The sequence below is a fragment of the Chenopodium album genome, chromosome 14 (genome assembly GCF_948465745.1).
Source record: "Chenopodium album chromosome 14, dcCheAlbu1.1, whole genome shotgun sequence".
In the NCBI taxonomy this organism is placed as follows: domain Eukaryota; kingdom Viridiplantae; phylum Streptophyta; class Magnoliopsida; order Caryophyllales; family Amaranthaceae; genus Chenopodium; species Chenopodium album.
Genome location: NC_137847.1, coordinates 44,820,769 through 44,892,857, shown reverse-complemented (window position 1 = coordinate 44,892,857; position 72,089 = coordinate 44,820,769). Strand labels below are relative to the sequence as shown.

The window sequence follows — 72,089 nt, the reverse complement described above, 5'->3', positions numbered from 1 at the left end:
AAACCGAAAAAGAACCGAACCAGTTAAAAACTGAACCGAAAAAGAACCGAACCAGTTATAAACTGAACCAAAAAAGAACCGAACTGTTTCTAACCCGAAACCGTCTCCAACCCGAAACTGTTTGAACCGGGATAAAAACCGTTTACACCGCACCGTCAACAAACCGCAACCCGTCTGCACCGAACCGTTTACTACCCGGACTGTTTACAACCCGAACCGAATTAAAACCGCTTAAGAATAAACCGAAACCGAATCGAACCGATAACTATTTAAACCGAACCAAAACCGACCCGTGAGACAATTAAACCGATTCCAAACCGACCCGATTAAATACCGAACCGATTTCAAACCGAACCGAAACCGAACTGTCAAACCGTTTTGACAGTGCTAGTCGTGTCATGTCAAGCTTGTGATGAGCTCATGTCGATGGGGTCATATATCGTAGTGGAGAGCCCCTTGTACCTGACTACTTGTCTACCCCATTTTTATTATTGTTAGGGTTGTACACAGTTTGGTTTGGACCGTAACCAAACTAGACCAAACCGCATTTTGACGGTTTGGTTTGGTTTACGGTTTGTAAAATTACGGTTTGGTTTCGATTTTTTAGTAAATACGGTTTGCGGTTTGATTTGGTTTTTCAAAAATTATAAACCAAACCAAACCGTAAGCCGGTAAACCGTATTTTAATATTTATATTTTTAAATAAATTAAAATAATTATTATATATTTTTATAAAAATAAAAAATTTAAAAAACATGAAAAATCAAAAGAAAACTATACGGTCAGACGGTCAGTGGACTGTATACTCATTCTCAATACTTCAAATTCAATAGGTAATTGGTTATGTAACTGGTAATTGGTAATTTTGTCTTCTATATTTCTAATAATGTAATTGGTTATGTAACTAATTATATATAATTTGTGTAATTGGTAATTTTGAGTTCTGGATCTTGTCATGTTGCTGCCAATTTGTTGCCGTTGCCAATTATTAATGACTATAATGTAGTATGAATTTTTTTTTTTTTTTTTTTTTGGACAAATGTATTATGAATGTTATGTATTATATTTATTATGTGTTACTGTGTTAGCACTTGATTAATTGATTGTTATTTTTATTATAACATTGTAGTACAATTTAATCCCTTTGGGTTAAGTATTTAAACTTTATTATAAATTTATTTAGTATTATAAACTGCAAACCAAATCGTACCAAACCGTATTATTACGGTTTGGTTTGGTTTCAATACTAATGTGGTTTAGTTTGGTTTGAAAAATTGACCAATCTGTACGTATTTTGCGGTTTGATTTGGTTTGGACTAAAACCGCACCAAACCAGACCATGTTCACCCCTAATTATTGTTATTATTTAAAGGATAATAATAAATGCAAGCCATCTTATATAAGGCGAAAGAATTGAATATTACAATGGTATGCATTTGGAAATTTATGACAAAACATGAGTCAATCAGTGTATGTAATTAATGCTAAGTTATTGTTAAATTACTTTGTTAGCCTGTCGTTGTTTAGCTTCTTATATACGAAGTAGTACTATATTAGCTTTAAAAGTGCATAATAAAATCACACGTTAATTGATGTATATAATAATTAAATTAATCTTCTTTTTTTGTTTAAAGGCATACTTGGATTGGGGGTAATATATTAAGGGGGTAATAAAAATCAAACTTGAAAAAACATACTCGTAAGTAATTAGAGGTGCTATTGTAGGAGGTATTATGGTAATTACAAACGACATAAGGTAGTTGTACCATGAGGAAAAGAGAGACATGGAGGAATCATTACCCTCAAAATGAGAGTTTTAGTTACACACCCTCCTCTAGTGTAACTATTATCCCCAAAATGAGCTTCTTTTTTCACCTCATACCTTACCATCACTACATAATTATTCTTACAAGCACACCACTGTCTCCTCCTTCCTTATTTACTTTCATTTTGCTTAGTTTGACTTTTTATTACCCTATACATTTCCCTCAATCCAAGCATACTCTAATTGTTAGTTTGGGACCTACCTTGGACCCTAAATTTATCATAAAATATTTTTGGTACAAGTGTAAATTTAGACTTGATCCAAATCTGATCCATTGTTAATAAATCCAAATCCTAAGAATTGCGTATATCTTTTATTAGACTTGATCCAAATCTGATCTATTGCTTCCCTACAGACCACTTCGATAACCACCAATAGGCAATAGCCATTGGAAGTTAACTATAACAAGTGATAAGTTATTACAAGCTAGTGTTCTCTTGGCAAAGAATCACCACACGCTACTTAATTGATGATTATGCAATTTCACATTCAACATGTTATACACACAAACTAATTGATGTAACCATTAAAATCATTAAATTTCATAAATAAATAAATAAATCCATGAAGTTTGGAATTACAGCCACTGAAGTCTGATTCCAAAGACAATTGTAATGACTTAAATTCGTGCAAGTTAAGGTAACGTGATCTTCATCAATTGGTGTCGTTTTAACTAATGGAAAAAATCTGTTCAAAAAAAAAAAAAATAATAATAATTGAAAAAATATACTTCCTCTGTTTTTTTTAGTTGACACCTTTTTAGTATCACGCTTGTCAACGCATGTTTTTAATGATTAATATCTCTAATTATCAACATTGTAAAATTATAAAAAGTGGATATTAATAAAATATACATTAAAACGATTCAAACAAGATCCCCAATGAATATGTTTTATCGTATCTATAAACCACAAAAGCGAGTCAAATTATATTATATGAATAGTGTAAAAGTCAAATGATGTCAACTAAAAAAATTATAATTTAAATACTTCTATTTAAAATGTTTTCTTACATAAGTTTTCCCTCAAAAAAGTGTTTTCTTACGTAAAGTTGTTAATCTTGTCGTCAGAATATGCTACTTAGCCGCAAGTTCTCCTGATTGGCTAAATATGGAGAAAATGCATTGTAAGATTCCTTACTTTAGTGAATCTTAGACTTTGGTAGTGATTAGTAAGGTATCTTTTGAATAGACTCTTCAGTCATAGTGAATAGGTCCTACTCCCTCCATTCTACGATGATGTTCATGTTTGAAAACTTTGACTTTTAAAAGTAAGAGAGAATCTTCTAAAATTTCTCTTAATCTATAAGAACAAATATAGTCATGTGGGGTCTAGTTTAATTCGTCTTGATGAGTACATTATTAATATCTAACTTTTATAATTTTTGCTAATGTGATACTAAAATATTTGCGGTCAAAATAGGTAAAAATTTGCATCGATTTACGTAAGCAGGAACATAATTATGAAACGGAGGGAGTATTTCATTCTAAAACAAATCAAGAATTTATAAATTGGATATGCATGACAAATGTTATATAAACCAATCATAGGTCTCAACAATCAGCTTAAAATTTTGGTTGAATTGGTTTTTCAACATGCTATCAGAGCCACCGTGACATAATCACGTAAAGGTCACGGGTTCGAATACCACGTACCCTCTTTTTAAAATGGAATATTTCGCGCGGGGTATATGAAAGGCACATGCTACATCCACACTAGAGTATAAAACATATTATTAACCATCAGCTTAAGGTTTTGTTTGAGTTGGTCCTTTAACATGGTATTAAAAGCCAACATGACACAAAGGTCACAAGCTTGTCAACGTGACACAAAGGTCACAAGCTTAATTAATTTTAATTCTGTAAAATTAAATTCAGTTCAGTAAATATAATTTTAGCTCAATAAAAACGATTCTATTTCAATAAAAATCAATAACTTTAAAAAAGAAATAAAATAAAGAAACATAAAAAAATAATTTTAGTTCAGTTTAAATAATTTCAATTCAATAAAATAATTTAAGTTCAGCCAAAATAAGGTGAAGTGAGCAGGTTGTTCATTTTTTTAATACACAACGTAAAATATTTTAAAGATATGCAAAATTATTCTAGTTGAGTGTATATGGAAAAAACATGATTGTCAAACTGTAAAGAATATATTGTATGTTTTAGATTGTTTTCTTAAAAATTTTGCAAAGTTTTTTTTTTTGTATGAATTAAAAAAAAGGGTGGTCAAATAGGAAGGTTATATTTAAATAAATATATATAAAAGTATTACAAACTACAAGTGTTACTAGCTCTCCTAATACAAGGAGAATACATTAAACTAAAGTACTTCCCTATTTGATCTTGCTGGCTTGAATAATCTGCCATTTTCCTTTGAGCATACGACAAGGAACACCCCATTATAATTATGTATTCCACTTTCTTTTGAACTTGGAGAATGTACTGGAGGACGACGAACAAACAAATTCTGGCAAACATATAAACAAGCTGAAAAGGACACCAAGTGCCTATAACATTAAGTAAATGGGGCGAAAAAACAAAGCGATTAGGGTTTAACAACACGAACTGAATCACCGATTCAAGTGATTCGATACCTTTAACTGTGGGTACCATTGATCCCTTCTCAAGGAAGAAGACCATTGACATACTATAAACCTCCAAAATTGTCTTTCGAAGGCTCCCAAACATTTCATTTTGGGGAGGAGTGTTAAGATAGGTATTTTTTAAAGTAGTAGATTGAAAATCCACTACCAAGTTCAAACAAAGGACATCAAGGGATGACCTTCTAAAAAAATTTCGACTAAGAAAATCGAAAGAGGAAACAAACAACAAACTACAAACCCTGACCAACCCTATGAACCAAAACATACCATAACAATGGCAAATTCCCCGCAAAACCATAACTCGCAAATCTAAAATTCTACACAGGAGTAGGACATACCTCGTTAAATCCCCCAAATAACTTGACAAACCCCAATTAAAACAAAGAGAATTGCATCCAAGATCACCAAACTCATAGCACAGACCCATTAAAGTAGGGAAAACAAAAACCTAACCGACATAAACAAGAAAAGCCATAAAACAAGCAAGAAAACAACCAACTATCACCATCCTCCAATTGCAGCCTTCACCGTGAAGGTCATCGACTTACATCACCGGCGGCAAGACAACCAAGAGATGAACCCGTACATTGTTTCACGAAATGGTAAATAGAGGAAAGGCACGAGAATAAAGCCCAACACAAGAAAACAAACAAACCCTAGCTCTAACTTTACCTTTGCCAACTCGATCTTTCTGATCACACGTAGTCGGCGGCATTAGACTTAGCCGTTGAATCTTGTTTCGTCAACGAAACCTTAAACCCAAAATAAAAAAAAATGACCTTCTTACCCTCCAAAATCAATTCACAAAGCTGATTGTACTTTAATAAAAACTCAGAATAACAACTTGAAAAATTTTACGGCGAGAAGAGGTTAGAACTAAGCGGAGTTTGAAGCCCTTCGAGGAGCCTGGTTCCGCTTCAACTTCACCGCTAGAAAAAGAGATTAAGAAAACCTAAATTAAAGGAAGAGGAACCCACCGGAGAACCGGTCGCGGCGCCGGAACTCCGGTGAGTTCTAGGTTTCAGGGGGGAGGTGTTTCTTTTTAGAGGAGAGAGAACAGAGCACTTTCGTAGCAGAGCTTGGGGACTTCCTATTCACATTTTTCGATATGTTGTTTTAGTTATTTCATAAGTTTGAGGAATAGAAAAAAAAGGTGGTTTTGGAGGGAAATAGCAACACCAGAAAGAGACACGTGTTATTTCCAGTATTTGTTTTAGTATTATATTATTAATTATTGATTGAAGTATAGTTAATATGAGAAAAATAATTAAAAAAAAAAAAGTTGTGTAAGTAGGTTGTGATCGAGGGAAAGTAGGTCGTTGGGCTACTACCCTAATCAAATTAGAAATTTATATACCTAAACTTACACCAAACTAGTTAGGGGCAAGTACAGGGTCGAACCACGAAGACTAAGTGTATCAATTTATGCTAATTAAACTAGTAGGATGGTCGTGATGTAGAGAGAGGTACAACAAAACACTACTTAGAGCAAACAACGAAAACTAGGGAAAGTGGAATCCAATTACATCAATGCATTCAACAACAAAATTGCAATTAGATGAAAATGATCTCAATTAGGAACGATCAACACACTCAACTCACTCCCGTGCAATTAAGCATGTTAAATATCCTACTAAGCTAATTCACTCCTATGCAACTAACCTAGCATAGGCATGGAAGAATTTAGACTCTCAAACAACTCACTTCCGCACAATTGATTGAAAGCACTATTAAGAACATATAATCAATTAGCTAGAAAGATTCTAATCCATATAAGCATCATCCACACACATTAATCAAGAGCCAATTGCATACTAATCACAATCAATTATTCAATTCATCAACATAATCTTCATCCATTTCCCTAGAGCAAAATCTAAGCTAACATGATAAACAAAAACATAGAAAACAAGCTAAAATAAGAATTAAAGCAAGAATCAAACTAGAAAACTAATCAACTACTCAAATCAACAAATAATTAAGCAAAAACAAGAATTAATAAAAGCAATAAAGATGAGAGAAAGTTAGAAAGGCTCATTGAATATATGAAAAGAGAGTCCACAAATTGCTTCTTTAACCTCTCAAACTCCATGGAAATCCAACCTTTCTCTCTCTAAAACTACTCCTAATCTAGAGAGAGAAAATCCTAATCTAACCCTAATCCTCATTAGAGGAGAGAGAAAAAAGTAAAAATCTGAATATTTGGATGATCCTAGTCTCAAGGAGGTCGTACAATATATATACCTCCTGAAAAACGGAAGAAAATCGAAGCTAAAATGTGAGAAAAAACCTAGAATGACGCGCCCGCGGGCCTCACAGCCGCGCTGGCGGTGGCTAGGGAGCCGCGCCAGCAGGGTCCCTGGCCGCACCCGCGGGTGGCCATCTCTATTTGCTGGAGTTGTTGGGAACGTAGAGGGGGTCGCGCCCGCGGGTGGCTGCTGTTGCGGTGCGCTGCTCGTGGTTGCTCGATAATGCTTCTTGATGATGCTCGTTCTCGCGGTGATGCTCATTACTTGCTTCTTAGCTTTCTTTGCTTCAATGCTTTTTCTCATGAAATTCCCGGCCTTCTCTCGAGTCATAAATATCGAGGAACATGCAAAGTACCTAGACAAATTGACCAAGAAAGGAAATAGTGAAAGATCACTTCAAAAAGCACGCAAAACAAGCTAGAAATCGAGCAAAAAGCATATTATTGCAAACTAAGGCCTAAAAGCATAAACTGAAGCATTATTAACTAAAACGAGACTAAAAGGACAAGAAATACGAGAAGGACCAAAAGAAACCTAAAACAAAGGGAGAAAGACGCCCTAAATTGTGTCATAAATGACACTTATCAAATTCCCCCAAGATTAACTCTTGCTCGTCCTTGAGAAAGACAAAGACAAAAGAGAAAAGGAGAAACATTTATTCAAACAAGACTAACATACCTAAGAGGATGGGAATGTACACTAACTCACTTTCGTAGGAATCACGGTCAATTTTAACATCAAAAGAAAAGCCCTTTAAACTCCAAAGTCGCCTATGAGGACGAGTGTAATGCTCTCGTGAGGGTTTCCTAAGAGCTTAACCCACAACTCTAGACAAAAACCAAGGCAAGGCAATAAAACCAAAAGAACACTACTACAAAAATGACCAAAGGAACTGTAACACCCCCAAATTACTCTCCAATAATAATGATACTAATATAATTAAGAGAGTAGTTTAGGAGCAATACCGCCACGTGATAACGTAAGGCTTTTAAAAACAGAGACTTGCAACGGAAGAAATACATCTTAGCTTTCATTAATTAATTGAAAATAGAAATAGTTTTTGAAACATAAATCTTCATGATACTCATACTAATTCATAACAGTGAATCTAGACTAAGTGATTTTGCCCTTCGTCCCCGATGCAACATTTAGCTCACGTTGACTCGTCGCCATCACCTATCTACTCATCATAAATGATAAGTAGGGCCAAGCCAAAACAAAAGAGAAATACGCGTTAGCAAAATGCTAAGTACATATAAGTGCTAAATACGTAAATTAATTTAGTTGATTAACATTTTCCTTCGAAATATATAATTCTCATGAAAACATGGTTATTCAAACTTTCCATAGACAAGATTTCATATTTTGGAAAACATCCAAAATTTATAATTCTCTAAAGTATTTTCCAATAAAGGTTGGATAATCAACCATTTCATAAACAATTTTCCCAACCTAAGTGTGCACACCCCTCAAGCTAGTAACTCATTTACATAGTCTATACTCGAGGAAAGACTAGATCATACAAAGCTCATAGTCTTATCATTTATCTCCACATAGTGGGAGTCAAGAAAATCCAATAAACACCTTTGATAAATCAATCTTCCAATTCCCATGTATGGGATGATTAAAATAATAACATTTCCTTTTTAAACAATTTAGTAAGCCAAGTAAGTTTACAACCAAGCTTATAAAGCATTTAAATATCAAACAATCGTTTTTATTAAAACAAGCTTACACGATTTATTTTATAAACATTCATAAATCATTGGTAAACATTCAAACATAATTCATCATTAAAAACATAAAACACATTTATGAATAAAATCACATCGTTAAATATCTAGCCACGAATACGTACCTTGATCTTTTCACACAAGTACGAAACTCCTAATTACGAACTTGAAATCCCCCCTACAATAACCAATAACTCTTATTCAATAACTCTTCAACAATAAACCCAAAGACATAGAACACAAACTCTAATCTTGTTGTGCATGAACAACTTAAATATTAATTACGTCCTTTTTATAAAATTAATACTTTTATAAATAAATCTTTAGTAATAATCAATAATAATAATAATAATAATAGTAATAATAATAGTAGTAGTAGTATTAGTAGTAGTAGTAGTAGTATTAGTAGTAGTAGTAGTAGTAGTAGTAGTAGTAGTAGTAGTAGTAGTAGTAATAATAATAATAATAAGGAAAAATTGGCCGCAACAACACCAACTATGACAAAGGTGCGTGTAGCAGCACAACCTTTTAAGGGTGCGGTTTACAGCACAAACTATGTAATTGGGTGCACATATTAGCATAAATGACACTAATGAACTAAGGTTGCATGGAAAAAAGTGGAATCTTTATTATTTTATATAATTGTTTAAACATTATTTAAACATATATGATTTTCCATCATGCGTAACTAAATTAGCCTTACCTTTTTTTTTTTTTTTTCATTTAAGCATTTCTTGACCTCCACCATTATATTAAGCGGATTCCTTAAAAAAAAAATTGTGCTATTATTTTCCTTTGTTCGCTTCTCCAATTACTATTTCTAATATTGATCTCACATGATTGACTTAGTTTCCTATCCCTTTCCACCTAGTTAAATACTAAATTGATAAATAAAATAAAAAATAAAAAATAAAATCATTTAAATACCTTTATTCTACAAGATTTCAGGATACATAGGTAACTTTCTAAATACTAATATCAAAACCCACAAAGTGATTTCAAATACTTAATTCAAAAAATAATTTTAGAGTTGGATTTTAGGATATGTCAAATTGATTTTTTTGTTTTTGATGTACAACACTTAAATTGTGGAGGTTAAGAGAGAATTAATTTAAAGGGAAAAAATTAATTATAATGGAAGAGGAAACTAAGTCAATCATCACATGAGATGTAAAAAAAGTAATTGAAGAAACAAACGATAGAAAATAATGGCGAAAACTTTTTGAAATAATTCAATTTAATGGTTATTTAATTACATGTGATGGAAAATGGAAAATTAAGTAGAATGAAATTAATCAAAAATATTTTTAAACAAAAAGGCATTAAAAATATTTAAGATTTCACTTTTAGAAGAAATCTACATTTTGCCAATGTCATTTATGTTGTTATGTGCACCCAAGTGCATAGTTTGTGATGTTGAGTGCACCCTTGAAAGGTTGTGCTGCTACACGCACCTTTGTCATAGTTGGTGTTGTTGTGGCCAATTTTTCCTAATAATAATAAGTAAGAAGTAGTAGTAGTAGTGCATAGTAGCATATAAGTAATAATAATAAGTAAAGAAAATAATAATTGTTTTCAATCAATTACCCCAAAATAGAAGTGTTTAGGAGAAGGCCCACTTACTTTTAATTAGTTTTGGTGGGTTTTGTATCAAATAAATGAACTAATTAAAAGACCAAATTAATCATTATTTTTTTTTTTGGTTTTGGTATGTTTGTACAGGAACTACGAAGGAGGTGTTGTGAGTTGGTGGGGTGGCTGGCTGGGCAGCAGGGGCGGCGGTGGTGCGCCGGCGAGGTGGAGGTGGTGCGGCTGGTGGCTCGCGGCCAGGTGGTGGTGGTGTGGTCGGTGGTGGCGCGGAGGAGAGAGAAAGAGGAAAAAAAATGTGTTTTGGGTATTTTAATTTGCTGAAATTTTGGGAGTATACTTTGCTAATGAATTTGTTCAAGATCCCTGCTCTATTTATAGGGAAAATTAGGGATTAAAATAAGATTAAAGGTTGTAACTTTAATTTGCAATTGGTTGTTTTGGAGGTGAAACTTTGAATTGCAATTGGTTAATTTGGAGGTGAAATCTAATGGTTGGGAGCAAGTTTGATAATGGTGATGGAGTAGATGAGTTGTGGAGGGTGAGGGTGAATGTAGTCAGAAATTATAGTTGGGAGAGGTGTTAGTTGGAAAAAGCTAACTTGATGAAGCTTTCATGGAGGAATGGAGAAGATGAACGTAGTTGGTGGTGATTGGGGATGAAATTTTATTTTTTTTTCCTTTTTTTTTTGGCTAAAATTGTGAGTTGGGTTGTTAATATCAATTGGGCTTGTAAGTACTCATATGGGTTAGAATAAATGGCTTACTTACCCAAACTATGTTCATGAAATAAGGCTCATATTTAAAATGATAATTTTATAATTAGAGTTTAGGAAATTATGTACAACTTCTAATTAAAAATTCACTTGAAAGTTGTAATATGTTTATAGGAAAAATTAATAATTTAATAATCTGAACATCTTAAGAAAATATTTTATAAGCGTATAGGAAAATTATTCGTCCATTTTTATAAACGGGATTATAAGATCCGAAATAAGACATACTTATGCTTAATAATTATAATTAATAATAATTAAATTGGTTTAAAAATTAGGGGTATTACAGGAACCACTCTAAAGGCACCATATAAATTAAATTACCGATTTCTTAGATTAAGTAACCTAGTTAAGAGAAATCCGGTTTCTTATGTAAAACTAAGGAACCGCAAACCTTGAAATATGGTCTCTTAGTGTTTATTTGATATTTTAAATCTTAAAAGAATTACTTAATTGAAAACCTAATTTATCGCGTAAAACAATAAACCACCCACCTCCCCCTTTAAAGAGTAAAATCAGTTCTTCATTTAACTTCTCAACTACCTCTAAAATCCCTAGATCTCTATATTGCACGGTTTCACCTCTACCATTTATCAGTTTTTTACTCATCGGTTTCTCAGTTAAAAAATTGCTTGTTCTTCAATTTTATTTATATTTTCAAGCAATTGTTGTGATTTCTTCCATCCTCGTCTAATTCTCGCCGTGGCTTCATATTCGCCGTCGTCTGCTCGTCGTGCCGCCTGATTTGCCATCACCTACTCGCCGTGCTATCATACCACCCTTTTCTTTTCATCATCTTAAATGGGTAAGTGTATAATATTTTTCCGACTAATTTAATCATTTTTCATTGAATATTTTTCTTTCTATTTCAAATTCGCTTAATCTGTGAAATTAAAAACTATAAAGTAATTAATTTCTTGGTGAACTTTGAACTGTGTGTTTGATTCAATATCCATTCAATTTTAAAAAGAAGTACGGATAAAACCTAGGTACTCCGTATTAATCAGGTTGCCTCAGTGAATTTTAACTGTAGATCTTTTTTGAATTAAAATTGTATTGCTGCAATGATTTAAATATTTGATTTTTTTGCAAGTTTATATGATAATACATATTATATATTATGTAATTTTACAGTGAAATGGATCCAAATAAAAAGGGCATGCATATGTGCAGTTGAAGGCAGTAATGAAGCGAAGCGAATTGCTAAGTGATTGAATGTTTATGGTGGAGGTTGGAAATTTGTAATTAGAGACTTAGAGTATTAATTAATAGTTGATTTAAAAAATTGAATTAAGTCATTTTTTTTTGGTTTTATGTCACCGAATACTTATGAAATGGATGTATTTTGATTTGATTGTGCTTTGATATTTACATATTCATTATAAATTTGTAATTGGGATATCTTTTTGTAATTAAGATTCCATTTTTCCATTTTTCTTTATCAAAATTTGATCACGTGCATAGCAACAAATTTGATCCAGCTTTATTATAATTTTTTTTAAAAATATATAAAGGGGCAAAGAGACCGGTTATCTATGTACATTGGTCTCTTTGACTTTATCAAGAAACCTGTAAGCAATGATGCACGATGCCTTTGTCTAAATTATTTTATGCTTTTATTGGGAGCTAAGAGACCGCTTATTAGGAAGAACAGGTCTCTTTGCATAATCTAAGACACCGGGAAAAAATAAGATCTCTTATGCTAAGAGACCTACTAAGCACTAGACCTTTTGCGGTTTCTTAGGGACTTTTTGACCGGTTTCTTAGCCTAATTTTGTAGTAGTGGAAAAAGAAACATAAAAAGAAAGAAAAAAAAAACACAAGTTCATATTTGGATAATGTAGACACCAAATTGTGTCTCCCCAAAAACCAAACCCAGTGATGAGTATTTTTCATGTCATTGATATCGAACAAAGTGAAATGTTGGAATGTCTCGTGAATTCTTCTATTTTCTAAAATGTTTTAACAAAAATAATTCATTTCTGTTTTCGAAAATCATTCATTTCGTATCTTATTTATGAAAAACATACAAAACAGTTTAGTTTGGTACATGATAAGGGTCCAATAATAGTGTATTTGGATGGGGCTTGAAAAGACATTTCTAACGATATATTATAAGCCCAATTCCGATGAATAATGAGGAAGTTATGGCCAAAATACTAAACTGAGCCCAAACCGGATTTTACCTACGATCCAATGATCATGTGGAGGGTCCAAAAGCTTTAATCCCATTCCTAAACCAATTAGGATTAATTAGAATCTTTTATTAGTTTCTAAAAGATATTAATTATCCTTTTTGAAAAGATAAGATCAAAGAGTTTGAAATTAAATAAAACTTTCCTTTTTTAAGTCCTAATTCTATTCGAAATGAAAGACGCTCAAAGATGATCAGATATTATTTTCATGCCTCATAATTTTTATACAAGTTTTATATGGTTGGATAGATATTAAAATTATCTTTCCAATGATATATTATAATATTAATTCCAAGCAATAACGAAAAAGATATGAAAGAAATACGAAACTCTATCCAAAACTGACACCCTTCCACTATTTCGGCCATATCTTTTATTATACAAAATATTTTAATCTGGTTCTAATTGGGTTGAAAAGTAGACTTCAAGAGCTTTCTAAAAACATATTATATTCCTTATTTGGACTTTTGGATCAAAAGATATGATAAAAACAAAATCCGCAAAAAACTGTTCCATCGCGAAACGATGGCCCCATCGCGTCGCGATGGACCCTATCAACCCTATCGCGCCGCGATGGCTATGCGACAGAACTAATTTTATTCCGATTTGAATTCTAACTCTTTTCTAATCATTTTCGGATGTTTTTCTCTATAAATAGGGTCGATATTCCTCATTTTCAAAGGAATCAACAATCATCATCTCTTCTCTCTCTAATAGCTAAAACTTATTCTTTCTTTCTCCTTCTTTCTAAGCCTAACCTTTTCAAAATACAATATTCCTCATTCATGAGACTTAGACACACCTAGCCAAACTCAAAGTTGTCTTTGCCCTAGACGTGAAAAGTTGATAATTTCTGAGGGTTTAGTCCCAAATCCCTATTTCAATTATTTAAATCAATTATTTGATTTAATATTTTCATTGAAGTTACTAACGTGTGTATTGTTTTGGTAGAAAGAGATATGAGGCAACAAAGTAAGTTGTTTTATTGCTATATTTTTATAGAAAGCATGCTTAAATTATATTAATTCCTAGTATCATGTTAGGATGTTATGTATTGCTTTATAGTATTATGTTTAGGTTGCTTCCTATTTTCTTCTATCATGTTAGTATCATGTTAGGGTTAAAGCTTTGATCTTTAATGTTTAGTGACATGCTAAGATTTGTTATTAATCTTGTTAGTATCATACCTAGGATCTTGCTAATATTATTATGCTTTGTTGAGATTAAGATTGTTATGATGATGATTTGTTGTTAATATTATTATTTGCTTGATATATTATTGTTATTGCTTGATCACGCGCTCTCTTGCAGGTTTAAAGGGAATTTGTACTTGAAATCACGTTTAATAAGATAATTAATAATTTTGTTTAGGCTAATGTGATTTTAATTCAAGTGATCGCCAATAATAGTTTTGTTTGTGCATTAATATTCAACCAACATAGTAAACAGGCTTAGGGTTAATATATTGATTGTATGTTTGTCAGAAAGCGCACATGAATATGAGAAGAATAAAGTAGAGGCCTATTTTTAGGGCAGGTTTAATCTCTTTTAGGTTGGATTTGTACTTTCATCCCCAAATATCCAGTCATGGTTCCAGACCACTATGGAGTTAGCGATCTCATAGATTGTGAAGGGGTGTAACCTTCACCCTGTAAACAGTTTACAAGTTCCTAAAACTTATTTGCGACTCTTTTGCTCTAGCTTCCTTCCCTTTGGATGCCACTATGCTTAAGTGTATGATCACAGTGGGGCTCAAGTGTGGGATGCTTGAAATATTCCCTACAGTTTTTTGGCGACTCCACTGGGGAGGATTTCTATTTTAATTCCTAAAATTTATTTTGGCAACAATTTAGAATGAGTGGATGAGACTCGAAAAGTTCTAAGCATTCATGTACGTAATTTAGATTGACATTAATGACATAAGCATAAAAAGGTCCGCATTGGATAGACCATCCGTAATGCGTCAAAAACATAGGATTTTTACGCATAAGAAATGTGGGAAACATCTTTCACAACTAGAATCGAAAAAAACGCTGCGAAAACTGGAAAATTCTAAGAACAAAGAGAGCTGCTGAGGCATGTAGGAACTGGCGCTGAGAAAACAGTGCCCATCACAGCGCGGTGACTCTATCGCAGCGCGATAGGAATATCGCGACGCGACAGGGCTATCATCTCGCGATAGTCCCTGTTGTCTCGCGCTAAGTTCTTCCAATACCGAACCAGAAATCTGCGTTCTTGTTTTGACCGGTTCTAGTACTGTTTGCTTGGTTCTACTTGCTGATTGAGTTTTTCTCACTTTTCTAAACTCATATGTGTTCTACATATGGCCATAACCCTTTGGGAATTCACGCTTCATCTACCCTATCGAATGCTCATTGCAGCGAAAGGTACATCCGAGTTTGTGAATTCACCAAACCATGGAAATAAGTTTATCTTGTGGGGTCCTATCCATACGCGCCAACCCTTCCAAAGATAAGGCTTCCGCGCGATGCATCCGGACTCATAACCATGGCCTCTTTTGACTAACCTATTCCTTGAACTTTAGAGAATTAGAGTCATGGTTAGGTTGCAAACTCATTGCATCATGTTGTCTTATTTGACTACTTGTGCATTATTTGCTTGTGCATACTTATATGTGATTAAACTAACCGCTGGTTTGACTTGTGATTATAAATATGCTTAAACAAACTAACCAATGACTAAAGGACTTTACTTAATTAATTGATTAATTAATGTGAACCAATAAATATGTCTAAAATCGAGTCATAGTTCCTTTGAGTCAACTCGGATTTTTATTCCCGTATACTGTACAAGCGTCAACTTGTTTTGGTCATAACCAGAGTTCTTGAAAGAGTTACGAGTATCCATGACTTCCCTTTTCACAGCACTTGGTCAAGGAGAGAAGGGAGTTAAATCAAAGACAACACCTTCGTTCAAGTACTACTCTTCGACAAACCCATCAGGCACCGGAAAAAGTTCGTACTAATGGCTTCCCAACAAGAAGTTGATGAGTTGAAGCAAAACATGAATAACCTAATTGAGATGATGAAAGCCCTCGTTCTTCAACTTAACGATCCTAGCAAGCAACGACAGCTTGAGCGCATGGAAGAAAGCCTTAAGAAAGTTTCCAACGATTATAAATATCAAGGAATTAGCTCACAAGGGGTCTTGGTGGACAAGGAACTTCTTCCGCAAAAGTTCAATGCCAACGACATCCCTAAGTTCAAGCCAACTAATAACCCTTACTTTCATTTAAGAGCTTTTGAAACAATAATGAACATTAAGGGAATTGATAAGAAATCTTTCCATTCGTTGTTCTCATTATCTTTAGAAACCGGTTGTCAACAATGGTTTTTCTCCCTAGACAAAGAGAAGATCTCTTCTTGGGACTCTATGACAAACGCTTTCATTGATAGATACAAGTGCAACATCCAAGTTGAAACTGACCATAGGGAGCTTGAGATGTTAAAACAAAAAGAAAGCAAAGGATTTACTTCCTTCTTCAACAAGTGGAGGGAAACTTCTGCTAGGATGCTAGTAGTTCCTACTGAAAAAGAATCTATAAGGATGTTTATCAAGAACCTCCAAGAGAAGTATTCAAAACATTTAAAATACCAACACAACTTGAATACTTTCAAGACTGTCTATAACATAGGCATTGACATTGAAGATGACCTCGCAAAACAAAAAGCTACTAACAATAGTAACAATAATGGCTGGAAAGGAAAGAAGAACGACAATCTTTCTTCTTCCGAAACCACCTACTCTAGTAATAATGTTAGTACCTTTAACCTTAACAATGTCTTAGCCATGGATAAACAAGGACCTAAAAAGAAACCCAAAAGAGAATTCACACCTATCGGAATGACCTATGATGTTGCTTTCGATCGTCTCTATGATCGAGGATTAATCAAACCTATTGGTCCTACTGAAGATCCAACGCCAAAAAAGCGATCTTCAAGATGGAATCCCAACTCTTATTGTAAGTACCATCGAGGAAATGGTCATACCACGGTTGAATGTTACAGATTTCAAAATCTCATTCAAGATCTCATAGATGCAAACAAGATTCCGTTGCCTCTAACTGGCAAGAAGACCGAGTGATGATAAAGCAAAAGACACAAGACGAGCTTCAACAACAAGATTTCGTGACTTCTTTTCTTCTTTTTGATTTTCCCTTCCCCAATAAGTCTAGCATAGGCTCCTTTTGTTTTCCTTAGATTTATTCCATAGGTTTTTTTTTTCTTTAATAAAATGAACATTTCTTTTCTTGCATATGATCATCGCATTGCATTAAAAAAAAAAAATTCACGCTGGACTAAGCACAAGGTATACTAATGATTTGAGGCACCCCTTGTAGCCATATCATATCACCTTTACCCTTTTCGAATATACAATCCGTTCTTGATATACCACTTTGAGCGTTGTCTAACGATAGACCTTTCTTTCTTCAACCCACATCTACCTAACCTTGGGATGGGATGGTGTGCAATGGTGTGCAATTTGTGTAATTTTCAAAAAGACAAAAGCTTGAGTGATTTTACCTAGATCTCAAAATTTCAAAAATTCAAAAAAGCAATAACAATATAAAAGTGTGTAAAAGGGCAAGTGTTCCAATGTCTTTGATATGAATATACCTTTGATAAGAACACGTCTCAAATTGCGTCTCTTATCGAGTGCTCGGTACCGTGCCTGAGAAACATGAACGCCAAGTGAGTGATAGACCACATGATTGGGATTGCCCACACTTATCAAAATAAAAAAATGCAAAAGCAAAAAGAAAGAGCAAAAATATAAACAAAAGAGAGTGAAAAATGAGAGACTAAGATTGCAGAGGTGAAAGCGGTATTTTAGGGCATGAAAATTGCGAGACATAAGGCTATGAGCTGCATTGAGATCGAGAGTGATAATCTAGTGGTGATTGAGGCAATGAGGAAGCATTTGTATGGCCCTAGTTCCTTTTATCTGATTATAAAGGATATTCTAGATTTCTTTTTTCTTCTAATTTTACTAGTGTTTCACGGTCTTTTGTAAAGCGAGAGGGTAATAATGTAGTACACAAATTGACTCACTTTCAACCATGGAAGTTTGGCCAACGGGTGTGGAGTAATGTAATATCTCCTCGCATTTTGAAAATTTCTTCGGTTGATCTAATAATCCCCGAAGAAATATTGTGCGGTTGGCCAAATTGACTCACTTTCAACCATGGGAGTTCGGTTGAGCACATATATATGTTGCCTTCAACTTCCTTACTTGATTATTCTATACAATGAGAGATCGATCAATTATTCTATACAATTGGTAATTTGCAACAAAATTTTAAAATTGGTGGTCTTTTGTAACATTATTTTAAAAGGTGGTTATATGCAAAAAACAAGATTTAAAAGGTGATTTTTTGCAAAATTTCTTAATATATATTAGGGCAATTGAACTCTATTTTTAATTTTTTTGTCCAGTAATTGTATAGGCAAATAACACACACAACAAGTTAAATCAACTTAAAATAGAGTATATAAAACATCATTATACTATAATATTAAGAATTCATTATTACCAAGTAAAATTATAAGAAATCATGAACTACTACAATTGAAATTTCATATTATTGAAGAATAAGGCAAATAAAAAGTTAGGGTTTGATCTTTTTTCGAAAAATAAACAAAATTATCAACTTACAATTTAATTGATGGTCATTCATTTGTAGAAATTTTCTTCGATTTCTTGATTTTTTCTTTTACAAGTAGAGATCTAAGAGTATTTTGATTTATTTTTTCAAGAAATATTTAGAAGATTGTGGTAGTTTAGGGGAGAGAAAGTGGTAATTAAAATTAGAGGTGAGCATGAGACGGGTACCCGTACTGTTAGTACTAACGGTTCCAATACCCGATAACCAATATCACTAAAAGTGATATCTATAAACCGAACCGATAAGTTCGGGTACCCGGATTTTCGGATCGGTTATCGGGTACCCAATAAGGTATTTAATAGTGATAATTAAACTTAATAAATTAGTTATTATGATATTTTGTAACACTAATTAACAACAATACCATATGATCTTGACCAAATTATTAATAATATTACTAATCATTAATATTATATAGTGATTAGGAAGTAAAGTAAGAGTTTAAATATTGAAAAATTAGATTTAAGTAGGAAAAAAAAACAAAATTGCTTATCGGATCGGAACGGATAACCATTAATTTTAAAATGATACCCAAAAACCATACTCGATAACAAATTATCGAAACGGGTACTCGAACTATTATAGTTGTCGGATCGGGTACCCTAATTTTCGGGACGGTAACAATACGGGTTTTCGGGTAGTTTTACTTCGCCCTAATTAAAATTATGAGGGGAGAAAAAGTGGTAAAATTATGAGGAGGGAGAAATTTCAAATATTAATAAAATTATGAAGAAAACTGATTTATAAGAGGAGAGAGAAAATGTAGGAGACTAAGGGGGACGGGTTGTAGATATTATGGTAATTTAGTGGGAGGGAGGGGCATGGGGGTGTTGGCAATGGTGCCTAAAGGAGGTCTAGGTAACAACAACAATTTTAAAAGAGGTTTACTCAAAACCCTTAAGGTCTGTGCTGTCATATATTTAGACGATCGTATAAAGACTCAGCCCATTTATTTATAAGACGGATCTATCCCTTTAATAACTGTGACGGGTCATAGGGATCCATAGAATTGCTCTCTCTCAGATTAGTCAGATATCCATTGAAGCGCACTCAACGTCCATTGAAGCGCAGTTGGCGTGAATCTAGTTCTTGTATCCCCCATTGAAGCAGGTTCTGAGGTAAGTTGTTTGTATTTGTTATCATCATATCAAATATACCTAAAATTATGAGATCGATGATTGAATCAAATATCCCTAAAATTATGAATCAAATTTGGTTGCTAATGTATTGCACAACACTTTAATGTTAGGATTTAACTATGAAATCAGAGCTCTTTTCCCTCCTGCCCTGCCTCAGGGGCGGGCCTGGATGTAGTTACCCACAATTATTGGAATGGCCAATTTGGATTAGTTTAGTGTGCTTGTATATTTTAATGCTGAATCTGCATTTCTTGAATGGCTTGTACAAATATTTAGTTGTTTAGAGTGTATTGGCATGGAAAATCAATTGTTGAATGATGGTTTAGATACTTATATACATATGTATTTGTTTTAGGGCGTTATATTAAAACAGTATTAAATAAGGTCAAATGCAATAGGATTTGTATAACCTTGGCACAAAGTGTAGGCATGATGCACGCACAATGGCTGTGGAAAATACAAGCGTAATATTCTGGTGAAAAATAAGCTGCTGTGAAAAATTGTGAACACAACAAGAATATTTCTTAAAATATGTATAGAGTGTGATGATATAAGTGACGTTTCAAATGAATTTTATTTATTTTTATTTTTATTTTTTATAATTCTATTACTAGGAAAGAAAACCATGTCCTCAAGAAGTTCCATCCTAAATCACCCTTTTGGATGTATTTAACAACTTATAGATATAAGAAAGCAATAGAAACATGAACACCATGAAGGCATGAAATTTGAAATCCTAGCCCTAGTCCTACTGTGGCAACACAATAGCTTACCCCCGGCCTAGCCAAAGAAAACTCCCGATAGCTCTTAAAAGGGAGCAGGCCAGCAGACCGCCATGCTCTGTTGACTGATATGAGCACTCTCAGATTCTCAATTCTAGTTCATAAAGGCCAATCCTAAAAGTTAATGCTAGTATACTACCTATGTCACTGGATACAACTTAGGCCTAAACAAAGGTTAAAAAAGCTTAGCTTAAGAAATTAAGAAACCCGACCTAACTATTTACTAAGATAAAAGGATTAAAAATACGGAGAAAAAAAAAATCAGACCTAACTAATCACACAAGGCCACTGGTTTTGTTCCCTGCGTCAAAGATAGAGAGAAGAGGACAAGAGGTAGGGATTCATTTGACTCCTATACCCATTGGCCCCTAAAAGGAGATCCTGCTTGCAAGAAGCCGTGCTGCTTTGATATAGCTGCTGGGGTTTGCTTTCTAATTAATTTTCAATATAAACCCTTATTTGAAATGAAACGTTAATTCGTTTTTAAGATTGCCATTGATTTTCATTTCCATCATCAATTTGTTAGTTGTATCTTAATTCTTGGTACATGCAATCTATACTTGTGGTAATCTGAATGAGTTAGTTGCATTTCAATTCCAGTTTCTTACCAAGTATTAAATTTTTTTACGATTTTGAAGTGTTCTTTGCATCTTGTTTTAGATTCAATCACATTGATAATTCACTGGCTTTGCTTTATTTTTTTGGTTGTCTGTTTTTGGTTTCATTTGAGCAATAGTAGTCACTGAGTCATTGGTGATGCATGTAGTAATAACAATTGCTTATGACTCATATGTGTAGCAATTTTAGGGGGCCTTTTTTTTTTTTTTTTTTTTTGGTCTATTTGCTTGCTTAGTTGCTTGCTTGATGCTGCTCAGGTTATAGGCATTCTCTTTGTTGATTTTGCGACTTGCGTTGAGCTTTGTTGCTTTGGCTATTTAGAGTATGGTGGTGTATAAAGTTTGGAATTTGGATAGCTCTTCTTTTCTGTATTCTTTTACTGCCACAATATTGGAGAATAATACTCAAGGGTGTAAGATTTCTTGTTATGTGGATGAAGCTTTCTTGATGAGAGTTCCTTAATTGTTGTTTTTCCTCTTGTGTGTGGTTCACATTTATTTTTTTCCCAATACTTTGGAGAACTGTTGAATGTATGATGCCAGGGTAGTGTTTTATCTACTCTTGTAGATAAACTTGGTAAGTTCCATGTTATATTTCATATCATCATTAGACATTTGCTGAATTTACTTTCCAGAAGCAATGGTTCTGCTTCTTACTGAGAAGAACTACTATTTGAAAATGATTGCTAGCTGTTTGCAACTTTATTTTTTCTAGCAGCCTTATTTTGCAAAGAATGTGATTTTTGGTAAGAGTCTTCTAATAAAATGAGGAAGTCAAGAAGTAAGAACTACATGTTTATATCTCAAGGAAAGCGGAAATGTTAAGTTTCTTTTGTGACTTGCACTAACAGAGATACTTATTTGTTTATGACAGGAGTTTAACACTGTTATATCAATGTTTGCTCTTCCATCTTGCCATTTTTCTCATATTTTGTCAGTTAACTTTGCTAATATGTTTGCAGATAAAAGTTAATTTACTTTTGACGGGTCAACTACAAAGATTTTTAGTATGAGGAGTACTTTTCACCTACTGCTGGAAATAATGTTCTTCCTTGTGCATGCCACATTCTCCTTCATGGTTGTCTCCTAGAGAGTTGTTTATATTCTGGATTGAGCCCTTTTTACCTTGGAACGTTAAGTGGAAACAAATTATCAAACATACTGGGTGCAACAAATTAGTTGCTGATATTGGAAACTCTAGGAAGAGCATCAAAAACATTTGAAACTGGGGAAAGATTGATGTTTCATCCTTTTCTCACATCTTTAAAGGAATGCATTAGTCATGGTGATCTCAGTAAAGCATTTAGAGCCTTCTCTTTGATCCAACTTCATTTCACTGCTTCTGCTGCACATGATCAAATCTTAGAGCCAATATATTCCCTACTTATAGCTTGTTCAAAACACAAGTCACTTCAACAGGGTAGGCAGCTCCATTCCCAGATCATATGTTTGGGTCTTGATCAACATAGTCTATTACTGCCTAAGCTTGTCACTTTATACTCAACTTTTAATCTATTGCCTGAGGCACATTTGATAGCTGAAAAATCTAGTGTTTTGGATCCTTTGGTTTGGAATATCCTTATATCTGCATATGTAAGAAATGGACTCTCAAATAAAGCTCTGTGTACTTACAGACAAATGTTGAATTTTGGGATCAGACCGGATGAATTTACTTATCCATCTGTGCTAAAGGCATGTGGTGAACAATTAGATCTTGGTTTTGGTAAGGAAGTCCATAGCTCCATTTTGGTCAGCAATTATGGGGAGTCAATTTGTGTTCAAAATGCATTGATCTCCATGTATGGTAAATGTGGCGATGTTGGCGTTGCTCGTGTCTTGTTCGATAACTTGCCCAATAAGGATGGATATTCATGGAATTCTATGATATCTGGATATGCTTCCAAGGGTATGTGGGAAGAAGCATTTGTGCTGTTTGAGAAGATGCGGCTTGAAGATGTTGAATTAAACATTATAACATGGAACACCATTATTGGTGGGTGTTTGCGAACTGGAAACTATGTTAGAGCACTTGATTTGGTTTCTCAAATGAGAACTTGTGCTGTTAAGTTGGATGCTGTTTCAATGGCCAGTGGCTTGAGCGCTTGCTCTCACATAGGATCTATAAAAACAGGGAAAGAGATGCATGCTTTTATTATCCGTGGTGGTTGTGCTAATTTTCTAAATGTTCAGAATGCATTAATTACCATGTATGCCTGGTGTCAAGATCACAGACATGCACATATTATATTCCAACAGATGGAAGAAAAGGATATAATTTCTTGGAATTCGATAATCTCAGGTTATGCACATTATGGAAAATATGAAGAAGCCTCCTTTCTCTTTAGGGATATGTTGCTTTGTGGCTTTAGACCAAATTATGTTACTGTAGCCAGCATTCTTCCCTTGTGTGCTCGAGAAGTTAATCTGCAACATGGAAAAGAACTCCACTGCTTCATCATCAAGCGTCTAGATTTCAGTGAGTATTTGCTATTATGGAATGCCCTGGTGGAGATGTATGCAAGAACATCAAGGATTTCAGAGGCTCAAACAGTGTTTAATTTTTTGACTAGGAAGGATATTGTTACATATACTTCTTTAATAACTGGCTATGGTATTCTAGGAGAGGGAGAAGTTGCATTGAAACTATTTGAAGAGATGAATAGTTCTGGAATCAAACCTGATCTTATTAGTTTGGTTGCAGTTTTGTCAGCATGTAGCCACTCTGGTCTTGTGATTCAGGGTCAGTTGCTGTTTGAAAAAATGTGGAGTGTGTATGGCATAAGACCCTGTTTGGAACACTATGCATGCATGGTGGATCTTTTTGGTAGGGCTGGGTTGCTTAAGAAAGCAGAAGAGATCATTAGAACAATGCCTTTTGAACCAAGTGCTGATATGTGGGCTACTTTAATCGGGGCATGTCAAATCCATCGGAATATAGATTTAGGAGAGTGGGCAGCTGAGAAACTGTTGGCATTGAGGCCCAGAAATCCAGGGTACTATGTGTTAATTGCTAATATGTACGCTGCTGCTAGCTGTTGGGACAAACTGGCAAGAGTTCGAACATATATGAGGGACTTAGGGTTGCTTAAGTCCCCAGGTTGTGCTTGGGTTGATTTAGGAAGTGGTTTTGAACCTTTCTTGGTAGGGGATTCATCCATGGAACTTTCACATGAGATATATCCCATAATGGAAGGATTAACTGAGAATATGAAAGATGCTGGATATTTTGATGTGTTTATTATAGATTATGAGGGTTTTGAGGAGTAAGTTGGAGGTATTACCAGTGCCAAAATTTACCAATCAGTTGCGATATTGATGGAGCTATCTGGTGCTCAAGCTGGGGAAACAAATCATCTTTGTGATAACTGCTTTTGATCATTACTCTCCATATGAGACAATTTTAACTCAATGTATCCCAAAATCCCATCCTTTGTGCTTTGACTTTTGTTAGAGAATTTAAACGGGCTTCAGTATGTTTATAACCTGGTTCACAATGATATTTTGCAGTCGCACAGAAGACATTCAATAGAAGTTGCATCAGAGATGGATTGCAATAGTTCATTCTTTGACAGGTTGGTGAATTGCCTAGCTTTTCCCAGTTGATGTTTTGTCATTCTACCCTTGAAAGATTTGTTCTAGGAATAATTAATAGCTATCTTAACTATAGTCAGACTACCAAAATTAATCCTTATTTGTGTTCTTCCACAATAGTCAGGGTCTGCAATGACGTGATATTAGGGGAAAGGGGCATTTTAAACAAAATACTCACATATATATATATATATATATATATATATATATATATATATATATATATATATATATATATATATATATATATATATATATATGTAACTAGCAATGGGAAGCTTAGGAATTGAGACAAAATCCTTGTAATTATGTAACTAGTAATGGGAAGCTTAGGAAGTAAGTTAGAGAAGAAATGCTATAAATAAGAGAAGATTAGGGAAGAGATCAGTATGTTGAATATTGTTGGATCTTTAGGTTAGCTTTAGAGAGCTAAATTGGGAGAGAATCCACCTTTAGGAAGTGGAATTATCGTACAATAGTGCTCTAATTCAGTTTATTAATCAAAAAATCATCATTTTCCTATTTTCTGCCATGTATTGATGCTTAAGCTATGTTAATTTATAGCAGTGTCTTCTCAAAATGATCTGGTGACTTGAACTGGTTTAGTAAGTTAGTTGGCCACATGGCACGTTATTATTGGCTCCCTATATTATGTTTCTAAAAAATTTAGTCTTCCCTCATGGAATTCACATCTCTCCTCCTCACTTCCTCACTTCCCCAGTACCCTTCTCATTTGCTGGCAACCATCCTTACCTCCTCCTCCTACCACCTTCTCCCCCTGTAATTATCTATTCTGAGCATCGTGTGAACAAATTAGTCGTCATTCCTTTCTACTAAGATTTGAGTGTCACCCCTAGCTAATTATTTGGTCTTTTTTATCCTCAATTTTTAATTTTATTTTCTTTGTTTCCTCGTCGAACATCATTGAATACTATTATGCCCCAACCGTATTTCCAAATTATCTGAAAATTGACTTCAAATTCCATTGGTTGTGCTCAAAAACTCAATTATATTATAAAACTAACAACAGCTGTATTGGATAGGGAATATGGGTTTCTTTGTATTAAAAAAATACAATTTTTTTTAAAAAAAAATATATTATTTGTGATGATACATTTCGATAAAAACTTAAAAAATCTTGAACCAGTGCTGCATCTCTTCATGACATGTATGTATACTTTTGATAGAAATATGTAGCTCTCTGTTGACCTCAGAGTTAGCTGCAAAACAAAGGTTTGTTAATCTGTTTGTTAACAGTACCTGTTATCTGTCCTGTGATTTCCATTATGTTGTTAAAGCCTTGCTGGTGTCCAATGAATGATACAGAGTTGGATGGTGCTGATTTTTTCTGTTTTACTGGTTAATTTAACCTATATTTCTCAAATATCAGCAGAGATGATAGGCAAATTGCTGTCAGCAAATATCCTGGAGCAGCACCAATGCCAAAGTTCTAGTGTGTCTGCAAAGGTAATCATACTATCCTTATTAAATTTTTCTTAGTTTAAACTTGAATTTTCCCTGGCTAAAATCACCCCAAGATAAATAAGAGTTACCATTTTTCGTTGTTTTTTTTGTTTATTTCAGTTACACCCAATTGCCGAAAGGAAGGAACCCTCTCCAGCACTTGGGTAGTTTGAGCACCATCGAATAACTTCTCCATCTTGTCGCGCACACACTGACAGAGTGACAGGAGTAACATCATCTTCCAAGGTACTCTCTTCTCTCTTTTGCTTTCATTAATTTTTTTGTGTGCCAATCTTTTTCAACTTATGTTTTATATGAATTCCTATTTACCGTCATCTGCATTTTGTTATTTGATCGTGAATTCATTAGATTTTTGTTCAGAATTCCTAACATTTTTTACCATTTTAATCGTCAAGTTATAAGTTTTGTTCAACATCCTACTTGGGTTTTCCTTAACATGTAATTTGATTGTCATATTTGTATTTTCTGGGTATTATATAATGTTTTTGGGTATCTTGTGGCATAGTGCTGATTATTGCAGAGTGTAGCAAGAATTACATACATAATTTGGACTTTGTTTTGGGTATTTGATTTGAGTTTCTGTTTATCCTTGTCTTGTCTTCAATTGTTTAAGCTTTGTGCTCGTGACCGGTAATCGAAATTTTAGTATTTCTTACATTTGTATTTCACTAGTTAAACACTTAAACAACCTCTTTGCCTTCAAAATTTAAGGTAAGCCAAAGAAATATAGCAAATTGGGTACTTAAGTACTGTATGGATGGTGCATTGTGGATATAATATATGATAGTTGAATGATCTTTCAATTCCACGAAGTAGCCTTTCTAATGAATTTCAATTTGATGGTCAAGCCGAAGCATTTAGGCGAATTGGGGACCTAATTACTTATGGGGGGTGGGTTGTGGAGAGAATGTATATGATAGATGAACGACTTCTTACTCTCTGAAGTAGTCTTTCTATTTAATTTCAGTTTGAATGTTAAGCTGAAGCAATAAGGCGAATTGGGGACCTGAGTGATGCTGCCCATGTGGAGAGAGTATAATAGCCTTGTCAAACCGATATGTTCCTTTGAATGCTAGAATTTTGGGGACATATTAATCAGCGGAGTTCTCTTCTAAGTCTGCCAAACTTTCTTACCTTCTATGGCGACTTTTAGTAATCATTTTGTTTGTATACGACTAGATTATTCTTCTTCACTTTTCTGATGTGGGGATCTTTTAGGAGCGTAAGTACTTTGCTGTCTTTGCATCATTCCTCACTTCTACTGTGAGGATTGTTTTTTCCGTGTGTGATAAGATAACCTCGTTTCACTTTCTTTTGCATTAAAAAGTTTCCTTTTCATTCCAACGGGCCAGCAAGGGAAGATGTGACCAATATGAGATGATTTACACATCTTATTCTTGAAGTCGATTATCTTCAGTAACAAAGTAAACCTGTATGCTGGACTTTAGTGCTTTTGAAGTTGCTTAGCTTACTTTTCTGCTAGATGCCATAGTACTGTATTCCATGCCTCTTTCATCTCGCTCTTTTCTTTCCTTTTTTTAAAGATTCTGGTGGCTGGTGTTTCATTGTTTCCGTTCCAGTGTGGTGACATAGATCCATAGGTTTCAGTGGCATATTGTGGTCAATTATAGAGAATATTAAGAGTTTAAGCTTGTCTCTTAGATATCCTTCTTTTCTAGTCAAAGAGTGAAAGAACGGCATAATTGAGATATAGAATCAATGTTTTAATATGTTTGCATGTATGTTAGATGGATGAATTGAGCATTGAGTACAAGCTGCAGATGGAGGAGAATAATATGTGTAAAATGGGAGTTTGTTGCAGAAGCTTTGCTTGGCTTGAATGAGACCAGTGTTGTTCCTTTGAAACTGATTTAGAGGCAGTATTAAGCACATTTTTCCATTTGATATGGTTTCAATTATTTGGAGGAAATGGTCTTGGAAGGATTTTGACTATAGCATCTTCAGATTCTGAAATATATCTTAGGCCAAATAATATCTTTTCCTCAGTATATACTACGTATTAAACTTTTGGATTTATCTTGTATCGTTCTTAGTATTTGATTGTATATAATGGATATTGTTGAAGAGATCAAAATGGCCTATTGACTAAGAAGATTCTGCAGTCTTTATATTGCCTATTATGTTTCAGAACTTTGCGTAAGATCTTTCATAGTCTTTTGTGCTTTTCCAGATTTTTTTCCCCTGATAATTATCTTCTGCATATATTTGAATTGATTGCAAAATTTTCCTATTTCCTTCCTGCCCTTACTAGTCATTTGTATAACTCAGTTCTCTCTTTGGGACTTATCATCTTTAAGACCACTAAAGCAAGATGACATGAATGCTTTGATGAGGAACAAGTGAAGCTGCTGAAATTTTCTTACTTATCTTAAACACTAATTTAAGCGAATAACAGATGCACATATTTCTGTATTGATTGAGTGTTTATTGCTTGTTAGCTGATGTTGCATCTTACATGTTCCCGAAAATGGGTTGAATTTTGCTAATGTTGTGGAACAGCTGCTGTTTTGACTTCTTCGTATATCTTTCTCAACATATCTGTGTTCGTTCCTAACTTGTTAGGTTGTTAAAAAGCATCACCTGCTTTCATATAATGACAGAAGCCGTTAGCTCTGACATTAGCTCTGAAGTACATCTTGATGAGGAAACTAAGCTGATTTATCGCTGTAAGAAATGCCGTCAAATTGTTGCTTCACAAGAGAGTATAGTTTCACATGAGCAAGGTAAGGGAGAGGAAAGCTTTGGATGGAGAAAGAAGAAGGGTGAGTCCAATTCATTGCCTGAATGCTCTGCCATATTTGTCGAGCCTTTGAAGTGGATGCAAACAGGTAAGACCTGAAGAGTATTGGCTTTATTATTATTGTTTTCAATACAGTAATCATGAATCCAACATTATGAAGATGCTAAATTTGGTAATTTACTTTTACACCAGTTCAAGAAGGATATGTTTGGGAGAAGCTCTATTGCACGGGGTGCAAGTCTCGATTAGGTTCTTTCAACTGGGCTGGCATGCAATGTAGCTGTGGTGCTTGGGTTAATCCTGCTTTTCAGATTCTGAAAAGCCGAATAGATGAATGCCAAATATGAGTTGTGTTCATAACTATGTAGCTGATACTTTGATTTAGTTGAACATAATTGCTTTGAAGCATGTTTGATGTGCCTATTGGATATGCTTTGTATGTATGTGTAAGGCTTTCAGTGATGCGCTCTGGTGATATGATGTTAATGCTACCACTAATGTTTTTTGTATATTTATCCATCTTATTGTACTTACAACTTTACAAGATTCAAATTCCGCGACTCTACTTCCTATTAGTCGTGCCTATTATTTTCTACGTGATGACTACAACGACATATTGAGACACAATTGGAAAAAAGTTACAACAAACCATTTGTGTCATGACTTTTAAGTGTCAAGACTTTTAAGATTTTTGAGTAGAGTATATTGACTTCAAGGCGCTAGGTTGAAACTTTGTAATTTCTTTTATACATCTCTGTAATGGAAGTTTCTTTTATACTTGATACTTCTAACACCATCAAAATTAATTTTAACTAGGGGTGAGCAAAAATTTAGGGTACCTTGACGTGGAACCGAAACCTGCTTGGACCCGCAAGTTCCAGAACTGAAACCTGTAGATTAGGTTCCGGTTTCGGATAATAAAATTGGGAATCTGTTGCAACAGGTTTCGGTACCGGGTAATAAAATTTTGGACCCACTACCTGTAGGGTACCTTGTTAGTATAGGTTACCTATAGGGTACATGAAGCCGAATCCTATATCAAAATTGTATAAAATCCGTCACCTACCTCTCTCCCTCCTCTTATTCATTTTTCATCTTACTCTTAAAGGTTTAATTAATGATATTAATATAAGTATTTGTAATTTTTCATCAAGTAACTATTAAGCTTACTTCGAAAGACTGGGTACCCTGTTCCGGAACCGAAACCTGCAGGTTCCGGTTCCCAATCTTTAGGAACCTGTTGAACAGGTTCCAGTTCCGGTTCCTAATTTTATGAACTTGTTGCAACGGGTTCCGGTTCCATCCTGAGATTTTTACAATGTACCCTGCTACGCTCACGCTTAATTTTAACCATGAACTAAAAAAAAGGACAAAATCTTGGACTTGTGGGCATCATTTTCAAAGCAATGCAATATTGATTTTTTTTTTTTTTTTTTTTTTTTTTTTTTTTTTTTTTAACATACAAGTTATGTGTAATATTAATTAATAATCATAATAAGTAAACTTATTAAGAAAAATTGGTAAAAATAATCCCAACTTTCAGATATCCGTTTTAAATAATCTCAACTTAAGGGTGTATTCGCTTTCTTTGGTCCTTAACCTGTTACTCCCTCGGTTTTTAAATACTTGCTTCACTTTTCATTTCCAGCCGTTTTTAAATACTTGCTCCATTTTCTTGTTTGGAAAGTTTTTACAATATTTAATTCATTTCTCTCACCTAGTGGACCCACCATGAATCATATTTTATTAAGGATTTTTTGTAAATTACCACCCTAAAATTTAACATGTGTTGAAATAACCACCCATTTTTGTTGAAATTAAAGATAACCACCCATATTTTACAAAACTATAGGTTTTACCATCCCGACCTATACTCAGGCCAGTCTTCCAAGCATGTGCCCCACAATTTCATTATGAAGAACCCTAATTTCCAATTCAAGTCAAATTGAATGAATCAAACAACGATTTCATCATTAAGTTCCTAATAAAACACATTCCAAACAACAAATATCGTATAACTTGAATTCTACTTCATTAAACATTGGAAAATAGCTAAAAAAAATAAAAATTAAGTGCGTTCTTCAATTACCTTGCTGTACAAATTGGTGTAAAAAAATTTAAGTGCATTCTTCAAAGGATTCCCTTGTCAATTTGCAAAACTTGGAGTAAAAATTGGTAGAATTTGTGGAAAAAATGAAGAATTTTAAGTTTAGGAGTAGTTTGTGAAACAAGGGAGGAAATAAATCGAGAAACAACTTTTATAAAAATAAAAAAAATAGCCGTTATGTGGGGCCCATGCCCGGAAAACTGGTCGGAGTGTAGGTCGGGTGGTAAAACCTACATAAATTGTAAAATATGGGTGGTTATTTTTAATTTCAAAAAAAATGGGTGGTTATTTCAATATATGGTACATTTTGGGGTGGTAATTTACAAAAAATCCTTTTATTAATTTCATATTATCTCTCCTCCAATTCTCTCCACTATTTTTGATTTTTTTTTTTTTTTTTTTTTTTTTTTTTTTTACAATTTTGTATTCTTCCACGTACCCTACTACCTCCATATTTTATTACTTTCTCCAATTTATCCTAAAACACCGCGCATGGAGAAATGAAACAAATATTTAAAAATGGAAGGAATATAATAGGTTAAGGTGACACGTGTCACCATGTATTGGTTGAAACATAAAAAATGAGAAAAACTTAAATAATTTTATTTAAATAAAAAAAATCTATTTTTTAAAAAAAAAAAATTAGAAAAGCTGCCAGCCTCCGCGCTCCACCTTCGCCATCACCAATGCAGCGGCCGGGACCTCCCTCCCTTGCGCTGGCTAGAAACCGCTTTCCCCACGCCGGCAGCTCTTCCTACCCTCGTGTCAGCTCCCCTTCCCCGAAACCACCAAATCCGCCCACCTTTAAACCCCCAAAATCCCTAAAAACAACCTCCCCGCCGCTAAAAACCCCAAAACGGCCTTTTGGGTTTTTAGTGGCAGGGAGGTCGTTTTTTGGTTTTTTGTGGGTTTAGGGTGGGCGGGTTTGGTGGTTTTGGGGGAAGGTATGCCGGGAAGGAGAGTGCCAGAGCGGGGGAGGGGGGCTGGGCGCGGCGGTTTGGGTTGGGGGAAACCTGGGCTGGCCGTGGGAGAAAGCTTCTTGCAAGTGGTGGGGGTTGTCGTGGATTGGGGATGATGTTTTTTGTTTTAATTTTTTAAAAAAATATTTCAACTAATCATATGGTGACACGTGTTACAAAATCCAAAAAAAAAAAAATCTCTTTAATCGGTTACCGGTCACTCGGGACTATTTTGAGAGGATGACCCTCAAAGTTGGGATTATTTAAAGCAAATACGTGAAAGTTGGGATTATTGTTATCAATTTTTTCTACTTATTAATACAATATACATAATTAAACCTTAATTTTTGTAAACAAAATATTAAATCGTAAATAAAACCTAACTAACACAGTTATTAACTAATCTTGAACTTTTAAAATAAATACATAAATCTAAACTTAAAAAATAAAAAAATACTCATAGAGTATTTGTAACACCCCGTATTTTCGAACCACTATTTTATGTGCATTTTAACCTATTAAACCTAATTTCTTATTTAAATATCAATTTCTAAATTTAAATGTTTATTACTATTTTGATTAAAGGGTCATCCCAAGCTTTTGACATCCTAATATTTTGACAAAACGATTCAATGTTATTATTTAAAAGGTTTCATATTTGAGTTTTACTAGTTGAGCCATCGCACGCGATAGTCCAATAAACAAGAATGGATTGTTGTTATTAATTTTAATTTATAATAGATGTATTACTAATTTGATTTATTTGTAGGTTGGGTTATGGGTTTAGTTTTGAAAATTGATGTTAAATTCTTCATGCGCATGGTAGCCTAATAAAGTAGAACCGAGTATTGATAATTTGTAGTGTAAGCAAATGAGTAATAGTAATTGCTATAGTTATTGTTTGAAAATATTGGTATTGTGAAGAAAAAAAAAAGGTGTTTTGTAATTAGCAAAAGTGTGGAGAAAATACAAAAGAAACTTTCAAAGCATAATATGAATATATCTAGCTAAATGAAACTACAAGTATTAAAGTTTGATAAATTGGTATTCATATAAACTGCAAAGGGAATTTTGAAATAAATCACCATAATAAATAACAATAAAAAAAACGTGTCCAGTTTTCTGTAGAATAACTATGGACCATTTTCCTCTTAATTTTTTCAAGATTTTTTAAGAGTATCAAGCATTAAAACTCAAACAAGATATCAGATCTGCATGTAATAGTGAAAAGTAAGAACAAAATTCATCTATCAAGAGTGACATTGATTGTATTCAGCCATACACAGTGCAATACTACAATGCATATACATGACATAATGATAACTGATATTATGGGATGGTTTAATACATTCGTTAATGACAATTAAACAGGTTAAGTACCTTTTCTAAGTAGCAAATAAATAGTAGTATAAATAATTGAAAGCAATAGGATACACATTTTTCTCAACTGTTCTATATATAGCATTGATAAACCAAATAGACATCGCCAAAAATCCTCATACAAAACAATCATCCAATTAAGATAAGAATTTTGAGTCGCCTCTCAAAATCACAAGATAGAAGAGTACTCAACTAATTATACTATAATATTAGTAGGTGATTTACACAAGTCCTTGGGTAAGAAAATATCCAATTATTCCTGAAAAAAAAAAAAAACATATGTAGAATAGGTAAGCAAAATTTTACCCAAAATGAGACATTTTCAACACCTGCAAATCTGCAATAATCTACACTATTCATAAAATAAATTAATTACCAAATACGAAAATTATATAATACTCAGATGTTCATTAAACAATTCCTACGTAGTGTACATTAAATTATCTAATTAGAGCCACATTTAAGGGTATAGACAAGCAAGCACTCATGGTTCAACTTTTAAAATTGATACAAAGCTTATTCATTATTCTACACACCCCTTTACTGCACGACATATTAACAAGACTTACAAGGACACATGATAAAACATTCATATGAATTCCAAGTATAAGCCAAACAAGCATACAGCAGAATTAACTTCCCACAGTACACTCCTTAACAACATTGACTAATGAATGTCTAAGTCTAATATACATAATACCCCTAAACAGAATACAATTACATATGATTATATAACAGTTATTTACACCTATGCTTTGCTAGGATCACCGGAGAATTATCAGATATTTTGACGTATCCTAGATATTTATTACAATACATCAAATATCTAATTGATGAATTGAGCATAACAAGAAAGCCAACAAGAATATACATGATATCCATCTTCCACAGTAAAACACCTATTATAACCACATATCAAATCTATCCTTTTATGTATAGCATAAAAGACCAGAGAGCAAGAAGAGGACTCGGCTTATGGAAGGCGATATAACAGAATGGTCATCAAGGTGCAACAGGCATCATTTAGATTCTACTCATTCTCATTCCCTTCTTTTACTTCTAATTCTAACTCCAACCTTTTGTTTAAAAATTTTCACTCCATTTCCTTCCACCCTCTCTCTCTCTCTCTCTCTCTCTCTCTCTTTCTCCCTCTCTTGCTCATCTAATCTAGTTTCACACTACCTTCCCATCTCTCTTGCTCTCTCTTTCTCCCTCTCTCTCCCTCTCTCTTGCTCATCTAATCTAGTTTCACACTACCTTCCCATCTCTCTCTCTCTCTCTCACACACACACACACACACACACACACACACACACACACACACACACACACACATTTAATCTAGTTTCACACAACCTCATCATGTTTGTCTTTCTCATGCTCATGTAACACACTACATCCTCATGTTTTTCTCTATCTCTTGCTCATATAATCTAGTTTCTCACTACCTCCTCAATGTCTCTATCTCTATCTATCTAACACACTACCTTCTCAATAATGTTTCTCTCTCTCTAACACACTACCTCCTCATCTCTCTCTCTCTCTCTCTCTCTCTCTCTCTCTCTCTCTCTCTCTCTCTCTCTCTTTCTCTCTCTCTATCTATCTATGCTAAAATAAGTAGTAAATTTCTTATCGATGAACAAAGCCCAAGGCCTAAAAAGACAATCAGTGATACTATTAAGAGATTGACTGATGGACGAAGTGAAAATATTTAGCCATGCAACCAACACCTATCACGGGGTATATGTTTGATAAGGAGTGTAGGTGGGATTGAAAAGTTTAGTACCAAACTCTCAAATTCCCATGTTTGTTAAGGGGTAAGGAAAACAGGAGGTTTCTGCTCCACCCAACCATTTCTAGTGTAATTTTGAGATAAGTAATTATCAAGGACACAAATAAAGAAAATTATGATAAAAATTAACAACAAAAAAATATTGGCAATATTAAATTTAGTAGTTTGATTTAGCAATAGCATTAACTACACTCAATTCGTGTTTATTTTTAACTTTTGTTTATAACTTGTGTTTCTTAAGTACACTCAAACCTTAAAATACAAGTTCCAAATTCAAGATACGCTCCAAATCCAAAACCTATCCTTGGGTTTCATTGCTCCTACTCCATTCTTGCGACGAGATTTCAAGACGCTCAACCCATCTTCTTCACGATTGTAAAGTTGATATTTACTTGAATGGAGAATATAGAGTACGTAGTGTTTGTTTCAATGGGTGTAGATTTATTTCATCACCGTTGAAAAATCAAAGTGAAAGAGAATGAAACACCTTAGAGGGGAGAGAGACAACTTGAACATTGAATGGTTAGAGAGTTCAATAGTTGTGAGGAAAAAAATTAATTTGGACTGAAAGGACAATTGCCAAAAAAAAATGGCGAGGGCAAATTCGAAACGACACTAATTGTTTCTAAAATTACGCATACTCTTTTTTTTTTAAAAGGGTTGTAGATATAATACTTGACAAACTACATACGACAAACACATTAAAATTCAAAACAATGGCATCGAATGAAACCAAGTACATAACACACGAATGAGCCAAGACATTTTCCCTCCCCCGCAAGTCAATGGGTTGTTCTACTCCTTCAATACTATTAACTATTTTAAAAAGTTGGTCCAAATAAACCCCAATAAAACTAATTGGAAATTAATTAACTCATATTCCTAGCAATTATAGTAATCAATCCTAAAAAAATTATAAGTTTATAAGTAATATTTTAATACCCAAAAATTCGATTAAAACCGCAAAAGAGGAGATAAAAACCCCTCAAATCCTCCGAAACTCTTAAGTCTTAATCAATCACCAGACTTCATATGTCCTCGATTTAAAATCTAATTATAATCATAAAATCAACTAAAACCCCATTATCTTAGCATAATCTAGCATAATGGGCATTTAATTCCAAGTTTCAAGTTTAAATTCCCCCCCCCCCCCAAAAAAAAGGATATCAAAAATCTCAAGCTCATCAATAGGTTCAACCGCATACTCATCACCGACGATGTATATATCTATAGCAGTAAATTTCCTCAATTTATTATGGGTAATCTAATCCATGCGGTTTAACATGACTTTCTGATTTTATAATTGATTTCAATAGTAGTATTTTTTCGATCCCAAGTATCTCTTTTTTAAGCCAAGAAATATAACCCAGTTCATCCCACACATATAACCCAATTAATCTCACATTATAACCCAAATTACAGGGGGAAAAAAAGCAACAAAAAAATGTACCTTAATTGAGTGTGCAGAAGGCTACGATTCTCCATAGCTTTTTAGATCCATCCCTCTGATTTCAACACAATTAATCTGACATAACAAAAAAGATAACACAAAGAGATATACCCAATATAAAAAAAACAAACATATGAATAACCAACATCAGAGTAACCCTTCGGAAAACATTTCAGCGATATTGATAGGCCGAGAGTAACCCACTGCCCTAACTCTCTGCATTAAGAGACTATGCCATCAATTATCTTGTCCTCTAAGTTATTGGTGAATTACAAAAGCAGGAACCAAGCATATTAAAACAACGGTCCAAACCACGAGTAGAAAAAGCAATCAACAGTGTAGGACAATTTATGAACCTAAGCAAAATAACATAACACATCTCTAATTATTCCGATAAAATACTCAGCATATATGGCACAGCCTACAGAAACAACCAGAACAAGTGCAAATGATAGCTTTCATTACAGCATAAATTTAATCAGATTTATCAAAATTATCAGTGGTAAAAAGCATGTAGGCCATCATTTGTGTTTCTACTTTTACAATCTAGAACTGTTTACTTAGCTTCTATGTTAAGTGATGGGTTACCAGGGAGGGAAAACCCCATATGGTGAGATCCGAGATTTTTTTTAATTCTTCTTAATTTTATCAATTTGGTATTAGAATCCGGATTGCAATTTTTTGTGCTAAGCGACAGCAGATATATTTCCTTCAAAATTCTTAGGTTCATAGTTAACACACATTTACACATGGATTACCTATATTACAGAACGGTGATACTATGATGTGATAAATTTATGGAAAGAGAAATTACGAAACATTTTATAACATACCATTAGACCATGAGTATAGCATGTCAAACCCATACATGAAAGCCTGGTTAGTAAATCTGGTTTTTCTGAACTTCTCCTCAGCTGGATTCTTCACCACATGCCTGCATAGGTAAAAAGTGCTGGAATGCTTTCTTTATGCTGGCATCCTCATCCTGGTTTAGCAATCGTCAACAAAAAATAATAAGAATGAAGGCTATATTGTGAATTTGATATTCATGAAACATGTACATTCAAGAATTAGAGTGCAAACAAGCAAAATCATTGAACACATCATTCACCTTATGATTCTTTTTTAAAGATCGAAGGCACTCTCTCATTTGCTCTGCTTTTGTAATAGGCTTAACTGGCAAAATACTCTGAAAGTTGTATATAAATACATCAAAATAATGGCAAATTCTAAATATATAGATTAACTTCACAGCTATGCCCATCTTAACAAGAACCCACCTTCTTCTCCTTAACAATGGGTTCAGAAGGTTTTGCAGCAATGGGATCTTCTGGAGGCAACCCAAGATTGCATCTTCTTTCATCCTGTGAAACCAAGGGAAAGAAAAATGTCAGGTTACCACTGGTCCTCAATATTCAACTAAATAGATCCAATAATTTTAAGGCTAGAAACTTCAAGATGGCACTTATGATATGCTTGACATAGCATTGAATTAACTCCATTGAAAGAATGTACTGTACCATAACCAAAACACAAATAGATAAACCAAGGCTATAACAAATTACCATCTTATTAGATCATTAAGATCAACCACAAAATACAATCCACCATCTTAAATCACAATATTTTTTCACATAATCCCACAATCAGTAAATGGATTGATATTTAAATTAAAGTGTGTGTTGGTTTTTTTTTTTTTTTTTTTTTTTTTAGTTTTGGGCTGAAATGCTCAATAACACAATTAGAGTCCAAATCACCAAATAAACAGATCAGCCAAAAATTCTATCCGCTATTTTTAATCACATTAATTATTCACATAATACCACAATTGCTTATTGAATTGATGATTGAACTAAAGTGTTTTTTTTTTTGCTGAAATTATCAATAACACACAATCAGAGTCCAAATTATCGTCTAAACACATCAGCCCAAAATTCAATCCACTATCTTAAATCACATTTATCATTCACATAATCCCACAATCACTAAGAGTTTTTTTTTCCATAAATTCTCGATAAAACACAATCAGAGTCCAAATTACCATCAAAACAGATCAGCCAAAGATTCAATCCACACTATCATAAATCACATCAATCATTCACATAATCCCACAATCACCAATAATACGATGCATTGTAGTCTGGACATAGACATCCCTCCCAGATACATACAAACCAACATAAGATTGATGTTAAAATACTTTGACACATATACCCTAGCAACAACACCCTATGCTTTGAAAAAATTCAGCCTTTACTAAGCAATTAGTTCCTGCTTCAAAATGTGATTAAAAAAAGGATGATTATGCTACCAATTCTTCATCAACCCCAAATATTATTGCCATTAGTTTAGTAAAGGTATACTGGGGAGGAGGAGAATAGAAAGTATGATTGAAAGGAGGATACTGATGAAGAAACGAAGGCAAATATCCATAATTGGTGCCATAGAATCCTTTTTTCTCATCTCAGGTCCAATTTTACACAATAAGAAATACTCGAAGATTGGCGTCATATTTGAACTTGGAGTTTTGACACACTCTCAGTTAAGTATTGAATTGAGAAAAGAGAATCAGATCTGTTTGAAATGATTATGGCGGTTGAATCTTTTTTGCGAAATACCATTTTAATAAATACATTTCCCAGAGAGCATTTAGTTACACAAATAAATGAACTAATTAACTAAAACAAATGCGGTATATCAGATAGGTGAATTTCAGGGTAAATAACATTACTTTCACAGGGGTTGTCACTAAAGCACCTTAAGAAGATATATTAGACCACAAACAACCCAATTACCATACCTAAAGAGACTTCTCATCACAAACTCGCCCTCCAAAATAGCCTTGTAGCAATAGCATGCTAGCAACTCAACAACCTTCGCGTATTCTTGTAGCATATATGGATGATATTTTCTTTTGTTTTTCCATATCATTTTAAATCATCCCAGTATCCCACCATTACTACTATGTGCTACTCTTATCATCCATTTTCTACACCCATTGAATGGAATTTTCTTGCTTCAATAATTAAGCATCTAGAGGATTTAACCTTTGCAGCTTGGAGCTAAGATTCAATCACTAAAATGACCACCAAATCATCAGCCTTTACAATCCTTTTTCAGCCAACACATTAGCAACCCAAATTGTCTCAATTATTAAATTAAATTCCATTTTCATAGTTTCATACCTACATTTAAGTATTTGATAAATTTTTTTTACAATCACAGTTCCATTTTAACATTAAAGCGTTCTTCAACACATTAGCAACAAAATTGACTCAATTATCAAAATTCCATTTTCATAGTTTCATCCTAACACTAAGTGTTTTACAACACATTAGCTACCAAATTATACTCAATAATCAAAATTTCATTTTCATATTTTTCGAAAAAAAAAATCATTTTCATAGTTTAATCCTAACATTAAAGGGTTCTGCAACACATTAACAACAAAATTTGACTTAATTATTAAAATAAATTCTTCTCCTAAGGAATATGAAGAGCAAATTTCTAACATGGAAATTTCTCGCTAAAAATAATTCAGTGATAAGAACTAATAGCTCAATAATCCACCTAAGAATAACCCTAAATTGACTATAATGACATTTAAAATAATATCCGATTATAAAGAAAAACAGATCTTACCTCGGAAGCTTCATCAATGGAGGAAAGAAAGCTCACAATTAAGCTTCAATGGAGGAAAAAGGGGTGCACCGTGAAATAGCTCCAAAATCATTTAGGAAATTTAACAAATTCGGAAAATCAAAGCATACTTTATAAATCTTCTTCTCCTTCTACTAACATCCTTTTCAGCTTTCTCTTTGATCTTATTCAGCGCAAACATAATTAATTTAACCTCTCTGAAAATTAATCAGATTTTTTTAATAGCAAAAATTACACAAAGGTGACTCTTAATCCCGACCCTTTACGATAATCCCTAGATTGAGAAGTTCAAATTCGATGATATAATAAAGAAGTCTAACTTGCTTCAATGGAGAAGAAAGCTCAGAAGTCGCTTCAATGGAGAAGAAAGCTCGGATGTCGCTTCAATGGAGAATCCAGAGTACATGTCTAAATGGAGGAGAAAGAAAGGGGTGCATCGTTATGTTGAAAAATCAAAATGAAAGGGAAATGTAGTCAAACAAATGAGTGGAGGTGAGGAAATTCGGGAGAGGAAGAGGAAATTAAGTAATTTTCTTCTTTGTTTTACAGCAGTCAACAAGGGCAACAGGATAAAAAAAGAAATAAAGAAAAAAGGAAAAAAAATAAGCAAGGGTAAAAGAGTCACTACACTGTAGAATTGAAATAGTAACACATGTTGTGGGATTTAAAAGGGAGAGGAATCATTTCAACTATATTTGACATGTCTGCATTGATATTAGCCTTAAGGGGTGATTCCTTAAGCTTAAGCGTTAATTCAGTAAGTGTAACTAAATTATATGTAATTTTAATATTTAACCTATCGCAATTGATACGGGTCATCATGGGTGATTCCTTGACTGAACTGCCGATTTGATAGGTATAAAATGATTCTATGAATTTAATGACGTTTTACATTCAATCGTATCAATATCGATAAATAAGTTGTATTGGGTGATTCCGTCAACTCATTTGTCAAATTGATATTATTTACAAACTATTCTTTTATTTTATATTTATAAAACTCATTATATTACCCTTTTATTATCTAGGTCATTATAGATGAATAATATTATTGGTTTCACTTTTCTTATTTCTTTTATGTCGCTTTTCTGTGAATAAGAACTTTATATATTTTTGTGTCGTGATTTAAATTATTGTTTTAATTATTATTTTTGTAATTATTATTGATATGATATTATTAATTAAGTTTCAATAGTGAAAATTATCTTTTTAAAATGCGTTTTCAACTCGTCTCTCGTTGCATTCCTTTCCTAATCTAGTTTTGGGCCAACTAGAATTTGTTGATGGGTCGGGTTTTCCCTTAACATTTTCATGAATAAATTGATTAAGATAGAATTTTTTAGGACAAATTGGCCGCAACAACACCAACTATGACAAAGGTGCGCGTAGCAGCACAACCTTTCGAGGGTGCACTCAACATCACAAACTATGCACTTGGGTGCACATAACAACATAAATGACATTTGCAAAATTTAGATTTCTTATGAAAGTGAAATCTTAAATATATTTTAATGCTTTTTTGTTTAAATATATATTTGTTTAATTCCATTCTACTTAATTTTTAATCTCACGTAATTAAGTAATAACCATTAAATTGAATTATTTCAAAAAGTTGTCGCCATTATTTTCTATTGTTTGTTTCTTCAATTACTTTTTTTTTACATCTCATGTGATGATTGAATTAGTTTCTCCTCCGTTATCATTAATTTTTTCCCTTTAATTATTCTCTCCCAACCTCCACAATTTAAATAATGTACATCAAAAACAAGAAAATCAATTTTTTTTTTTTTTTTTTTTTTTTTGAATAGACAAGAAAATCAATTTGGCATATTCTAAAATTATTTTTTTAATTAAGTATTTAGAATCATTTTGTGGGGTTTGGTATTAGAAAGTTACCTATGTATCCTGAAATCTTATAAAATAAAGGTATTCAAATGATTATTTTTTTAATTTATCAATTTAGTATTTAACTAAGTGGAAAAGGAAAGGAAACTAAGTCAATCATGTAAGATCGATATTAGAAAAAGTAATTGGAGAAGCGAACAAAGGAAAATAATAGCACAAATTTTTTTTGAAGGAATCCACTTAATAAAATGGTGGAGGTTAAGAAATGCTTAAATGAAAAAATAAAATAGAAGGTAATTTAGTCACGCATGATGGAAAATCATATAAGTTAAAATAATGTTCATTAGTGTTATTTATGCTAATATGTGCACCCAATTACATAGTTTGTGTTGTAGACCGCACCCTTAAAAGGTTGTGCTGCTACACGCACCTTTATCATAGTTGGTGTTGTTGCGGCCAATTTTTCCAATTTTTTATTAGCTTCCTTAATTCCATTCTTAATCCTAAATTAACCATTCAATCAAGCCCAAAAGAAGAGCCTTGAACCGATATATTATGAGGCTTGTTTGTGAGCTTCATTTGAGCCCATTTTGGGCTGATTTACACAGCAGCTTTGAGGGATTAGTGGCTGATCATTTTACCCTAAGTAACCTCCTCTAATCAATGGTAATAACACCTAATTATGGCTGCCCAACTCCTCCTCTTCTCCTTTTATGTACAAAATGAGGCTATCTTTCATCAGTTTTCTTCACCAAAAAAACGTAGCACATCGCTTCCTCTTCCCTTATTCGTTGGTTTCAAAGGTAAATCAAGGGGGAAATCAAATCCTAATATGCTGCTTAAATTTTCTCCAATTCGTGCCCAAATTCCCCCTTTTTCAAAGTGTCAAAATTGAAGAACTTTGGGGGTTTTCAAGGGGCTGCTTGTGCGTGGGTTTAGGGGCTGAATTAGTGGTTTTCCTCACCTCGTGCTAGTCTATAATTTGGTCACGCTTTAAGAGGTAACTAGCCTTTCTTCCCTTAGATTAGAAATGCTAGGTTTTAGGGTTGAATTGATAGGAAGAAATCATGTTAAGGTTAGATTGATTTGTGATTTTCGTTCTTGATATGTATGTCAGATTCAATTAAGGTGATTTTGGGTGTTTTAATCATGTTTTTCATGCTTGAATTACATTACTATCAATCCCTCATTGTTGTGTGATATTTTGATATGGTTATATTAGGTTTTGTGATGGCTTTTGGGCACTAAAAATCAGATTATATAACCTGATTATGAGCGTATAAGAGTGCAATTTCTGTGGTGATTTTTATTCCTGACTTAATTTCAATGATTATATTTCATATTATTGTAGAGAATTGTTTTACGATCGATTTGATATATTTTGGGTAAAATTCGGAGGTCTTTAAGGTCACCAAATGACTAAATTTGTGAGCCAATGCAGTGTTGCTTGTGCTGTTTTGGCCGAGAGTGTAGTAACAGTTTAGGGCATATTAAACTCAAATTTTTGTTATTAATTGAATATTTATCTTTTAGGTTATCATGTTAGGATTGTTATGAGTTTATACCATAGTGAAATTCCATGTTTTTAGGCAAATTGTACCTTTTATATTAGCATGTATTTTGATTCATCAATCTGTTATGGCAGCTTGTGTATCTTTGTTCTTAAGCCTTAAATTAATTATCTTGATTGATTTTATTGCCTAATTTGAATTAGCATCATGTTAGGATATTCCCTTAATTGATTTGGCATGATTTTATATAATTTTGAATAGTTTAAAGTGCCTAAATTAGTGCAACATAGCTGCTGCCCCTAATCTGCTAGGTGTGTGAAAGATGGTGACTTTCAGTTGTGTATTCCTTGATTCCTAAGCGCAAATGTATGTTTAACATGGCCTATTGTGTTTTTAGAGTGTGTACTAAAATGGGCTAAGCTTAGTTTCATGATTAAGGTTGGTTTTGGGGGTGTTTTGTGTGAATGGTACTGCTAGAACCTAAATTGGAGTTGCTGTGTTTATGATTTTATTTAAGCATGTTCTCTCTTGAATTTTAAGTCCAAAATGGTTTTATATGATGCCTATTGAGTGTATGTATGTGCTCTAATTTTTATTTTGCATTTGAAGCATCTTTGGTTGGGTTTTTGTGATGATTTTTGGACTTATATGTTGCCGCCCTGTTTTAATTTTTTAATGAAATTGTAGTTTGGAATTTTGGTTTTATCAAATGAATTAATGGGATTTTTATTATAACTATTATATATTTGCTGAAATTATATTTGAAATAAGTGATGTGTGAATTTTTGGGTATTATAAACCCCAAAGTAAAATATTTTGATGTGTGTTGAATGTGTGAGTTGTAATTGTAATGTCGATGTCGTAATGCTTTAGAGAAGAATAACACTGTCTTTAGCATTACTTCGCCAAGAGTTGTGAATCCACTTAATTATTGATTCCAATAATTAATTATATTCCCGAACTCAGATGATACCTTTTGTGATTTATTACGGTGAAATGTATTTTTAAATCGGAGTTTCAATTGAATTAAGGAAATATGATTTTCATATGCAGTTTGAATTGAGTGTAAGACCATTTGGGCTTCTCCGCAGATTTCCAAGTGAAATATATTATATTAAGTATTTTAAATGATTTTTGAATTATGTGTGGGGCCATAGTCGGGTGTGAGGCCGAGTTGCTTCCTGATGGTTAATGAACATGCTAACTACCTGGATTGCGAGTCTTAGGTAGCTCAACCTGGATTAATTGTTGTCGTCCGGGGGTGTATAAGACCTTATAGGCATCTACCCATAACCGTGAGTTGGCCAATCTTAGACACGGTCTCTGCGAAATGACCGGGGGTTCGTCCTGACAAACCTTAGGAAGTGGATTGCGAGGCCACTAATGTTCCCTCCATGCCAGTTCTGCTGTTTTGAATGTTTTGAGTTTGAAATATTGAAACTATGAAATTATTACTTAATTTGAAGCTTATATAAATTATGATTGAAATTAAGTGTTTTAATATCAATTTCTTATTTTAAGTTTATTGCAACATATTTTATAGTTTTATGGTTTGATGGTTTTAAGTGATTTCATTTGAGTTTACAAGTTGTTTGTGATTGTGGTTTCTTTCTATTAATTTAAGTCTAAAATTTTATATTTCTAATTTGAGGGAGAACTGCTAGTTGCTCCCCACTGATTGTGGAACGTTGTTGTAATTTGCAGGTTCATCTATCTGTTTATTTGATCTATGTGATGTTGGGTTGGGAATTCTGAGTTTAGAAACCAACATTTGGGCTTGTATGCCTTTGTTGTTAGTTGTTTGTTTAAGTGCTTTGAATTTGGTTTAGTTTGATTTCAGTTTGGCAGATAAGGGTTGTTCTGCCCTTGGCTTTTGAATGTAATTGATTTTCTTATGTTTAAGTTCATTTGTTTTTTTTTTCTTCACTTAGTTTGCGCTTAGGTTAAAACAACTTCTTGGATGTTTGAATGACTTAAATTTAACTTTTAGACCTTGGTAAAGCTTGACTTTGCCAGTCGAAGTTAAGTAGCCTCCCGTTCAGGCGTAATTCCGCTAACGCTTCCAGTTCTACTAGATTGTGAAGTATATTATTTTAACCGATTAGTATATATTATAAATGGATATTTTATTATCTAATAATTTTTTTTGAATAAAATTATAATTCAATTTGTACATCTGAAATGTTGGTGTTTTATCGAAAATAAAACTCTAAACTAATTATTTTATCCTAAAATTCTATCCAAATTGAATTTTAAACTAACAATTTAAACAAAACTCATTACTCGTATGGAAATGAATTATTTAATATATCATATCATATAATTAATATATAAAGCTAAACTTTTAGTCATGCTACGAGACAACGATTGTAATACCCCTCATGATTGCTTTAAAGGAGTTTGATATACTACTCATATAAACAAGATGCATCTTCCTTTTAGGGAGCTCATATGCTAAGAATACTCCATAGTTAAACGTGCTTGACTGGGAGTAGTCTTGGGATGGGTGACCTCCTGGGAAGTTTTCTCGGGGTGCGCATGAGTGAGAACAAAATGCGCCGGAAGGACTCGTGTTGGTTTGTGGGGACAGTTGTTGGCCCTCGATGCGCATTTCGTGACAATAGGCCCCTCCCTAATCTGTTTGGGGTCGGGGTGTTACAAATGGTATCAGAGCAACCCTGCGACCGCGTGCTGACCGTGGATAATTAATCCTATGTCAGTCACTTAGCGGGAGAGAATTCCGGGGCCATATGGCCATAGCCAGACTGGATGTAACACTTTGGCTACCCAGTTGCCATTAGGCGTAATACTGGAGTCCCTAGCTTTCCAGGCGCAACGAGGGCGTTGCCGTTCTCAAGTGGGGGTGTATGTAATACCCCTCATGATTGCTTTAAAGGAGTTTGATATACTACTCATATAAATAAGATGCATCTTCCTTTTAGGGAGCTCATATGCTAAGAATACTCCATAGTTAAGCGTGCTTGGCTGGGAGTAGTCTTGGGATGGGTGACCTCCTGGGAAGTTTTCTCGGGGTGCGCATGAGTGAGGACAAAATGCGCCGGAAGGACTCGTGTTGGTTTGTGGGACAGTTGTTGGCCCTCGATGCGCATTTCGTGACAATAGGCCCCTCCCTAATCTGTTTGGGGTCGGGGTGTTACAACGATACTTGGCTTTTCAACTTTTCGCTAAGTCTTGCGCCACGTTGGCAACAACTAATATTATTATGAAACGTAGGTCCATTTGGATATATTTATAGGAATTAAAAAGTTGTATTTTTTTAATAGGATAAAAACTAGGATAAAAAAAAAGTTAAATTAGAGTTTTATTTTCAATAAAAAATGGATAGTTTTGTAGGATAAAAATTGTTGGTTTAGAGTTTTATTTCCGATAAAATACCTATATTTCATAGGTATAAGATTAATTATTAGTTTATCCCGATCACGAGACAATGACACTTGTCGTTTAGCCATGCCACGAGACAACGACACTTGGCTTTTCAACTTTTCGCCAAAGTGTCGCGCCACATTAGCAACAACTAATCTTAGTATGTGTAGGCGTCATACGAAGCACGAAGCGCTCCTACGTTAAGCATAGTGGTGAATATGCTTAAGACTCATAAGAAGTGAGAATTAACATATACGATTAGGAGCAAGGAAAGTAGGTAGCCGCCAACAAGTTTTTGAGGAACTTGTAAATCGTTCACGGATCATAAAAGACAACCACGAATAAAGGGAGATTGATAGGCAACAACGATTGACCCGTGAAGATTCATAATCCATGAGATTACTAACTCCATATGGTTCGGAACCACAAAAGGAGGATCGGCGATGATGGTACGAAGTGAGACATGGAGTTACATTCGCCTATAATGGCCTCTACTCAATTCTTATAGTGAAAAGTAATTCCTGCGATCCAAAGGCATTCAAACAAAGATTTAATTTGCTCCAAACTATTATTATGCTAAATTGGTTGAATGTTAATGCACATATAATTCTATAATATTGTGTTCAATTCGATTAAACAACAAGATTAAAAAGGAAACTAAACCGGTTGTCCAAATTATCTTATTAGGCATGATTTTCAATTACATATTCCCTTTAAACATGCAATATGGTGATCATAATAATAATAATAATAATAATAATAATAATAGAAACGAAAATTAATATTGGAAGCAATTTAACAATAATCACAACAATTACTCTACAGCAACATATTGAGAAATCGTTAGAAATATAATAGGAACAAAAGGAACATAATTCCTTACTTTAATTTAGTTTTCTTGCAACTACAAAACAACAAACATGTTAATAACTTCAAGGAAAAATAATAATAATTAACAGAAATTAATTCAAAATGGAATAGAGTTGATTTGGGGCCAAACCCTCAAACAATTCTACCTTTCATGCCTTGGTTTAAGTACGGAACTTTGGGTTAAGTACGGACTTCGAGGAGTGCTTAGGGGATGCATTTTTGAAGAATAGGGTGACTAGTAATTAGGCTCAAGCAAGAGAGGGAAAATAGAATGTTTGTTGGTGTAGAGGGAGAGAGAATGATTTTTGGTGTCCAAAAAGAAAGATAGAATGATTTTTAGTCCCTCGAAACTGAGGAAATTAGCCTCGTATTTATAGAGAAAATATGTGGGATGAAGCACGGAACCCTAGAAGTGAAGTCGCCGTGGAGGAAAGCCCAGAAAAAAATAATACCATGACACGGTACAGAGTGCCGTGCCACGTCACGTATTGTCGTGGTGCGGTAAATTCCTGTGTTTTACGCGTTTTAAAAACTATGATAACTTTTGATCTATTACTAGGAATAAGGTATATAACATATAGTTGGAAATATTATCAAGTCTACTTTCCAACCCAATTAGAATCAGGTCAAAATAATTAGTAGATTTTAAGATATGGCCGTTTTAGTGCAAGGGTGTCGGTTTTGGGTCGAGTTTTAGTGTTTTGCTCATATCTTTTTTGTTTTAGATCGGAATTGGGCTTATGATATGTCGTTGAAAACCTTTTTTCAAGGCCTATCCAACCAAATAATATTTGGAACAAAATTATAGGGCCATAAAATCAGTTTAGCTCGGTTTTGTGACGTGGATACGAAAAGAGGAAAATAAGTTATGGTTTTGGGAATTGGGCTAAGAATTGGGTTGGTTTATGAAATGTATTGAATGTAATATGGATTTAAGCACTCCAAAAAATTAAATAATCAACCCGACCAATAACGTCGGTGAAAGGTTGTTCATCTTCGGGTTTTGTTTTGGGGAGACATTTTTAGGTGTCTACAGAAGCCCCCACTTTCACTGAGTTTGTAGAAACTTAAGTTACAAAAATGATAGTTAAAGTAGTCGATAGGGACGGAGAATGATTTAAGACGTCTCTGATCCTAAACCACTCTGTATACGCCGATACCTATAGAACATCGTTAGTTCCACATATAAAAGAGTAAGAGATAAAATACGTATTTGACACCAGTACATGGCAACAAACACGTTTGGTGGCTTCCTACGCCTCGAGAAATTCCGCGGATGTTATTTTTTCACGCCTCGGGAATAATGTTAGATGATGATTTTTCCACACCTCGGGAATGTTGTTAGATGATGTTTCCACGCCTTGGGAACGCTGTTAGATGACGATTTTTCCCCGTCTCGAGAATGTTGTTAGATGATGTTTCCACGCCTCGGGAACGCTGTTAGATGATGATTTTTCCTCGCCTAGAGAATGTTTTTAGATGATGATTCCACGCCTCGGGAACGCTGTTAGATGATATAATTGCTGACTTATACGCGTCGAGAGGATCGACAATTTTCTACTCTTTATGAAAAACTAGTGATTTAATATAGTTTCCCCGTCTCGGGAAAATCTATCGTGGGCTACTTCGCTTCGTGTAGCACACAAAGTGAAATTCCATACTCCGGGAATAACACTAAACGTCCACGCCTTGGGACATAATCGCTAACTTCTTCATCTTGAGAGGTAGCAGCGACCGACAATTTTCTACGCCTTGTGAAAAACTTGTCTGATAGGAGATAGTTTCCTCGCTTCGGGAGTCCTATCGTGAGCTACTCTGCTTCGAGAAGCCTATTGAATAATGATCATTGAGTATTTAAAGAATGATGATGGTTCGCTTTTCCCCGAACGCGGACTGTAGATAGTTCGCTTTTTCCCGAACGTGGGCTATAGATAGTCCGCTTTTCCTCGAACGCGGACTGTAGATGGTTCACTTATCTCCGAATGTGGGATGTAGATAATTCGCTTTTCTCCGAAAACGGGCTGCAGATAAGACCTGCAAAATAAAATTTTCCAAGGGACTCGTATAGACTATGATTGACTTGACCAAGCTTAACTTATTATGACATGGCACGTGTATGACTTGTGGTTGTATGTGTATGTGTGTATTTTGAGTGTGTGTGAAGACACAAGAAACTAAAAATGCAAATTCAACAAAATTTTTTTGTCATTTTTATCATGAGTGGAGGGTATCGACTTTCTCCTAAAAAAGAAAGATGTGAAAAATGAAGTTTTATTTTTGAACTTCTCTCGATGATGTTCCAGGTATGGATCCAAGGGTTCTGCTGGGTGAGCTGGGTCTCGTTGACAACCTACACAAGGCAACACACGTAAACTGCCCTCGGGGGTGGTTCGAGGAACCCCCCTCCGATGCCTAAGTTAGAGAGTGTTTAGAGAGAGAGAAAGTGTACTTAGAGAGATGTAGAGAGTGTAATAACTTGTGTGTCTCACCTCCTTTTCATTGTACTTTGCCCTCTATTTACAGGTGTACGATCTCCTTTGTGGAGAGTTTGGCCTGGTCAGCTCTGCGGGCTGACTCTATCGGGCCGGTGAGCCCTTCTTAGTTGTTCTCTCGGCAATGAGTGCGCACCCTGGGAGCTGGGCGATAGTTCAGCGGGAGCTATCCTATACAACTAGCCCCTCAAGAGGTGGTATGAGGTCACTCATGCCGACTCTTCTTTACGCGGTGGAGTCTTCCTAATTGAGCCCAGCTGGAAATAATAGCTCAGCAGGAGCTATCCCCTGCGACTAGCCCCCAAGAGATGGCGTGAGGTCATTCATGCCAGCTATTCTGAGCGTGTAGCCTTATCGGCCGTGGCTCAACGGGTCGTCTGGCCAAATTACCCTGCACAATCCCAGCCCCTCAAGTCTCTGGGTTGTTGATGCGATCCGGAGACATGGGAGGTCAGGTCTTAATCTTGGTGATGATGGTATCGTACTACTGGGTTTTTATGATGGCTCTGTTTCTGCCTGCTGGGCGCATGTCTGGTCGTGGCTTGCTGAGACTGTAGGGAAAGGTTTTGATCACTCCCGCTGAAGTCTAAGAAATGACGATCTTGCGGAGAGGAATTTCGATCACTCCCGCTGAAGTCTGAGAAATGACGATCTTGCGGAAAGGAATTTTGATCACTCCCGCTGAAGTCCGAGAAATGACGATCTTGCGGAGAGGAATTTCGATCACTCCCGCTGAAGTCTGAGAAATGACGATCCCGCGGAGAGGAATTTTGATCACTCCTGCTGAAGTCTTTCCCTTGATATATTTATTATTATTATTATTATTATTATTATTATTTATTTATTTATTTATTTTTTTGGCGGGAATAGTGTTTGCATGAGTGGGACACGTGTCGATCATCCAAGCCTTCAGTTTCGATTTTACTGAAGTGACATGGCGGTTTGGCTTTACTTCATGCCCAACCGCCCATTTACTCCGTATTAAATTCACTGTCTCCCTTTTCCATTTCTTTTTACCTTCTTCATTTTTTCATCTTCCCCGTTGTAGACACCCAAAAGTGTCTCCCCAAAACCAAACCCGGTCATGAATACCTTTCACGTCGAATCATAATCGAATGAAGTGAAAGTGTGGAAAGTTTGGTGTTGCGGTTAGTTTTTATCTCTCTTCTTTCTCTCTGTTTTTGAAAACTTATTTTATGAAAATAGCCAGTCCAGTTTAGTTTGGTCCATGGTAGGGGTCCAATAATGGCGTAGTTGGATTGGGCTCGAAGAGAGATTTCCAACGATATATTATAAGCCCAATTCCGATGAATAATGAGGAAGTTATGGCCAGAATACTAAACTGGGCCCGATTTGATTTTTATGTGCGGCCCAATGATCTAGAGGAGGGCCCATTATGATTTATGATTCCTAATGCAATTAGGATTGATTATAGTCTTTTAGAAATTTCCAGAAAGTTCTTTTGAATCCTAATGTGATTAACATTGATAAAAGAGTTTTATGAGTTTTATTTAGAATAGAAGAAGTGTTTTAAATAAAATTAAAGTTTTATCCCTCGTACGCTAAATTTTATCAGAAATAGGAAAACGTGTGGAAAAATCGGCGACAGAGGCTATTGCGGCGACAACGTCGTGTTTTATTCCTTTTCGAACTCCGATTCCTTTTTTATCATATTCGAACTGTTTTCATTATAAATAGCGTCCTTGGACCTCCGTTTTCAATCATCTACAATCATCATCTCTTTCTATCTCTCTCTAAAGCTAGAAGCTTTCCTTCATCTCTCTTTCTTTTTCTAAACCTTCCCTCAAACAAAATTCCACATTCACAAGATCTAGACACACCTAGCTAAGTTCGAAGTTGCCTTCGCCCTAGACGTGAAAGGTTATAATTTCTGAGGGTTTGGTCCCTAATCTCTATTTCCATTATTTAATTTAATTCTTTAATTTTATTATTTTCCTTGAAGTTACTAACGCGTGTATTTTGTTATTAGAAAGAGATACGAGGCATCAAAGTATGTAGTCTTATTGCTCTATTCTTGTAGAAAGCATGTTTATTATTTATTAATTCCTAGCATCATGTTAGGATGTTATTATTGCTTTCTAGTATCATGTTTAGGGTCCTTTCTATTTTCTTTCCTAATAGCATGTTAGTATCATGTTAGGGCTAAAGCTTTGATTTTTATATGTTTAGTGACATGCTAGGGTTTGTTATTAATCTTGTTAGTATCATGCCTAGGATCTTGCTATTATTATGCTTTAACATGATTATTTTTATAATTATTATGATTTATGATTGTTATTATGTTGCTTGATATATTTATTGTTATTGCTTGATCACGCCATCTCTTACATGTTTAAAGGGAATTTGTACTTGTAATCATGCGTAATAAGATAATAAATAATCTTGTTTAGGGCTAATATGATTATAATTCAAGTGATCGCCAATAATAGTTTTATCTGTGCATTAATGTTCAACCAACATAGATAAACAGGTTTAGGGTTAATCTATTGATTGCATATTAGTCAGAAAGCGCACATGAATACGAGAAGAATAAAGTAGAGGCCTATTATTAGGGCAGGTTCAATCTCTTTTAGGTTGGATTTGTACCTTCATCCCCGAACACCAGTCATGGTTCTAGACCTATTGGAGTTGACGATCTCATGGATCGTTAAGGGGTGTAACCTTCACCCTGTGAACGGTTTACAAGTTCCTAAAACTTGTTGGCGTCTCTTTTGCTCTAGCTTCCTTCCCTTTGGACGCCACCATACTTAAGTGTATGATCACAGTGGGGCTCAAGTGTGGGATGCTTGAAATATTCCCTACACCCGTCTTCCTTCTTTTCATTTCAAATTTCTCACTTTTTTGCGTCCACCTTCAGACGCGCGTTTCTCCTCCATTATTGCGGTAAATTCTTGCCTTCTTTACTTTTGTTCCTGCTTCATTTTCTTGCCATGTTCGCTTTTCTCTTCTTTGCCCTTTTTATTTTACTGAATTGCCTTTCTTTTTTGGTTACAGTTTGGAATTTCGCTCCCTGTTCGATTTCTTGGATCGCCATTGTTGTTGTTCTCTGTTGCTTCTGCAACTTTTGTTCTAAAGGTACTAATTTTGTACCTTTTGTTGTATGTACTTACCCAATTTTGCTTCTTTTTGCATTTTCCTTCATAAAATTGTGTCTTTCGAATCGTTTCAATTATCATTGTCCGATTTTACCCCCTTTTTGTTGTTGTAATTGCACTCTTGATTCTTTCTTTTTATTCCTCTATTGTTCTTGTCCCCATAAACTGATTTTCAATTTTCGGTGCCCCATTTTCTTCTTCCTCCTCTCCGTGGGATTTTTATCTTTGTAGATTTCATAATGTCTGACGCTTCTAATAATCAGAACATAAGTGAGCCTCAAGTGGCCACTGAGTCGGATTCTCTTACTCAATCATCTCCTTCAGGTGAGCGCCCTACGCACACTCCTCCTGTTTCTCCTTCTTCTTCCCCCACTCCTATGCAAATGGTTATGCCCTTTGATTTTCCCCACCCTGCGAGCAGGACGGGTACTGCTGCGACTCCTACTGCTGCATCCGGGTCAAGCAGTAGTCGTTCTGCTGAGGGCAGTGCTTTTCGCCCTTTTCAGCGCAAGCCTCGCCCTGATTTCTTTGACCCTTACTGTGAGCGGGTGCTTGTTTTGGATGGGATTCCTTTGTCCGATCTCACCCGTTTGAGGATGCGCGCTATGCGCCATAAGCAGTTAGCCGACGCAGTTAAGGCTAATCCCCCTGATGTGTCTCTTGTTAGTCCCATTCCCCATGTTCAGCCATTAAACAGTTTTTCTTGGCTTGATGACATGGCTTATATGAATCGGTTTGACCATTATGTAGTGCGGGGTGGAAGTGCTGAGACTTCGTCACCATCTCCCTCTCCAGCCGTCAACTCGAGCAGGATGACTGAATCTCCAGGTGACCGCTCTTTTTATGACTGTCAGCCCACTTATGTTGTGGAGCCTGTAGAGGAAGGCAAAACAGAGTTCTTTTTGGATGACAAGTGTTACGGACCAAAGAACTGTGTGCTGGACTCCTGTTGGCGTAAGGATGCTAAGAGGTTGAACCTTGCTTCTGTGGGGCAGAAGTTTTATGGTTTTGGTGAGGGCTATGAGCTGGTTCTGCCCGCTGACGGTGCGAAGCTGTCTGCTGCCCCTGCTGGTCATATTGCAGTGTTTGCTTCTCAGCTGGACTTGGGTCTGAGGTTTCCCCTTGTCCCCACTCTGGAGAAGGTGTTCCGTGCTTTCAACATTTGTATATCTTTGCTACATCCAGCCTTTCTTCATACTATGATATGTCTGCTATGGTTTCTGCGGTTTCGAAGGTATCTTGAGTCTTTGCACCTATTCAAGTCTTTAATGAGCCTGAAAAGGTCTGCTTCTGGGACTGAGTCTGGGTGGTACTATGTAGCCCCCAAGGATGGCAGAGTTCTGTTTTTCCCGAAGCTTGGTCGCTTCCGGGATTGGACTGGTAAGTTCTTTTGGGTGAAGGTACCCTCTACTTTTGCCGTGTCGCGCAATTTCCGAGAAATTCGCACCAACATGGCTGGGGTTACCGTCTCTCCTTCTGAGCCTGCTCGTGAGACGGAAGCTTTTGATGCTCTGCAGGGAGCGGGGACAGGTGATTCGAAATTTCCTAAAATCTGGTTGCCCAACTCTATATATATTGTGGGCAACAAGTAGCTCTCTGCCATGCGTTTATGCTACACGCACGAGGCTGGTAAGTTTTGCTTTTCTTTTTCTTCCTTCTTCTCTTCCCTTATTGCCTTGGCCCTTATGTTATTTTTGCCTCTTTGTCTCCCATTTTCAGGTTATGACAAACTGGACAAGCGCATTCTTGGGTTGGTTGATAATTGGAAGGACCCCTTAACTGCTACTCCCGACAATCCCTCAGAGCTTTTTGATACTCTGGAGGTTTATGCTGGTTCTTTGAAGAATGAGGTGCGTCTAGCTCCAGCTGAACTGCGGGCTGTCTTCGGCACTGTGACAGCTGCTGACCGTGCAGGATCCAGCTGTGCTGAAGCTGAGCCCTCCTCCTCCACTGTTGGGAGTAGGCGTGATACTCGTCCTGCCCCCCGAAGAGCGACTTCAGAGTCTGAGGCGTTAGTGGTGCAGGGTGCTTCTCCTGAGAAGCATCCTGCTGCGGCTTTCGGCCAGATGGCACCTCAAACCCCTGCAGCCAAGAAACCACTTGATCAAGCTTTTGATGATCCAAAGAATACCGCTGATGATTTTGCGGATAATGTTATTAAGTTTCCCTCTGATGAGGTTGAGGTTACTACTGCTGCGGGTGTAAAGCCTACTTCTTCCGCTGAGCATGTTCTGCTCTTTTCTTTTGATGCCGATACTACTGTCGTTGCGAAGGACACTATAGCTCCTTCTGCCGAGGACACTATCATGGAGCTTCCAAAGTTTCCACCGCGCCCTTCTAGACTGCAAGGGCGCCTCCGAAGTGCTACTAGGGGTGGGCACTCTTAGCTGGGGAGTACTCACAAGCAGGACCAGCCAGTTATAGACTTGGAGGATGATCCTGTGACCTCTGCCCATGCTGAGGATGAGCCCGCTGCAAAAATGGCTCGCACCTCCTCTGGCCTTAATCCTTTTGCTTCTCACTCTACTAACACTGGGCTTCCTAGTGGAAATGCTGATAGGGGAGTTGACACTTAGAATTCTAGTGAACTTAACCATTGTGTTCACCAGTTTTTAAGCGACACCTTTGAGAACCCACTGTCTGCGACCTCTATCTCTGCTGGGGGCATCTTCCGCCCTACCGGGCCCATTGAATTTTTTGAGGTCCCCATTGATGCCCACCTTCGTCCTTTGCTGTGCCCCGCTGGAGCTGAGAATGCTCCTTTCTACCCTGAAATGAACGTAAGGGCTGATGAATCCTTGTTCGTGGACGATCCCCAGAAGGGTGGTACCTTGGGGTATCGTCTTACTCTGGGAGTTCGTCTCCCTGCTGATTCTACGCGCAGCTCGGTCAGCCTTCCTGCGGCTACGGCTTGTCACGACTTACAGAAGGTTAGTTTTTGCTTCTCTTATTCTGGTTTCTTTTTCTTCTTTTGCTTGTTCTTCTATTAATGCCTTGTCTTATTTTTATCCTCTTTTGATTTCTACCCTGGTTTACTCTTCCCTTTTTCTGCCTTTCTGTAGCTTGTCAGGTCTGTTGGGGACTTATCCAATGCTCTGCTTACATTGGAGAAGGAGTACCAGAATCAAGGTTTGATCCTTTTCCAGAAGAATTTTGAGGTCCAGCAGGCTCGTTATGAGAGGGATGCCGTGGTCAGTGAGGTTACTCCCCTAAGAGAGAGGGCGGACTCCCTGCAGCTTCAGTTGGGAGAATTTCAGCTCACCAAAACCAAGCTGACGAGCTGCGAGGAACAGCTACAAGCTTCTCAGGCTAGGGTGCAGACGTTGGAGGCGGAGGTTGCCGATCTGCGGGCTGGGCATATAGCTGAGCTTGAAGCTGCTAGGAAGGAGCCACTTAGGGACTTTACACTCTCTCCCGCCTTTGCTAAGCTACTGGCTGATCACTATGATGGTGGATGGGAGGCTGCAGCCCGTTGTGTGAGCAGTTTGTATGGTGTGGGTGAGGAACAACAGGCTCGTTTCAACTCTTTTTGGGCTAAGGTTGAGGCTGCCGGAGATGCTGGCCTGTTCGAGTTGCCTGCTGACCACCCTCGTGTTGTTAGTTGCAAGGTTCCTGACCATGTTGTGCTGAACTTGGAGGTTCCTCTCTGCCCTGACGTTGCTGCAGCTATTGGGGTGGAGTCCTTGGCTGGTGGACAATAAAGGTTATGGTGGCTGTCACCTTCCTACTCCAGCGGTTCCTCTGAGTTTCCCTCACCCAGATCTGTAGTAACTAGATAGTTTTTGTTGCTATCTTTGGGGGTGTATAGCCGCCAAAGATTATATTTTTCTTGTGTCTTCTCCTAACACTTTATCTTTTCACTGCTGGGCTTGTCCAGCTTGACTTGTATTTATGTTTTATTAACTTCACTCTGCTGAATGTTTGCTCTGCCTTGGTGGGCAGGGGTTCAGCTTTGTATTGTACGTATTTGATGATCTTTCTACTATTTTGTCCGTTGTCTATTTTGTAGTCTGCGTGCCTGTCTGAACCTGCTGCTGGGCCAAGGTGTAGTGGTACCTAGATCTTAGCACAGCAGCTGCTTTGTTGCGCTCAGTGAAGCCTCGTAGGTTGGGCCTCGCTGTTTTCCTGATTTGGCTGTTGAGGGTTTTCTTATTTTCTTGTCCTCTGCTATATTTAGCAGGAACTTCAATGAGCTTTGCTCTTTCTGCCCTGTTTGCGCTGTATGCTTGTGCTTCATGTACTCTACTTAATTTTTGTAGAGACTTGCTTGCATATTGATTAGTTTATTCAATTGTTAACTGTTTGGCATCATTAAGTCTGCTCTGCTGAGACTTATTCATGTCAACCAGCTTTTGGCTTCTCGTTTTATGTCATTTAGCTTTTTTTGCTGTGACTTGTTTGTGTCGTTCAGCTTGTTTGTGCTGCGACTTATTGCTTTGTGCCTCTTACTTCTCTTTGTAAGGGCTTATTATTTGTCTATCTCCTCCTCTCCCCCTCAAAGAGGTGAGCTGGGTGGGACTAAGAGGACCTTAGTGTTGCCCGCGTAGCTCATCCTTCTTCGTTTTTACTACCCTTCCCTGCTCAAGTTGAACGTGCTAGGCCTCGCCCTCAAGCGTCCCCGAGGTGGTGCCTTGTTTTACTTTGAGCAGGTAAGGTGAAATTTTTAGGGAGGGATGCTCTTTTATCGTTTAACGTTGTTTTGCTGTGCCATGCTAGGGTGCTTTTTGCTTTCAGCACTTACATGTGCGTTTTTTTTTTTTTTTTTTTTTTTTTTTTTTTTTTTTTTTTTGCATATTAGTTCATAATGCTAAAGCGTAACATATTTAAACAAGTTTATGCAATACACTCCTCACGTGGAGGCTCGTATTTCATTGAATTAAAATGGCTTAGATACCTTAATTGACATAATATGAACTAAACAGGGTTCTTTGCAAAATTGAAACAATTATCCCCAGTTCTACTTAACTTCTTGCCTTTTTAAACGAAATATTTCTTTAACACATCAGCATTGAAACTATTCCTTAAGACCTGACCTTCTTGATCTGCGAGGAGGAATGCACCTGGTCCTACCTGTTCATGAATGATGAAGGGGCCTTCCCAATTGGCTGACAGCTTTCCATGATGGTTTCCTCTTCCCATTGCTGTTGTCCTCCTGAGGACCAAGTCTCCTGGCAGGAGCTCCCGGTGCTTGACTCTTTTGTTGAAAGCTTTGGAAATTCTGCTCTTTTGGGCTGCCAGCTTGAGAGCTGCTTTTAGCCTTACTTCTGGCAGGATGTCTAGCTCTTCCAGCATGCGCTTTTCATTTCCTTGTTGCTCATAGTGTTGTATCCTTAGGCTGGGAATTTGCACTTCCACTGGGACAACTGCATCAGCCCCGTAGGCCAGAGTAAAAGGGCTTTTACCAATAGATTCTTTCTCAGTGGTTGTATTTGCCCATAACACCTCTGGTACTAGGTCAGCTCATAGGACTTTGTGCTCCTCCAGCTTCCTCTGCAGGGCTGTTAAGATCAGCTTGTTTGCTGCTTCGGCTTGGCCATTACTCTGCGGGTGAGAGACTGAGGCACTTGCTTACTTGGTGCCCATTTCCTCCAGGTAGTCTTTGATGGTGTCACAGTCGAATTGGCATCCGTGGTCAAAGACTATGCAATACGGCACCTCGAACCTTGTGATGATGTTTTTCCATATGAATGTCCTCACTTGGGCTGCCTTTATATACTTAGTAGGCTCGGCCTCTATCCACTTGGTAAAATAGTCTACTGCCACTATGAGGTACTTCCTACCCGCTGACCCAGTGGTGAAGGGTCCTAATATGTCCATTACCCACTGAGCAAACGGGATCGGGTTGAGGACTAGGGTCAGATCATTTGTTGGCTGGTTTATGACCGGGGAATATTTTTGACACTTGTCACACTTTTTCACATATGCCAGTGCATCTTGCGTCAGAGTTGGCCAGTATGCGCCCCTTCTGAGCACTTCTACACCCAAGGCCTTTTCAACCGATGTGGTTGGCGCATATTCCTGAGTGTGCTTCTTCCATGATCTTCTCCTGCTCCCATTCTGGGATACACCTTAGCAGTGGTTTTGAGAAGCCCTTCTTGTTGAGCTCCCCATTCATTACCACGTACCAGTTAGCGTCCTTCTTAACTTTCTTAGCTTGCACTTCATCGTCTGGCAATGAGCCATGAATTTTGTATGCCAATATGTCTGTGAACCAAGCTCGTTGCTGCCCGATGCAATTCATCTGCTCCTTTTCAGCGTGGAACTAGCTAACTTTGATAACGCATCCGCCTGGGAGTTCCCCGCTCTAGGGACCAAGTCTATCTGGAAGTGAACTAGCTGAGCTGCCAGCTCCTTGACCCTAGTTACATACTTCAACATTGTGGATTCCCTAATCTCGTACTCCCCCTTCAGGTGACTGGTGACAAGCTGAGAGTCAGTCTGCAGATGAACTTTCCTGGCTCTAGCTGCGATACTTATACGCAGGCCTGCTAAAGCTGCCTCGTACTCTGCCTCGTTGTTTGATGCCTTGAATTTAAACTTAATGGCATACTCGAATACATTTCCGTCTAGGGATGTCATTATGATGCCTGCTCTGCTCCCTGTTTGGGCTGATGATCCATCCACTTCCACCTTCCATATTCCAATGTCATCTTCTTTCTCTTCGTACAAGGCTTCTACAATGAAATCTGCTAAGGCTTGCGCTTTGATAGCTGCCCTAGGCCTGACCTCGAACTCATACTGAGAGAGCTCAATGGCCCATTTCAAGAGTCTGCCTGATGCATCTATTTTATGTAATGCTTTTTCCAGTGGGTGATTGGTGAGGATTTGTATTATGTGCGCGTCAAAGCAGGGTTTCAGCTTCCTTGTCGTTGTTACCATCAAAAAGCCAACTTTTCCACCAACGGGTACCTTTGCTCGGCCTCGGTCAGTACGTGGCTCACAAAGTATATTGGCCTCTGCTGCTTTTGTCTTTCTACCAGGAGAACGGCTGCGATTGTCTGAATTGACCCGGAAATGTACAACTGCAATTTCTCTTTCAGCTCCGGGCTGATCATTGTTGGGAGCTTAGTTAGATGCTCTTTGATGCCCTCAAAGGCTACTTTCTCTGCGGCTCCCCACTTAAATTCCCTGTTCCCTTTCTGCAGCTGGTAGAACGGTAAAGCTTTGTCGGCTGACTTGCTGATGAACCTAGTTAGCGCGGCCATTCTGCCTGTCAGCCGCATGATATCCTTAATGCACTTAGGCTCAGGTAAGCTCAGGACTGCTTCAACCTTCTCCGGATTCGCATCTATCCTTCTCTCGTTGATCAGGAAACCTAAGAATTTTCCCGAGCTCACCCCGAAGACACATTTCTTCAGGTTGAGTTTGATGTTATACTTATTTAGGGTGGCAAATGTTTCCTCCAAATCCATAATATGTCCTGCCAGCGTGACACTCTTGACAATTGAGTTGTCTACGTACACCTCAACATTCCTGCCTTTCTGGTGCATGAATACTCTATCCATTGTCTTCTGAAAAGTAGCTCCAGCATTCTTCAACCCGAAGGGCATAGCTATGTAATTGTACACTCCAACCTCGGTGATGAATGCGGTTTTCTGCCGGTCTGGATTGTGTAAGCTAATTTGATGATACCCTAAGAAGGCATCCATGAAGCTCAACAGGGCGTGCCCGCTGGTTGAATCCACCAGCTGGTCGATCCGCGACAGCGGGTAACAATCTTTTGGGCACGCTTTGTTAAGATCTGTGAAATTAACACACATCCTCCACTGGCCATTTGCCTTCTTCACCATGACCACGTTGGCTAACCACTCCGGGTAATCGCAAGGCTCAATGAATCCAACTTCCAAGAGTTTTTCCACTTCTTCCTAGATTGCCTGATTTTTCTCCGTGGAGAAGCTTCGTTTCTTCTGCCCGACTAGCTTAGCATCTTCCTTTACATTCAGCTTGTGGACCATGACTGCAGGGTCAATTCCGGGCATCTCGTCTGCTGAAAATGCGAAGATGTCCTTGTTCTTCCTCAACAATTCTATGAGGTGCACCCCCACTCCAGGATCAATATCCTTTCCGATTTTTACTGTTCTTGAAGGATCACCTTCTGTAAGCTCGACTGTAATGTGCTCCCCGCTGGGAAGCGGTCTAGCCATCTCCTCCTTTGCGGGCTCAAAGTTATCCATGGCTAACCTTTGTTTATCCTTCTCCCTGTGATATTCTTCGCATTTCCTCTTTCTTGACTTTTTCTCGGCTTGTTCAATGGACCTTTGCTCTGAGATTGGCTGTTGTCTGGTCCTAGCAGGCTGCTTTAGGGCAGTTATGTAACATTGTTGAGCTGTTTTCTGGCTTCCCTTGAGCTTTGCTGACCGCCCTTCATTAGTTGTGTAAGCCATGGCAAGATGATAGGTGGAAATCACTCCGCCGATCTTGTGGATGAGCGGCCTTCCCATGATCACATTGTAGGGTGAAGGAGAGTCTATCACAAGGAACTCTGTGCGAACATCGCGTCTTTTTGACCTTTCTCCTACTCTGACTGAGAGCTCAATTATACATTCCGGGGTCAGTCCAGACCTGTTAAACCCGGTGACTTCATAGCTCACCTTTTTTAGATCTTTCCTGTCTAACTTCAACCATTTGAACGCGCTGATATATATGATGTTGGCCGAGCTGCCGCCATCTATCAGTATTCGGTCTACCTCCCAGTTTGCAATTCTCATCGTCACCACCAGAGGATCATCATGAGGATAGATTATGCCCCCTGGTCATACTCATCAAATGTAGCTCATGGCTGCGAGGGAAGAGGTGGCCACCTGCGCTTCTCATCGTAGTTTATCTGGTGTATCATTGCCCGCAAGTCTGCCCGCGCCTTATTCACAGTTCCTATTAACCATCCTCGGGGGTCTCTGCCACTTGTCGTCAGCTTTGTTCACGCTGAAGATGTGGGATCTCGAGTGAGTGAGTGGGGTATACTGGTCTAACCTTCCAGGTCTTCCTCCTCTCTTCGGGTCTGACCTTCTCACCCCAACAGCTCGTCCGCCTCCTTGCAGACTTGCTCAGCTCTGCTGGGCTGGTCAGCCCTGGCTGTGTTTTCTGCCCGGGTGACTTCTGCCTGCTTAACTGGGTCGTTTGGCGCCTTCCTGCTCAGCATTGCTCTGTCAGTCTCGTTTGCTTTGATGAACTCGTGCGCTTTACCTAGCGCCTCGGCTAGCGTCATGAGGCTCTTACGCCCCATATACGCTATGAATGGCGAGCCTGGTAACGAATCGCTCTGCATTCCCAGTAACGCTACCTCCTGGCTCATATTTGGGATGGTTGTTGCCTCCTTGTTGAATCTGGTGATAAACTCCCTCAGGGGTTCATCCTTCCCCTGAACTAGTGACATCAACTCAGTTGTCATCTTAGTTCGGTCTACCAAGGTGATGAAATGCTCCATTAACATCATTTTCAGGTAATTATACGAGTACACGGAACCTTTTGGAATGGCTCCATGCCACTTCGCTGCTAGCCCCTCCAAAGTTGGTGGGAAATCTTTGCACCAGACTGAATCCGTCATGGTGTAAAGCACCATGTGGTTCTCAAAAGCCGAGATATGATTCTTAGGTGTTGTAGTTCCGTTATACCTGCAGCTCGACATCTTTATCTTCTCCATCGGCTCCTCTAGAATCTCCCGGCAAAATGGGGAATCATCTGGAATGACCTGGATCCGTGCTCACTTCTCCCTATCCTGGCTCGGCCCCCGCTCAGAGGCTGGCGACCTGCTGCGGGTGACTCGTTTCCCCGGGCTGCCCCTAGCCTGGGTTATTTCCTCTACGCTCCATTCTCGGTTCAGATTCCGGGCTTCCAATTCCGACACCTTCTTCCTCAGCTGGATGAGCTCCTTTTGCTCTGGAGTGAGGATTGTGGGTGTTGCCTTCTTCACCGTTGGTTCCGTAGTTGATGCTACTAGTGACGAGCTCGTTCCCTTACCAAAGTTAGTAAGGACTGCTATCATCACTGCCAATTGCTCTTTACTGCACTTAGAGAGGCTCTGCAGAATGGCTGGCATGTTTACAAGTTGCGGTTTTTGGGTTTTAGGTGCTGAGATAATGGGTTCATTGTTTGTGCTTGTCAATGGCATATCACACTTGAAAATGGAACTAAATCCTATCGGATTGACTGGTTTCGACGTTGCTTTAGCTGCAACAGACGTCGATCCAATGGGATTGGATTTTTGTGAGATGGTGGATTTGGGTTTTTCGGCAGATACTCTGGGGTCGATGGTTGCTGGTGGTGTTTTTTGTGGTGTTTAGTTGGCGTCATTGGCCTTAGGTATGGGTGTTTGCACGACTTCCTCCCCGGCCATGGTGGTTTGTCAACTAGTCGCTTACTCAGTTGGTGAACCTCGGGTTAGATGATCCTCCCCCTCCTTCTAGCGCCAATTGTTCCAGGTATGGATCCAAGGGTTTTGCTGGGTGAGCTGGATCTCGTTGACAACCTACACAAGGCAACACACGTAAACTGCCCTCGGGGGTGGTTCGAGGAACCCCTCTCCAATGCCTAAGTTAGAGAGTGTTTAGAGAGAGAAAGTGTACTTAGAGAGATGTAGAGAGTGTAATAACTTGTGTGTCTCACCTCCTTTCCGTTGTACTTTTCTCTCTATTTATAGGTGTACGATCTCCTTTGTGGAGAGTTTGGCCTGGTCAGCTCTGCGGGCTGACTCTATCGGGCTAGTGAGCCCCTCTTAGTTGTTCTCTCGGCAATGAGTGCGTACCCTGGGAGCTGGGCGATAGTTCAGCGGGAGCTATCCTATACAGATGAGAAAAATTTTGAAAAAAGTTTTTGAACTTCTCCAAAAGAAAAAATATAAAAAAAAAGGAAAGAAGTTTTAAACTTCCTTATCGAGCAAATTGAAAAAATCAAGGTAAATCGCATGGATATTCTATTTGTCAAATTAAATTGCTCTTCTTCAAAATAATGTATGCATGATGAATGTTCTTAGGCCAGGAGGCTAAGGACAATTACATCATGTGACAGGATCAATGAATGGACTTAGGCATGGAGCTAAGCATCATATATAGTGTGTGAAAAAACTGAACGATCTTAGATGCCGCTTTGGTCTGGAAGCTAAGCATCTGCATGATTAAAAATCTTTGATGAATGTCTCTTAGGTCAGGAAGCTAAGCACATTATGCGATGTATAGAATAATGAATATTGTTTAGTTTAGGAAGCTAAGCAAGTATACAATGTTTCTTTTAATGAATGTTTTCATAAAAGATTATGAAGCATGCACATTGTTGAAACAAGATTTCGTGGTAAGGGGTTCCTAAAGGGAAGAAGGATGATATGGTTATGTATGTGTGAATGAAGTGTGTGAAATTGATGCTAAGACTGGCTGCAAAGGCTTTAACGATGGAAATAGATGTGAGAAAAGTCAAAGATGATGACTTTTTAGGCTAGGTAGGCTAAGTGATGTTGGTTTAAGCCCCCAAGTCTAGCTCTAGATGGATAGGGATGAGCATTGGAAATGTTTTGACTCAATCATATATGAATGAATATGAATATGGCCGCACCTCAATGTGAGGTTGCCAACGTATCCGTTAGGAATCAGGCCGAACACTGCTCTAACCAAACTTTACACAAGTGTATGTACACCTTAATGGGGTCTTTTAAGGGTTGTAATGTGGTTAAGCTGATGGATGAAGGAGAAAGGGTAAAAGGCTTAAGACTCGAGATAAGCCCCCCAAGATGTGTAATAGCGTATTTGAAATTTTGAATTTTGCAGGTTTTATTATTATTTTTCACATTTTTTTGAACTGTGTTTATTTTTCTTTGTACGTTATTTTAACCGACGTGGGCAATCCCGGATCATGCGGTCCATCACTCACTTAGCATTCATGTTTCTCAAGCACGGTACCAAGCACTCGATGAGAGACGCAATTCGAGACATGTTCATATCATAGACATTGGAACACTTGCCCTTATACATTGTTTTATTATTGCCTTTTTTTTTACTTGCTTTTGAATATCATACAAATTACACATCTTCCCATCCCAAGGTAAGGTAAATGTGGGTTGAATAAATTAAGGCCAAACGTTAGACGAAGCTCAAAGTGGTTAATGAAGAAGTGGAATATATTTTTGAATGGTTTAAGGGGAATGAATGGGTTGCAAAGGTGTCTCAAGTCATTGATGTACCTTGTGTTTGGTTCGGCAATTGGTTTTTTTTTTTTTTTTTTTTTTTTTTTTTTTTTTTTTTTTTTTTTATTGTTAATCACATGATCAAGTGTAAAGGAAAAATACTCATTTTATTGATGGAAAGGTGAATAAAAGAACACATAAAACATAACAGTGACTCGCCGTGCGCCTTGTCTTCATTGCTGCTTATCACTTCTTGCCGCCTGGAGAGACAGGGTGTTTGTTGGCATCAACTAGATCTTGAATAATGTCTTTTAAATTCAAGCATTACTCGGTAGAGTGACCTCGTCCTTGATGGTACTTACAGTGAGCGTTGGGGTCCCACCTGGAAATCCTTTGTCAGGTTTTGGCTCCGAAAATGACCCAATTGGTGCAATCAAGCCTTGACCGTGGAGGCGATCAAAGGCAGCGTCATAAATCATTCCCAAAGGAGTGTTAGTTCTCCTTTTCTTTTGAAGGGGAGAATCAAGAGCTAGGACTTCATTGAGATCCACTTTGCTAAGAGTGCAGCAGTTTCTTTCCACCTATTTAGATAAGTTGTGAAGCCTTCATTCTCTTTGTGTTTGAGAATGGAGAGTTCACGTTCAGAAGTCCTGACTTGGATGTTACACTTGTAACTATTCATGAAGCTATTAGTGACATCTTCCCAAGTCGCTGTATCCTTGGCATCTAGAGAATAAAACTATTGTTGGCCAGCATGCTCTAAGGAGACTGGTAATAGTGTAGGACATTGGTTGCAGAAAAGGCCTTCAAGTGGAATATTGGATTGTCAGTGGGCTTGAATTTTGGAATATCAGCAGTTGAAAACTTTTCAAAGAGCTTGTCCTTCATATCCACAGGAGTGGAAGGTTGTTCCACATAGGTGAAGTCCTCAAAATTTTTGCTTACTTGCTCTTTCAGTTTGTCAAGAGTAGCAACAATGACCTTGTTTTGTTCCATGGTGGTGACCTTAGTAGTAAGGTTCTGCATCATGGCAGGCAGTGTTTCGATGGACTTGTTGATCTTCTTAATATCTTCTTTGTTGGCCATTGGAATGAATTGAAAGTAGATAGGAGATAGTGATGGAGATGAGCTTTGTGGAGACGATAGTGGTGGCTTCCTTGCACACGTCTTAGGTTAAAGAGGTTGTAGTGGTATTGACTCAAATCGTATCAATCTAGCCCTGCTCTTGGACCAAGTGCTGTGAAATTAAACAAATTCACTTAAAGGCTTGACCCATCATACCAAGTAGGAAAGAAAAGGAGGATAGATAGACATTTTGAAAACAGGTGAGAAAAACTCTACTCATTTTTTGTTATGACGGAAAAGGAGGTGCACGAACGTAGTATACGATCATAAACGATATGGTGCATGACTCGATTTGAAAATAAGAAAGTTTTTGGACTATACTTGTCTTGTGGGTGATTAAGTGATTTTATAAGACTCGTGGTATGATCGCATGGCTAGACATGTAAACAGTATTAAAATGACTGACTCAAGGACCAAATTAGCATGGAAGACTAAAAAACCGAGCTAACTGGACTTATTCCCTGGGCACCGTGACACGATAGACTATACCGTGGTGCGGTACTGACTGCCGTGACACAGTACTGCCTGCCGTGGCACGACAACATTGCCATGACACGGTAGACAGTTCTAGGTTTATTTTGTGAGTTTTAAAGGTTTTGTTTTGTTTTTTTTTTAAGTTAGTGATAAGTACTAATAATTATGGTCCATTGGCATTAGTTAGTCATAAAATAAACCACTATAAACAAAGAACAATTATTACGTTTAGGACCAAGTATATACATATAGGGCACGTAAGCACAATGATGCAAAGAAGAAATCGTAACCTAAAGTCAAGTACTATGTTCCACTATGGTCAAGTTTATTTGGTGTCAAAAGGGTACCATGGTTAAGAGTTTGTTACATGGTGCTAGTAAAATTTAAGAAGTGCCTCGTTTTCTTCAATCGCGAGCAGGTTATTTAGTTTTTCCTACGGGACGAACCTAAAAACGATGTTAAAGCGTCAATGCATATGCAAAAAATGCCAAATTAATCACAAGAATACGATTCAAGAATATTTCAAGTCTCATTCACTCATGTTAATTAAATACCGAACACTCCAATCGATAAGTAACCAAGAATCCTCCCTAGTGGAGTCGCCAAATTGTAGGCGTCATACGAAGCGCGCCTATGTTAAGCATTGAAAAGAATGGTGTCCTTCGAACAAGTGTATTATTTCGATAGAGGGTTCGGAATCAATTCTGGAGTTAATTATTCAATGAAGTGAAGTGATCGGAAAGTCGGGCTAGAGGCCATCTCCGATCAGTGAGATTAATTATATTAATATCACAGCTTTACCTAACTGAATCCTTCAGGTCACACCCAAGCGCACAACTAAACTAAGGCGACGAATTAAGTCGGAGGCCTTAATATGTCAAATAAGAGGAAACGTATTCCGACATCGAATTTCAAGCTTAGAGCGTCGAAGCCGAACATCGAAAGTCGAGTTAAATTCTAGGAATTAACGAGACGCACAAATAAGTCAATCAACAATATCAAAGTCATATAGTCCTAGCCTCGGAAATGGCTTATCCATGCGAGGGCTAGGCTAAGGCAAGCTAGCTAGCATTGCTTGCTAGCTAGCACAGCAAGGGGCCAGCATTGCTGGCGCGCTAGACGTGCTAGCAAGCTTGTTGGGCCTCGCTAGTTGTTGCTAGCGCCTTGCAACCAGCAGCCCGCGGCATCAGCACCAGTAGCATTAGCGGCTCAAAAGCACGCAAGGCCTGCTATGCTACGATGGGCAGCGTGCTGGCAGGCCCGAGCCAAGCGGCGCACAAGCAGCTCGCTTGGGCTTGCGGTGTGGCTATGAGGCCCAATCGAGTCAAGGAGGCCTTGACCGGTCTTTCCTTGGTGCCCAAGGATGTTGACCGGTCATGCCTTCTTGTGATTGGTGGGTTTGGTAGCTTGAGGAACAAGGAGGCCATGTGGCTCTCCCTTGTGGTCCTCACCTAACCACTCCCATATGATTGCCACTTGTTGATTGATTATTTGACTTTGTATTTAATTTATTTTGGATTAAATTAAATGTAATAATTTCTCAAATTCCCACATTGATGAGAAATGAAAGGGATTGAGATGTCACTCCTATATATACCCAACGTTTTCCTTAGGAATTATGACAAGCGTAAGAACTCTAAAAAGTCATCTCAAATTTTGAGTAAACCTTATAAGGAGATCCTCTTGTTTAGTAGTGTTGAAATTTACCCTAGCCGGTAATTTTGACCAAGTTTTAGGCGCGTGGGTGGACTTCGTTGGAGGAGGTCACGCTTGGAGCCCTTTTGCCGTTCTTGAGTCTATGTTTGTGCTAGTGGAATTCACACGTCGATGGTATGATTACTCTCTCTCTCTCTTTCTCTCTCTCTCTCTCTCACTCCTTTTGTTAATCAAGTACGTTATTGTTAATATGCATGTTAGTTACTTTAATTTGTGTGCGGATTTTGGGATGGGTTTTGTTCTGCATAGTGTTGGAAACTATGTGTTGACCCTTCTGTGTTTTGATGATGACTCAAGCAAACTTACATGTTTTAACAAGTGTCTTTAAGTGTTATAAGTCTTAGGTTTCGAGGAGGGAACTGAAGTATGTGATGATGTACCTGAGGACAAACGAGCATACAGGAAGACAAAGGAGACTTAAGACTAAGCGAGAAGTTAAAATCAAGAAAGCAGGACATTAGTTCCCCGAGGGAACTAAAGAGTGGAAACTTCAGAGTCGAAGATTCCTCAAAGAAAGCAAGGAGTTTTAAAGTTAATAGGTTATCTTTTTAGCTTCTTGTACGTATAAATTTAATTGACATTAGTAGGAGTGTAGGTGTCGTTTGAAGTGTGCCTACGTTAAGCATATGTGAATATGCTTGGCACTCATAGGAAGTGGGAATTGACGTATACGATTAGGGACAAATAAAGTACGGTGCCGCCAACAAGTTTTTAAGGAACTTGTAAACCGTTCACGGATCATAGATGGCAACCACGGATAAAGGGACAACGATAGGCAACAATGATTGACCCATGAAGGTTACACCCCATTCATAATCCATGAGATTACTAACTCCATAGGTTTGTAACCATAAAAGGAGGATCGGGGATGATGGTACGAAGTGAGTCATGAAGTCACATTCGCCCGTATTGGCCTCTACTCGATTCTTATAGTGAAAACTGATTCCTGCGATCTCAAAAGCATGCAAACAAAGATTCAATTCGCTCCAAACTATTGTTATGCTAAATTGGTTGAATATTAATGCAACACATAATTCTAAAATATTAGTGATCACTTTAATTAAATAATAAGATTTAAAAGGAACCTAAACCGATTGTCCAAATTATCTGGTTAGGCGTGATTTTCAATTACATATTCCCTTTAAACATGCAATATGGCGATCAATAATATAACAGGATAAACATTAATATTGGAAGTAATTCAACAATAAATTGTTAGTCAAATCAAATAATAATAACCCTAATCATGATATTAGCAATATTAAAATAAAATAAGTAATTAAATTAATTACTCACATTACGCGCGTTCCTTAAAATTGCTATATCATGAATAAATTGTTAGTAACTTCAATAAAATTATTAATAAAATGGAAATTACATTAAATTAAATGTAGAGTTGATTCGATCCAAACCCTCAGTTAATTGTACTTTTCACGCCTCGATTTAAGGATGGAACCTCGGGTTAAGTATGGATTCCTTGGAGTGCTTAGGGAAGTATTATGAAATAATAGGGTGGCTAGTGTTTAGGCTAAAGAGGGAGAAGAGAATGATTTTTGGTGTAAGGAGAGAGAGAATGATTTTTGGTGCCCCGAACTGTAGAAAGGAGGGGGGTATTTATAGAGAAAATGAGTAGAGGGAACTGTAGACACCAAATTGTGTCTCCCCAAAACCAAACCCAGTGATGAATACCTTTCACGTCGAACCATAAACGAATGAGGTGAAAGTGGTTGAAAGTCAAGTGATGCGGTTAGTTTTTATTAAAATCCTTCTTTCTGTTTTCGAAAACTCACTCTATTTTATGAAAACGTCCAATTCAGTTTATTTTGGTCCATGATAAGGGTCCAATAATGGTGTAGTTGGATGAGGCTCGAAAAGACCTTTCCAACGATATATTATAAGCCCAATTCCGATGAATATTGAGGAAGTTATGGCTAATATACTAAACTGGATCCGGTTAATTATTTAAATACGGCCCAATGATCTAGAGGAGGGCCCAATGTTAATTATTATTCCTAAAATTATTAGGATTAATTATAATTTCCTGGAAGTTTCTAGAAGATCCTTTTTAATTCTAATATTATTAGATTTAATAATTAATTATTTTAAAATAGACTTTTATTTGGAGTAAAATATTATTTTATTATCTTAAAAATACGTATTTTATCTTCTGTACGGATTCCGTAGATCAAGTTGATTAAAGATCGGATTCCGCGTGAAGAAAACGCGCTAATACAGGTTGTCGCCAAACGACAAGTCTGTCGCCGCGCGACAGACCCTGTCGCCTGACGACAGGATAAATTTCTGGCGACAAGGTCAGTTTGTTAGCGACAGAGTGGAGTTTTATTCCTTATCAAATTCTATGATTTTCCGAACTTTTTCCTTATATATAGGGTCTCAAACCTCCGTTTTTATTCATGATCTCTCATCTATTCTCCCAATCAATTCTCTCTATTCTCTCTCTTGAGCAATATAGCTTATTTTTTCTCTCTATTTCTAAACTAGCTTTTTACATACAATATTCCGCATTCACAAGATCTTGAAACACCTAGCCAAGTTCGAAGTTGCCTTCGCCCTAGACGTGAAAGGTTGATATTTTCTGAGGGTTTGGTCCAAAACTAGTCAAAACTTTATTTAATTTGATTTTAATTTAATTCTTTAATTGTTCTTTATTATTTTCATTGAAGTTTACTAACTTGTGTATTTTGTTATTAGAAAGAGGTACGAGGCTTCAAAGTATGTAATCTTATTACTCTCTTTCAATGTAGATTGCATGCTTATTATTGTTTATGATTCCTAGTATCATGTTAGGATGCTTTTAATGCTTCCTAGTATCATGTTAGGATGTTATTTTATGGTTTCTAGTATCATGTTTAGGTTGCCTCTTATTATTTCTAATATCATGTTAGTACCATGTTAAGTTTAAAGCTTTGATCTTTATTGTTTAGTGACATGCTAGGAGTTGTTATTAATCTTGTTGGTATCATGCCTAGGATCTTGCTATTATTATTAAGCTTTATTATGACTTATCATGTTATTATCATTGTCATTATTATTATTTTTTGATTTATTA

At 36.7% G+C, this 72,089-nt stretch overlaps 2 protein-coding genes, 1 long non-coding RNA gene and 1 pseudogene across 8 annotated transcripts; 1 reads left to right on the top strand and 3 right to left on the bottom strand.

Annotated features, from left to right (window-relative positions):
- Nucleotides 1–19,628: 19,628 nt before the first annotated feature.
- Nucleotides 19,629–29,557, top strand: LOC145580285 (pentatricopeptide repeat-containing protein At1g71490 pseudogene; annotated as a pseudogene). Of its 5 annotated transcripts, none has more exons than XR_014099368.1 (7): nt 19,629–19,772; nt 22,155–24,602; nt 24,700–24,764; nt 26,177–26,250; nt 26,368–26,493; nt 28,852–29,117; nt 29,222–29,557. The product of XR_014099368.1 is annotated as a pentatricopeptide repeat-containing protein At1g71490 pseudogene, transcript variant X2 (transcript). The 5 variants fall into 5 exon arrangements; XR_014099370.1 differs by having other exon boundaries at nt 26,174–26,250; XR_014099367.1 differs by having other exon boundaries at nt 22,155–24,764.
- A 7,997-nt stretch (nt 29,558–37,554) lies between these two features.
- On the bottom strand, nt 37,555–38,038 carry LOC145579309 (uncharacterized). Its single transcript, XR_014099115.1, has 3 exons — nt 37,998–38,038; nt 37,829–37,906; nt 37,555–37,702 (listed from the first exon to the last, which is right to left on the bottom strand). It is a non-coding gene; the product is annotated as an uncharacterized LOC145579309 (long non-coding RNA).
- A 21,794-nt stretch (nt 38,039–59,832) lies between these two features.
- On the bottom strand, nt 59,833–60,474 carry LOC145578138 (uncharacterized). The gene has a single exon (XM_081635521.1). It carries the CDS (start codon nt 60,472–60,474, stop codon nt 59,833–59,835), a length of 642 nt encoding a protein of 213 aa, XP_081491647.1.
- Nucleotides 60,475–62,602: 2,128 nt separating this feature from the next.
- Nucleotides 62,603–63,220, bottom strand: LOC145578137 (uncharacterized). Its single transcript, XM_081635520.1, has one exon. The coding sequence runs from the start codon at nt 63,218–63,220 to the stop codon at nt 62,603–62,605; it is 618 nt and encodes a 205-aa protein (XP_081491646.1).
- Nucleotides 63,221–72,089: the final 8,869 nt, after the last annotated feature.

Excerpts from the sequence above, each read along its gene's own strand:
- LOC145578138 (XM_081635521.1), bottom strand. The coding sequence starts at position 60,474 with ATGGTAACAACGACAAGGAAGCTGAAACCCTGCTTTGACGCGCACATA.
- LOC145578137 (XM_081635520.1), bottom strand. The coding sequence starts at position 63,220 with ATGTCGAGCTGCAGGTATAACGGAACTACAACACCTAAGAATCATATC.